At 44.0% G+C, this 72,089-nt stretch overlaps 1 long non-coding RNA gene across 1 annotated transcript; it reads left to right on the top strand.

Moving 5' to 3' along the window:
* Positions 1-36,993: 36,993 nt before the first annotated feature.
* LOC116449676 lies at positions 36,994-42,023 on the top strand. Its single transcript, XR_004242495.1, has 2 exons — positions 36,994-37,105; positions 40,752-42,023. It is a non-coding gene; the product is annotated as an uncharacterized LOC116449676 (long non-coding RNA).
* Positions 42,024-72,089: the final 30,066 nt, after the last annotated feature.

Below are 72,089 nucleotides of genomic sequence, written 5' to 3'. Positions count from 1 at the left end.
AAAATCGGGTTGATTGAAAATACCTGATCCAGCCACTAGGACAAGATTAAACAACCAGTACCTGCAGGAAATTTTCTGTCAAACCCATTCTTTACTGGAAAATTGCTCCCTTTGTAAGTCACTTTCTCTTAAAATCTGCCTGATTTTTGGGTTCACTTCTCAAAAAGCTGAACGTGACAAACCCAAATTATTTCACGGCTTTCAGGCACAAGGAGAAAGAAGAAACAATTCTCTACCAGAACTTATAAGAACCGCCTCAAGGATGGATTTCCTGAGTGAGTTACCTTAGAATAAGGTAAAATGACTTAAAATAGGGCTGGAGGGGGTTTACAGTGAGCAGATGATGCTCTTTCACCTTTTTTATGGCATAACAGAAAGTTCATGGTTCCGTCACGCCACGCTTGCTCTGAGGCCAGGAATTATGACCTGGCTGTCCTTTGCCACTCATTTCAGTGAAATGTTTTCTGTCCTCTGGGACTCTGCCTTCCAGTTCTGGGAGGAGAAGGAAAATAAAAGCAGGCTGAAGTGAACATGCTCATGGTAAAATCCAATTTGATGCGAGTGCAATCCTCCTGATAGCCAGGATAATCCCTCTTTCTTGTATCAGGTCTGGTTTTGGTCTGGTGGAGGTTGAACTTTGGTCCTGATATAAGTCAGGCAGTGAAGACCCAGGAGTTAAAGGGCTCGTCCTGCAAGGTGGGAACACGGACATCTTTGGTGGACATGCAGAAGTGGGATTGCACAGATCATGGAGGCTGCTGGACACCTAGAAAAAAGAAATCTAATAACCTGACAACTGCAAATTTTGACTTCATAACAAGCTGTAAGTATTCACTGCCAGGTCTGGGATGAGTTTAACCTCTGGATCAGTCAAATGGGCTTGAAGCAGTTTTTGATTCCAGAGGGAGCACCTGACCCTTGGTGGATGCTGTCACTAATGTGGTGTTTGAGCATCTGAATGTTGTCACCCACACTGTGGCTTTCTCTTTCTTTTTGGAGGGAAAATCCAGGAATTACTACCCCTCTGCATCCATGCGCAGAAAGAGAGGCAGATTTTAGGGTGTCCTTCCTGCAGAATTGCTCTATTTCCTTTCACTCCAATATTCCTTTCCCCCTGTTCTTCCCTTACCCTTAGCCAGGAGAAGGAGAAAACAGACAGAAAGAAAAGAAAAGAGAGAAATATGCTGCCTGGATTGGAAAAGTCATCTTTTCCCAGGAGCAGCGTAATAACGTTAATGGAAGGGAGAACGGGAAAGAGGAAATGTTTCGCTAACGTGGAGAATTTCTGGCCTGGGTTCTTTCTGAGGCCTGTTTGTCAGGGGGAAAAGGAAATTGGTGGCTGGATGAAATATGAGCTGATGCAGCTGCAATGCCTTTAAATACAAGCTTTTTTAGGCACACTGGTGCTTCAGTTTGGGGATATAAGCAGATGCTGAATGCCTTTCCCTACTTCACATGGGGCCTTTGCGTGCTGTGGTTTTAAGGCCAGTGTTCAGGTGATAAAAAAAAAAAGGAGGGGGGAATGAAATGTCATTTTTGGAGAGGCAAAAAATACTTCAGGCTCTTTGGCATAAGTCATAAAGGGCTTTTTGTGCACTGGCAGTCAGTGCAGTGTCAAGAGAAATCACTTGCACAAGGTGGAGTAACACTATCTGAAATTAAATTCTGGCCTCCATTTACAAGTAACACTTTAAGGTTAAAAAAAATAAAAATAAAAGCTTTTTCTTCTCAAGAAATTGAGGAGAACTAAGAGACACCCCCTCCTCTTCTCAAAAAGCATCCCCCTGGTGTTCTTGCCATCCATAACATGGCAGCCCCAAGCAGGAGGTAATTAGCAGAGTTCATCAGCCAGCCCTAACGAGCACACTTTGTACCATGGGGTGAAACCTGGCTGGAGGTTCAGGGCTGCTCTGATCTGAAAGGATTGGAACTGAAAAGGTTTGAACTCTTGTGCTCCAGCTCTCCAGGCTCTTTGAGCCTGATTCCTATTTACACTAAGTTTCCTCAGCATAAAGGGGCCTTCAAGTGGGCATGCAGTGAAGGAATATTTCAAGGCAAGGAGCATGCAGAGCGGGCTCTGGCTCCCCTCCTTGCACCTTCCTTGGAACAAGCCCCTCACTGTTTTCCTGCAAGGGGGAAATGCCAGATGTAGCTCCAGTCCGAGGTGGAGGAGAAAGGCTCCGGCTCTCAGCCCTATTGAAGCTCTTTTGCAGTGCACTGCCACAGCTCCAGGACCTAAATAATTACTTAAGAGGGTTTTTTTTCTGAATTTGCTTTTTATTCCTGCTCCTGAAGGCCCCATTTCTTACTCTTTCTCCATTCGAAAGTCTTCTCGAGCTGATCGTCCAAGGTGGAAGGTGTGCTGAAATGCTCTGAAGATGTCATTGAGATATAAATAGCAAATAAATGTTTAAAAATAGTTTGTCCCCTTGAATGGTTGCTTTAGAATATAAGGATTATTCCTGACTTTGGAGACCTCCTTGGCTCAGTCCTGGTGGGACATTTAATTTATTTTTAAATGCCAGTCCATGTTCCTCGCTCTTAAGGAAATTAAGGCACATTAACACACTGCAAAATTGCCCAAGGACAGTCACAGGGGTTTCTGCGACAGTATTTATGAAACTAAGACCCTCATCCAGTCCCCCAAAGTCCCTGAAGAAAATGTCTCTTACCATTTATACCTGCTCCTTTGCCAAGGAAAGATCTCTCAGGCCATAGAATAATCTCCCAAAAGATGTATTGGAAACCTGGTTTGGCCAGTTCAGTGTAGCTGAACTGATTAGTGTAGGTGGTTGTCATTTTTAGAACTAATTATTTTTAACAGAAAAGTTCTTCTTTAACCCCCCCAAAACTTTCAATACTTTCTTTCTTTCCACATTTTCATAATTTCTATTGAAGGGTTTTGCTGTAACTTGCTTACCAAAAATACCCCAATATTTCATTTTAATCCAATAACCATTTCAGGACGAACATGAATCTGTTTCAAAGCGTTATGAATTTGAAAGGATCTATTTTGACCTCAGAATATTGAAACTCCAAGTAATTGCAAACACAGGTTTTCAACAATCAAGTTTATTTTCTCTGCAGCAAACCCCACCCATGTGCCTGCAGGGAATAGCTGCATTTGCCAAATCCAACTTTTGGTGCACAGAAGATGTGGGATATATAAATAGAAAGTGTAAGCTTTTTGGATATACAAAACGGGGTTGTAATTTAAGGCCTCCCAGCCAGTGGCAACAATTGTCCATGTCTTGTGGGGTGTCAGTTTTCCCTCTTCTCTTTATTTGGCTCAGCAAGTCGCCTTCTACAATCCCAGTTTAAAGACTTGGCTTTTGCCTCCTCCGTCTCCCATCTCACGTGGAGCCGCGGTCATCGCGGGAAGCTGCGGGACGCTGTCCACTAATCCCATGCTGCAGTCTCCAGGCCTGTGGTGGGATATGAAACAAAACAAAAAAACAGAAAAAAATTTTCTAAAAAAGGAAATTAAAAAAAAAAAAAATCTTTCCTAAATGATATCCCAAATTACACATTATTTCATTTGACAAACAGAAACCCTTTTGTGGTCGGCAGAATGCATCGTGTACGTCGTAATTTTGACAGCGAGTTCTGAGGCTGAACTGGCTCTTGAAACAATTTCCCTGTGTATGCAGAGCTGCTCCAGTTCAGTGTGAGCATATGGCAAGCACAGAAACTGCCTGATGCCAGGGCATGACCAAAATCTATAATAATGTTGTTTACTTTCACCAGCTCTGCGAGGAAGAATGTAGCGTCATGCACTGAAACGACCTCTGAGCAGTCACACTTTTGCTTTGTCAATAATTTACCCAAACCACTCATTTTCCCTTCAAAACATAAGGATTTACAGCAACAGAGAGAAGCTCTTCTATAGGGAGTCTCCTGGAGAAATCTGAAGGAAATTCTCTCCATGACGTTGGTGAGAGTGGAGGGAGGCAGCAGACAAACGAAGTTTTTGGATCACTCTCGGCTTACTCTCCTTTGCTTGCCATTTCTGATAAAAATCAGACTATTCTGAAGCCTTTACAGACAGAGCTCTGCCAGCTTCCTTCTCCCACAAAATTGGCCCTTCCTGAGCGCTGCCAGGAAGGAACAAATATCAGCATCTCAGCGCTGCGTGGTCTGGCATTGGGAGGCTGAGGTGGTTGGTCACTCCTCCGCAGGAGGTTGAAACACCCCGTGCTCAGGAGCCTTTTCCTCCACACTTTTGTCAGGTGCTAAAGCTGCCCTAAAGCTGAGGAGCCACGGGACAGTGCAGGCTTTGAAATGCTGGGGGAATAAACAAACTCATCTGGCTGCCTTCGGAAACTCCAGCGCTCGCAGGGAAAACATCCCTCTTCCCAGCCAAAATCAGAGTGCCAACAGGAGAGTCCTCATTTCACTTGGGTTTGAAACATCGGAAAGAGGAGGGACAGCCTGAAGCTACGGGATCTCCCAAATAAACACCTGTGTTGGGAACAGGAGTCAAGGAATTTGAGCGACTTTTGGTGATTTATTGAACAGCTCAGATAAATTTGCAGATAAGATTGCAAAAACCAATACCACAAATGTTCAGGAGACACCATGGAAATGAGAATGCATAAAGTGGTTTCCCAGTTGCCTAAAAAGCACCTGGACATGGATTCCAAGGATCAAAGAGTCTGTGAGGAACTGAGCTGTGCTAACTCCAGGCACTGAGGAACAGGACTCTGCATCTGAGAGCACATTGCTTAAAATCAACATTACCTCTGCTGCAGACAGTGTTTGCACAGGGCTGAAGCAGGAGAACCTATTGGTGGAGTCATAAATATTTATTTATGAAGGAAGAGAACGTCACTAATTTACTTTTCCTCCCTTTTACGGTTCCTAATTCATGGTGTCCTCTCCCATTTCTGAGTCATCGGAGCTACAAAAAAAACCTGATAAAAATTTGAGAAACCAATAAACTCAGTGCCCAAATAGAAACAAGATATTTTTCCAGCAGTTAAAACTCAATTACAGTTAAGTCACATGTTCACCCCACTCAATAGCTCATAAAATGGGCAATGAACTCACCAGGTGCTCAGGCATTGGATGGATGAGAGAAGGTATCAGGGGGTGGAATACTCCAGGGCCTGAAACCTTTGGGATTTACTACCTGAGGCTCAGCCTGAGCCTTGATTATCTCTGGGAGGAGGCAGAGTTGTTTGAGACTAATAAGCCTAATTGGAGTCTGGAAAATGGAGCATCCACAAATGTTAGGAGTTAATTTTGACCTAGGAAAAAGTAGATGTCACATTAGCACGGAAACATCCCAAACCAAACCAAGGGTTTAGCCTCCAGCAGCTCCACACATAAGAAAGAAAGAAAGAAAGAAAGAAAGAAAGAAAGAAAGAAAGAAAGAAAGAAAGAAAGAAAGAAAGAAAGAAAGAAAGAAAGAAAGAAAGAAAGAAAGAAAGAAAGAAAGAAAGAAAGAAAGAAAGAAAGAAAGAAAGAAAGAAAGAAAGAAAGAAAGAAAGAAAGAAAGAAAGAAAGAAAGAAAGAAAGAAAGAAAGAAAGAAAGAAAAAGAAAGAAAGAAAGAAAGAAAGAAAGAAAGAAAGAAAAAGAATTAGCTGAAAATAGACATTTAGCAATTTGCCTGAAGCAGAGTTTATAAATCCTTGCAGCCATTGCACTGCTGATGACTCCTTGCAGGAATGGGGGGAGATACCCATGTTTATGGGTTGAGATATTCAGGAGAACAAAATCCCAAAATTAAGGAAGCCACTGAAAGCTGCTCATTTCGAAGAGCTTTGGGCCACATTGACAGGTACCATCAGCAAAATCCCAGTGAGCAGGTTTTACTGGAGGCACTGGAGTGTGGGAGGATCCACATCCCACCATTCTGCTCCTCTTGGAGCAAACCCAAATGTGGAGATTTCCACCCCCAGCCCCCCAAAGGATTGCTCAATGTTTAGTTTTGATTTCTGCATGTGATTCGTGCCTGGCTGGGACAGGGCCACTACTAATAACAGAAATGCAGGCATCAGCATGGATCATGGCCCTTCTTTTCCTTTGGGTTTTTTCCTCCCTACTTTTTCTTCTTTTTTTGTTTTTCTGAACACACACTGTTTAAAGCCTTTATTTTCTGGAGGTGCACATTTTTACTGACATCAGGTTCTCTATTCTTTTAGCTCAGACCTCTACAATAGTGTGGTTCCTTTAGTCAGGTCTAGCACTAATTTAATTTTTCTCTTGGAAATCCAAGGGTTTGCAGCAAAGAGATGTTTCCAGAAATTCTAAAAGTTCACATTTGAAAGCTAAACTCCACTTTGCTCACTTGGATTTAAGCTTAGTTTCTATGAGTTGACAATTTACTCATTCAGCTTGTAACCTAAGATCCTTCTTTCACCACTCTGGGTGAGTCCAAGAGGATTTAAATTTTCTCCTCAGCTAAGAAAGCCCCAGTTTTACCAGCAAAAAATATTCTAAGAAACAGGGGATAAAGGGGGATCTGATTCATCTCTTAACAAAATATGTTAAGTGAATAAATAACACCAGTGAAATTAATAGACTTAACAGAAAAATGCGTCAAAGAAATGTTGTTTCTCTATCACTACGTGGTTATGCAGATAAACTTCCAGTCACATTTAACCTTTCCAGAAAGGTCAGGGAAATGATTCCCAGCCTCTACTTTCACATGACTTTGCGGCTTTTAGTCCAGCTCTGAGGAGAAGCTGAGGTGCTGAAATACAGAAAGATAGGATATCCTCTGTGTGTCATTTTTCCTACTGGAAAGAGGAAATCAAGGAAATCTTGCAAGAAGTCCCATTCTCATGAGTCTTTCAGCTTCCTTACTCAGACCAAATGATCCTGGCTGGTTCAGATATGGTTTCTTTGGCTATTTACCCATTGTGAAGTAAATTATCAAAAGTTTTCAGGCTTGTCCATCATTAACAAAGGTTGGAAAATCCACTCTTTCCCATGCCAGGGTTAAGAAAACAATGTTAAAATCTATTTCAGGAGCTAAGGGATGCACAATTCAGCACCACAAGCTTTCTTGTAAAAAGATAATAAGTTTCTCTGCAGCTTTTCTACTTATCCTTGCATTTGCTGTGGAAGTTGTAGAAGTTACAAGGAAAATTCTTTCAGTAAGATATCCTGAAACCTTTAACAAATGAACACCTTTTTCTGGGGTGATTTTTCTCCTTGTTCTATTTAAATGGAACCTGGTGGCTTGCTTAGGGCAGTGCTTTGTCTCAGACGGACAGATTGCTGTCCTCAGGAAGCTGTGAACTCCCAGCCTTGCTGGTGAGAAATCTTAGTGCTAGAAAAGGGAATCACTGCTTGAGGGAACAGAATCCCTCCGAGTCCTCTCATATCCTTCCAGACAGTCTCACCTGTCCTTTCAGCTGCATGTAACACCAGGCTGAGCTCCTACACCAAGCCTCTTCCCATGCCTTGTGTGTCCAAAGAGGAATCAGGGCATGGAACTGAGCTCCCCCAGCACTGCCTGTGGCGGAGGCCCATGGAAATACCAGCACAAGATTTGTAGCATCACTTGGTGATTTTTCACTGCTCTACTGTACCTCTGCACTCAGACACTCTTTGTTTATTGTGTGCCCTTCTAATCCTGGCACTGTCCAAGCCCGCCCCATTAAGTCGGCATTATTGGGATTTATTAGCTGTGCAGGGCTAACACAGTGTTATGACAGTTGGGATGAGATTAGGTTGCAGGTCAACCTGCTCCATAGCCTGGAACATTTTCAGGTCTCTTTGGAGCTAAGCATGAGGTTTAGACTGAGGAAGTCCCAGGGGAGAAAGAAAGGGAGGAATGCGGTGCTTCTCCATCCTAAACTCATGACAGGTCTGATAAATGGCAGGAGGAGCCTCCTTCTTAGAAAGCAGAGGTGGAAAAATAAAAGGTATTTGATGAAGGTGGAGGCACAGGGCTCCTTCTCCCCAAACAAGACGCTCCCAGACCAAGGGAAAACACACTCACACTTTCCAGTTCATGCCTAATTTCAGAGATAATTTATGAGATCAAAACACCTTGGTGATCAAAAGTAGGCACTTCTTGCGTGTTTCTCATTTTTTTCCACTTCACTGAAAACAACTGGGGAGACGTTCAGTCAGGCTCTTTTCACACGCCAGAAATCCCAGCTACACGCAGCAGAAATTTCTCTGAATTAGAGCAAAAACCTTCTCTGCTTCGCCAGCTCCTGAGCGAATTCTTTTATTTTGCTGAGCAATTACGTCTCTGTTTGTCCAGGGGAATATCTCATAACTCCCTGCTCACGGAAAGGTGCTGACCTCTAAACGAACCAAAAATAGCCCAGCAATAATACCAACAAGCTGCTCAATACCTGCTTTGAAGGCCCCTTCGGATCCAAGGCGTTACCACCCATCCCACCGTGACCAAGCGGAGCAGGACAAGGTGTGGAGCATGTCCCAGCAGGAAAATCGAGTGCTTGCTGGGCAGGAGGAAGGAGGGCTGAGGGTGCTCCTCCATCAGGCATCCAGATCTGCTGTCGTTCAGTGCTCACATCCAGTAAATTGTTCCAATCCCGTTGTGGTCGGGCAGAAATGTGCTCCGGATAATTTGCTGCAGCCTCCTGCCTGTGGACTCCACTGTGTGGAGCAGGGCCTTAATTGCTTTTTTTTCTCTTTCTCCTCTTGCTCAAGTGAATTAATTTAGAAACATGATATAAGTTAATGATAAAATCCTTCACTAAACCACTGATGGCTACGTGCTGCCTGGCTGGGATAGACAAATAGCCCATTTAGCCTGGAATCCTTTATGCTTCTACAAGGTCTCTAATGTGTCTAAATTGTGCAATAATACGGCACAGAGACAAATTATTTCATGGCAAAACCTACGTATTAAATCCTTCCAAAGTGCAGCAGAGTGCGGCAGGGGAGATGATGAAAATAACTGGGTTCTCTTCCAAGGTCTAAAGCTGCATGTCTGCACACCCAGCACTGGACATTTGGCCCCAGTGAATCCCAGTTCCTTCCTCCTCTTCTCTCTGTCATCTCCATGCTCCTGCACTGCTTCCTGCCTCTGAAGAATAAGCTACAACCTTATTCTTAGCCTATATTTTTATTATCACCTAAATAACACAGCTTTGATCTCAGTAATGATTTCAGATGATCTTGTAAAAATTAATTAAAAATAGCTTGAGTCATATTTTGACTGCCATCTGCCCTAAACCCTTCTGCCTAATCTTCCCAATCTACCTGCCTTGGGTATACCCCAAGGCACTGAGTGCCAAAGATTAACCATAAACTGTGAGATACTTTTTTCCACAGATTTAAAAGTGTTTCCCTTAAAGGCAACGCTATTTATTTTCCTTTTAATGGGTAAGCAGCGTCATTAGTACCAGGTGATTCATTTAAAGCACAATTACACAGGGAATTCAGCTAATTGATTGGATAACCCTCGATTCCTTTGTAAAAACACAATCCTCAAACCTGAAGTGCTTGGACTTAGTGGTAGTCATGTACCGAGAAGTTTACTTTGAAAGCAAACGTTTAGGTTAATGGGGTCCATATGATATAAATTCCTAATAACTTTTCCATGGGTGGGCTTATCGAACTGCTTATCATAACACCAGTCGGGCCATTTCAAAGGAGCTTTCTTCTGAAACTTTCTGAAGACTTTTCTTTCACCCCAGATCTACAGAAAACTCCGTCAACTCGCCATTGAGAAAATATTTGAGCTCCCTCTCAGGCCATATTCAAAGGGATTCTTTTCCAAAGGGGTATTTGTTAACCCTTTTCTGGCAGGACAAAGTGTTTGACAGAGGTGTGTGATGCTGCGGAGGGGAAGAGCTCTGATAGGAGCGTTTGTGGTGCTGCTGCTTTTGGGTCCAGGAGGTCACATTTATGGATGAAACTGGCTGGGGGCTTGAATTAAACCTGGTTCTCATCTGGACACTAAAAGAAGAACTCAAAGTTAATTTGGGCTCGCTCAAACCCAGGGAAGTCAAAGCTGAAACTCTGTGGGTTTCAAATCACATCCATAGAAGCTCAAACCACTATTTCTAATGACAGGGAAGAATAAAAGAGAACACACATCCTGTAAAGAGGCTTTAGGATGTTCAGGAATCAGAGAACCAAGGCCACCTGCACTGTTTGAAGGCAAAATTTCCTACACAGAACTAAAATATCTTAGAAGCAAGCAGAGAAGCTGTTGCTACACTTACTGTAATTTCCCAATATTTTATAATTTTTTAAAAATTAAATCCATTTACATATTCCAGAAACATGTTACTGGAAACTGAACTCTTCTCTCTCTTCTTCCTGTATTATACTAACGTTGATTTTATATTTTCCCCCACTATAACTTTTTCAAAATATGGAAAGTCATAGGAATACTTTTAAACAGCTAAACATGGCAGTAGGACTTTATATAAATATATGTGTGTGTGCATTTAAAGAGAGATCCAATACCCTGATATTCTCTAGGGAAGAACTTCCAGAATCACGGCAGGTATGAAAATGGCCATGGCCTTCACTGAAGAAGGCACAATAATTGTATCGTAGTATTTCCAGTGTTTAATTAAAACAAAACCACCATCACTCAGCAGACGAGGGGGACAGCATCCTCAAGTGTGATTGTATGGATAATATTCCTGCTGAGATAACTTCATGGACTGAAAAAAGAGAAAAGATGAGAACCACTCACTGTGGACACACTTGGCATTGACCAATGGGGACATTAAAGTGATCTACAAATATGTGGGAAAGGGTGATCAAGAGTAGTTATTTTAAATGACCAGAATAAAGAGGGAGAGAGAGAATTGGAATGGCCCAGCCTGAAGTGGAAAAGACAGATTATGTTTCAAGGAGAAATTCAGAGACAGATCTGAGTTTCCAGTGGTGCACAGAGCTCACACCATCCATGAGAAATAACTCATAGCAAACACAGATCCCGTGGGAGACTTTGGCACAATTTAACCCAAAGATCTGTGATTCTTTGACAATTAAGTTAAAAAAAAAAAAAAGGGAGAAAAGAAATTGAACGATACTTCGAGCCTTGAGTGCAAAATGTGAAATGGAGTTTAAAAATATAATTTTACACTAAAAGGTTCTAGTATTCACTATCACCCTTGTCTGCAATGTCTGGTCCTGTCCTCAAAGCTTGCACAGTGGGGTTTTTAAGCTCTTAATCAGTTGCCCCACACAAACAATGTCTAAAATAGTTCCATTTCACTGCTCCAAATGCTCCCCACCTGCAATATTATTACAAGAAGGTGAATTTGTGAGCGCTGCATCCCATTGCAGCAGGAGGGATAATGGTCTGGCACATCAGGAGCCCTCCAAGACAATGAGAGGCCAGTGCAGGAGTCCGGTGTGTTGACATACAGGGTGTCCAAACACTAATTAATGCTGAAGGCAAGTCAACACCGGAAAATTTGGTTCTTGACGGTGGTGGGACAGCTGAACCCTTCGTAACTCCATCAATTAATGTGCTACAGACACTGGGCTCCTCAGAGGGGAACGCCAGCTTGGAGGTGGGCATGTCACAGGAAAAGATTTGGGTTTGTTGGCAGGGAAGGGTGGGAGATGCCTGCAGGTTTCTTGTCAGCACCTTGCCTGGGCCAGAGCAGGCGCGTTGAGTCATCAGATGCAAAACCACGTGTGAACATACACAGATGGGAAATCAAAATACCAGAGGCTCTACAGCCCTGTCTTTCAGCCCAACACCGGGTTTCTTCTCTCCTTCTGGGCTATGAGGAGAACCCATTGAACCTCACCATCCTGAAGGCCAAAGCCTTTCCAAAAGAAAAATTGTGTTGGGATTGCAAGACTCAGAGAGTGAATTATCCTGGAATCTGGCCTCTAGGAGGCCTCAGAAGTAACCAAAACTGTGTACAAGCTGCGGTCTCTCATCGCTGGGCTGTGAGATTATTGTGTTAGAGGCTCAAAGGGCTTAACAAAGCAGGGCTGGAGCAGCAGTGAAAGAGAACGGTGTTTATTGAGCTATAAAAAAACGTTACATTTCATGGCTCAGCCAAAGTGCCCTACAGAAGCAAATCCCCGTGCCTTATAACATGGGGTGTAATAAATGCTAATACTATAAAGGGGGCTGTTGGAAGCCAGCAGCAGGGCCCTATCAGGGTGTAATCAAGCCCCCTGTTAAATTTGCATCGCTCTGCTCTCGCTGCTTTATTGTGTGACGGGAGAGACCCCGGGGGGCGAGCCCGGCTCCGGAGGGGTTGGTTCACCTCCTGCACGGCTGCACTCTGCTTACCCTCTCCCAGGGACAGCTCTCCGAGGCCAAGGGTTAGGTTTCCTTCCAAGGATTAAGCGGGAGGCTCATGTCAACAAGGTGGTCGTGGAGATAGAGACAGAGCAGGAAGGACTCGTGAGGCCAATGGAGAAAGATCCAACAGTTTCAAGGCAGCAGATTAATCCTGATAATGCAGCGTTGGGCCGTTCCTTTCCCCCGGTTGGCTCAAGTTCCCTTAGCAACCACAAAGCCTGTCATTAATAAAATTAAAAAACTCCATCATAATTTCCAACCCCTGTGCCCTTTTCCGAGGCAAAAAGACAAATTGAACATAAAATGAAAACCTTGCTTTTTGGCCTTTTAAAACCTTTTCTCCCTTTCCCGCTTTCCTGCCCACAATTCTGAATTGCTGACCTTCCTTGAGTCGCAGCCGTCTCAGGAGCACTCAGAACATATGGACCTGATTGTCCTATGGAGTGAGGAGGGCACAGGGATAGCGTTCCCACTGACCTTTCCCCACCAGGGCTGGGGTACATTAGTGACAGCATCTGCACAGCCCTACCTGGGCTGGGCCACAGCAGCTTCTTCTTGAACCTTTGTCTGATATTCCAATTATTGCCGTGAGCAGAGCTGCCTTCCAGGGTTTCTTTGGAACAAAAAAGAGGCTTTTTTATTCCTAACTGAATTTTTTGGCTAAAATTTGTATTTCTGCTAAGATGATTTAGTTGCTGCATTCTGTGAAGAAGGAGTGGTTGGAAGCAAAAGGGGAGGAAAATATGGATATACCTGAAGATGCTTCAACTTTTGGAAACCAGGAGCTGTTAAAAATTGGAAAAGTGTTCTGCTTGGGGTTTTGTCAGTAAACAAGAACACTTCTGTGGGAATTCAGGGGTTGTCAGCTGCTTACAAAAATCACTGGAGAACTCCCACACCCCAACCACCTCTTTTTCATCTTCTTCTGGTCATATGACACCAGGTTTCCATTTGCTGGAAATAAATGAGGAAGCCATGGGGTATCCTTGCTCTTTTTATTCACGCAAATAATGCCATTAAAGTCCACAGGAGTTCTCGTATCCAGTGGGCAGGTGCTGACCCCAATTGTTTTAACAGTTCTTTTTGTTCACACCTCATATTCCAGCTAAAAAGTCTTATGGAGCTTGACAGAAGGCTTAAAATCACAAGCCTGCCCGATGATGGAATCGGTATTATGAATTTATGCTGCTTGGTTGACTTAAAAGAGGAGAAAATAATGCAAGAAATCAAGTGTTGAGGGTAAACAGATGGCTGAAGTTTGGTGAGTCAGGCTTATGCCATCATATACTTCTTGAGAAACCATAATCAACCCATTTTTTCCCTCTGTGCCTCAGTTTCCCCACCTAAATTGTAAATTGGGATTTATCAAACTTCACTTTCTCAGCAAGTAGTCGGTGGTAAACTTCAGGTCAGGTGATCAAAAGTAGAAGAGAACTGCATTTTTCTACAAATCATTTGAAAATCAGCTCTTTTTGGTAAAATATTGTCTTTATATCCTATTACCCAACTGCTGCTCAGAGAAGCGATGTGATGAATGATGCTGCATCCACAAATGCTGAAAATAAAAGAGATGAGTGATGCAGAGTGGGTGAGCTCTGTGCACTCACACAGTCCTATGAACCTCTTCAGAGTGATGTTTAAAACAGAATCATGACCAGAAAATACTTCTGAAATATTTTAAATTTAATGAAATTTCTTCAGAGCTCCTAAAAATTTTTTCTTCATTGGAACATACTCCACTGCCAGGAAGTTTTTTACTTTTCCAGGATGAATTCAAAAAGAAAAATAGATAAAACCTTTTCCAAATGCTGTTTATATATTTCATAGAATGGCTTGGGTTGGAATTTATGTAATTTATTCATATGATTTATTTATGTGATGCCAGCAGCATACACAGAGCAAGGTCCATTCCAATGATCTTCCTCAAACCTTAAATCTCATAGTAGCCAACCTAACTGTACTTCAGCTTTGAAAGAAACAAAAGTCTCTAAGTTCAGACTAATCATGAGAAATTGTAGCCAGAAAGGAAACTTTTTAATTTTTTTTTTTTTTTGAGAAAGTTATGTGGGAAGATATAAACCCAGCGGGTTGGACGGGAGTGACTCCTTCAACTCGAGTTTATTGTGTTTACAATATTACTGAAGTTCTGAGGAAAGTAATAACCATCACAAATCTCCCCAATGTCCCATATCTTAGGGCTTGGGTTTTCTTACATTTTCTGCTGGTTTAAAGCCCAAAAACAAAGAAGGTTCTCGATAGGATGAGCTCTAAAATTAAAACTACTCTGACATATCGAGATCTATAACCTCACTCTGGGGGAACCAACGTTTCTCCTACAACTTTAACAAATTTCTTCCCCTCCCTCCAACCTCTCCTCCATCCCATAATAGCCTCTATGTTTCCAAAGTAGGGCTCCACATCTGTAATATATTATGTGCATAATTTGCACTTAATTACCAACCACATTGATGAAACCGTTGCGCGACAATTAAACGTAATTAGGTTTTTTTACAATTCCCCATTTAACGGAGTGTCTTATCAGCTCTCATCGAACCCTCACTGGAGATGTTTAGCCCCAAGTGTGAGCACCATTCCTCCCCAATTCCAGGTGAAGGCAAAACTGGGGATTAACAAATGTGTGTCAGTCTGTGAGCCAGCGTGAGGCACTTTGCATTCCCAATTGTTTCCATGTGGATGTCAGCAAATGTTCGTCTCCAGGCTATAAATAGATGACCAGGCTGCCCCCTCCATGAAACCAGACAAGTCCTGTAGCGTTTCCCAGGAGTGGGGTTGCAGTGGTTAGTCGGAGTTAAGCTGTAAAATTCAAAGGGTTTGTTGAGTTTTCATCAATAATTTCAAGATATTCTTTTCCTAGAGCACAGAATTGTTGCTGCTATTAAAAAGAAATAGTCAGAATTATACAAATTTTAGCTAATAATGAAAATGCCAAAGCCTAATGAGATGTAAAAATACTGAGAAACTGGTAGTTACATTTAAAGAGTTAATTTTTTACCCCAAAATTTCTGTAGTTGAGATATTTCTATATTTATGGATTTAAGGGGATGGATTCCTTTTCTCCAGAGAAAGCAACACCAAAATATTTGATACGTTGAAAGTGTTGTTTCTGTGTCAGTTACTGTGGGCAGACCTTTGAGATAATCTTTGCATGAAACAACAAAATTAAATATTTTATTAAAGTATAGTTTTACTGGGGCTGAGTTTGGGGGAAAATTGTAAATGAAAGGAAAAGATAAAATAGATTCTCTAACTTGTAGTTCACTCTCTGATCAAAGAAAAAAAGCCAAAAAATGATTCATAGTCACCATTGAATTTCAGTGCTGTTAATGGGATGTTTGTAACTAAAATCTCCTAAATTCCCTGATTTTTGAATTTTTCCTTGCTCCTCTGAGTATTGATTTCCTCACAGTTATAGACTTAGTTCTTATCCAAATTATATATTTACCTAATATTCCCTCTACTTTCCTTATTAGTGAGAACTTTTCTAATATTAAATTCACATACTGAAGAAGAATTATCTGTAAGCCTGAATAGTGCAATAAGATAAAGATGAAATATATATGTCATACATGTATATATAAATGTGGCAGTGGCACAGGCTGCACTCTTAATTTTGAATTAAACCTGTCTAATTGTGTCAGGTTGTCCTCTCTTTTTCAGGTGGGAGTAATCAATTCTTTCCTCTATTAAATTTCTTGAGAAATATTTATATTTTGGGGGAGAATTAAATGAATTCTGCTACAAGTGGAAGGTTTCATATAAGCAGATAGAGAATTTCTGATTTTTTTTCAATAACATTTAGCCAATTGTTTAAAAATTCTGCTTCCTTGGCAGAGAAAATCATTGCAGTATTTTGATTATTGTCTGATCCACCAGTGATTGGGGTCTGTTGAATATATTCACAGGACAATGCTTTTGGCAGATTTTTACAGTCTTTTCGTAAATGATTTGACTCAAATGATATTCATCTCTTTCCCAGCTGATAGTATTGCTTTGGGAATTTGCCCATCCCTTCCAGAGGAGAAAAGATTCCTGTGAAATCTTTCAAATAATCATTTCAAGCAAGAAATATTTTCCTTCAATCCGGTGCCTGTGGAATCTGTGAGGAAATCTACGCTGGGAAAGCTCAGTGTTGGTATACAGTGCCTCAAATAAATGAAGGTTATCTTAATTTTCCCCTTTTATTCTTTCCTCTAATGAACTATAAATAATAAAACAGCAGCATGATTTAACTTCAAACACACCCTGGGTGCTCAGAAAGCCAAACTTTCCCCTCAGACACCCACCCAGAGCATCTCTCAGCAGGGACCACATGAGGAGAGCAGCGTGGGGTGGGGGCAAACACCTCTGTTCAAGCAGCAGGAGAATTCCAGCCTCTGCCATGGGTAACACGGAGCCTCCCTGCAGCATTCCCAGAGACTCCTCTGGGCGAGCGCGAAATGCCGGAGAGCTCCGCACCGAAGCCTTTATGAATGGCCTGTTTGTCTCCCTCTCCCCCGGCAGACCATTTTTTTTTTTAATTCTTTTTTTTCCCCCTTCCTTTTTTTACCCCACACTTATCCAGTGGCCCAAAGCAGTTTAGCAGATATGGCAGCTCCAGGAATTATGAAAATGTGGACGTGACTCTGCTGATTTGTACCCCGATGTTTTGTCAAGGTGGGTTTTTTTTTCACTACAAAATTTCCTCTTTTCGAGAAGGTAGAGGACAAGGAACTGCTTTTCTTTCTTAGAGATGTGACTCTGGGCACCTGACATGCTTAAAATAATTGCTTAAATTTAAACACACATTGTGCCTAATATAACCCAAATCTAACAGTTTTCTCCATCACCAGCAGCTCCAGCACTGCAGTCGAGGTCTGGATCCAGGGATGATTTCTGCAGGTGGAATTCATCTCTGAAATAAATCCATATCTGGGACACAACCAGGATCAGGCTGTTTGAGTTCCCTCCTTCCTGCCACCTTCCAAAAGGACAAAACCCACCTTTTGTGCACTCTGGGAGAGAGGTGCTTAAAAAATTCTAGAAGCTTGTTTAATTAGGTGGCCTCGCACCTTATTTCAGAAGGGCTGCTGGCAAATCACCCAACCTGCTTCCAGGGCTGACGTTAAAATCTGTTTCCACATTTTCTTGTGGGGGGAAAAAAGAAAAAAAGAGGGGAAAAAAAGGTTATCCTTCACCCTTTCGAGCAAGCCAGGAAAGGTTGAAACTGAAATGGTGGCTTAGTGCCCAGACAGACAGGAACTGAAATAAATACGAGCAAGGTTAAGAATTTTCTTTATTGAGAGCACCTGCTCCAATTTTATATGTAGGGTTGCTAAAAATTCCTTTATTACAGTGTAGGAGTTCAGTGAAGCCTTTGGTGCTGAGAAACCCAAAGGAGTCCTTTGGAGCTCTCCATGGAAAAGCCTTCCCTGCTGTTCTCCAAGGGAATTCAGTGTGTCCAAAGGGAAGGCAATGCTGGAGCTGCAGGCGAAGCTCCCAGGGACAGGTGCAGGTGTTGTAACTCAGTCTGGCTGTGGATGAGTGACAGGGCAGGGATGTGAAAAAATGAACTGGCAAATCCTTTCCACTTAGGAATTTTCAGCCAAAAAAATGCGATTTCTGCTGGTTTTCCAAGGGAGCCGCACATCTCCTGGGTGTATCAGCCCCTTGTACCTGCTCAATCACCTCAAGAAGAATGTGCCAGAGGAGTTGAATTATGTCCTTAACTTGTGATGCACCAAACATTTGTGGTCACTTTGATGGGACAAAGACAAAAGCAAGACAGGGTTCCAGAAATAAGAATGTGTTCTTATTGATCAGGCTGGTGTGGCTGGAAAAGGCCCACGCCAGGCTGGGTCTCGGGTATTAAGCAAGAAATGAAGCTGATTTCTTGGCAAAATGAATAATTTCAGTTTAAATTCACTAATGTTAAGCCATTAGCCTGAGACTTTGAGACAGCACCATTCTTTTGGCTTTTGTCTGAGGGTGAAACAATTAAGGACTAATCCTTTAAACTGTATTATTTTTGGAGTTGAGGTTGATTATTCCCAGACCACTCAATCCTTCTAGCGCTGCTGTCAGAGTCCAGACCTCCAGAGGCCTTTTGCTGTGGTTGTGATGATCCAAGGACACACAGCTTGTCTAGGAAAAGGGGCAGCCTCCCTCACAAACCCACTTCCAGCTACAATTTCTTTATTTTTACACGGCCTCATGACAAAAGAGGTGCTCTTTGACGTTGGAAGTTTAATCTCAGTGTTGACAATGAGTCTCTCAGTAGCCCTGGTTAATTTTTTTGCTTTATTGCACCTTGCTTTCCACAAACAGATGATGATTCCTCTGTTAATGGTCTGAAAATAATATTCACAATAAACTTTTCAACCAGGTCAAAGTCTTCAGATGACAGAAGTGCTTTAGGAAGTGCTGTTTGAGTGCTAATAAGAAGGATTACGGGTAAGGAAAGAGCAGCGTGCCGGAGGTGGCCAACAGATCCAGGGGAACTGCCATGTTTTGCTCAAAATTCCTCCCCAGCTGCAGCCAGATTAATTTTGTACTGAGCTGGTGTCTCTTGAGGGGGTTTTCACAGCTTGATCCCCCCAGTGATTTGTCACAAGGCAATTTGATTTGTCACGAGTCCATAACCCTGGCATGGATGGCACAGGATACTGGGGTCAGGATGGCAAAGTTGGCTTTGGATGTGCTGAAAAGTGGGAGAGGAATTTTGGAGGTGTAGAGACCTCCTCCTTGGGGCAGGAAATGGTCCCTCAGTGCTGGTTTGGGGTGTTTTTTATATTTTATTTTTCAAATGTGAAGCTTAACATCAAACTGAAGGTGAGGGGGATGGCTGATACCTGAAGGGAGACAACAAGAAAGATGGAGACACAACTTACAATGTGCTGGAGGGACGGGACAAGAAGGAATGGCTTCAAACTGACAAAGGGCAGGGTTAGATGGGATATTAGAAAAAAATTCCTCCCTGTGAGGGTGGGGAGGCCCTGGAACAGGTTATCCAGAGAAGCTATGGCTTCTCCGTCCCTGGAAGTGACCAAGGCCAGGTTGGACGGGGCTTGGAGCAACCTGGGATAGTGAAAGATGTCCCTGCCCATGGGATGAGATGATCTTTAAGGTCATTTCCAACCCAAACTGTTCCATGATTCCATGATTGTACTGGGAGCAAGGCTTCAGTGATGCCACCACAGGGCAAGGCCGTGGTGAGCCAGAGGGATGGGACCAGCACCAGGAAAAGAGGAGATGAAAATCTTCACCAGTATTTTATCTGATGGGTCTTCATTTAACCCAGGGCATGGCTTTGGCTAACTGTGAACTGAACCCAGGAAAAATGTAACACTGGGAATTGGTCATTTCTCTCATGAATAATGGCATTTTCAGAAAGCTTGCCTTGACAATAAATTTTATCTCCCTGGAATAACCCTGTCCCACTGTTACTAGACGCCCTTTATTAAACGTCATTTTTTTCCAGGCCCTGCAATGACACCTTAGGTTCACCAACACAGCAAACCACGGTTTTCTGTCCTCTTTTTAGTGCCAGATCTAAAACCCACAGTCATACCCTACAACACAGACATCCAGTATAAACTGGGAAATGAGACAGGAATGCTGCAGTGAATCCAGAGCTGACCCAGAGCCAGTATCTGTGGTTTGAAGGGATCTGCAGTGTGAAGAGCCAAGGAGAGCCACCAGTGAGCACACGGGACATGGGAAATCATCCCCATATGGCTGAGGATGGGCACAAACCTGCGTGGAAAGACAAGTGAACGAAGCTCCTGCATCAGCTGCTTCACTGAGATGTTTCCCCAAGGGCTGGCATAGCCTAAGCCCAGGAGCTGGCAGGGATTTTTTCTTCACTGGGAGAGAGGCAACGTTCCTGAACTTACAGAAATTACCCCGTTTTACTAGGGGATAAATCGAATCAGATTGTATCCAAATGGCCTATCTGTAAATTTTACCCACAGATGTATCTCATTTTCTTAATACCTAAGCTGCTTAGAAGCTTTAGTGTATTTATTTTCCTTTCACCCCTGCACTGGGGAGATACACTGTCCCTATTTTACAGCTGGGGAAGTTACTCACGGGGAGATTTAAGTGCAGGTATTCACAGCAGTCACTGAGTAGAACGGAATTCAGCGTGGCTGCAAAACCCACCTGCCACGCTGGGTAAATACTCGGGCAAGGAGCTCTGTGGTGAATGCTGGCAGTACCTGTGCTAATTAATGGAAAACAGGGTTAAGTGCACCTAAGTGCACCTACTTGTACTCCCTGCAGGGTAGAAATGGGTTCAGGGAATCAGGCAGGGGAGGCTGGAGCAAGCGCAGGAGTTGATCTGTGTCCCTGAGGCTGGTGGTGGCTGGAGCCTGCTCCTGCCTGCTCCCTGCTCCGTGGGAAGGGCTCACCCACCAAGAACACTGAATTATTCTATGGGAGCTGCATACAAGGTGGAGGGAACTAAAGAGAAACCAAAATCTCTGTTTTTTCCATTCTTGACCCTTTCTTTTCCCTGGAGCTGTGTAAGAAGCATCCACCAGTCCAGACCAAATTATCAAACCTCCTGTCCCCTCCTGTTTCCCAATCGATCACTCCAGCTCAGTGGATTCCCTGCTTTTATTTTTTTCCAGAGACTTGAACAGAACCTTTGAGAGGAGCAAGGACACAATGATAAATCAGAGCAGCAACACGTGCACGAGCGTGGCACCGCAGAAGGGACCATTCCTTGAGTCCCAAGTCTCAATTAATTCCCTGAAGGACAGAAACCTGACAGGAAATCCAAAATCTCTTTGCAATCCACTAAATATTACAGGAATGAATGGCTGGCACGGGGGAAGGAATGTTGGCTGGAAGCAAAGCCTTTTGGTTTGGGCTTTTCCTGGGCTGTGTTTATTTAGCATACAGCTGGAGGCACTTGCTGGTTCGTATCTGGGAATGGGAGTTCCACACATAGCGTTGTGCTGGGAGATGGAAGGGTGGCAGCTCAGCCTGCTGATACCTGGAGTTAATTCTGCACCTGCACAGGGCCTCGGGTGGTGTTTGAAACATTTGAAGGGTTTAGCTGTGGGTTTATGTAGAACAGTTCAAAACAGGGCTGCCCTGTGGCTCTTTGTACTCAGACCGTGACGTCTGAGGTGTGAGTCCTTCTGGCTTTTTCTTTTTCCCTGAGTGAAGCAGAAGAAAAAACCTACAAAAAAAATCTGAACCCTTCACCTGTCAAACCAAAAAACTCCATTGCATTTCAGATCCACTTTCCCTCACAGATAGGATGAGAGAAAGAAAAGACATCCGATGTCACGTAACCATTACCAGATGATGTTCATGAGGGTCACGGTGAGGGTCCCATATGAAATAAATAGAATATAAATTATGAGTCTCAGTGAAATGATGCTGCCTCACAACAGCTGCTCACTGCCCCCTTCCTCAAGAGCTCTGGCTTTGCCAAGCTTGGAACTGTAGCCTTGAGGTGACAATTCCCATCCTCGGATGTGTTGGAGAGCATCACTCTGGGCCAGCTCACCTCTGCTGCTCCGCAGCCTGGCAGGACCAGGCCTCCTGTGATGCTTCCCATCCCAGAGCAGCAGAGCTGGAAGAGCAGAGGGCTGCATTTTACGAGGCATTCCCGAGCCCTCGGTGCTGAAAGTGCAGGTGATGAGTTTCCAATCAGATAAGGTGGTGGTAATTCCAGATGACCCTGCCATCAGTCCAAGGAATCGCCAGGCGGGGAATGTAGGGATTAGGTTTCACTCAGAGCCTGGACACATTTATAATGTTTCACTAAATGAATAGGGAGTACTGTGACCCAGCTGGGAAATTTATGGCCTTGGTTGTGGCTCTGACAGGACTTTGGAGTGAGATATCATGGGCGTCGGGGGTGGAGGCTCATCTCAGCCTGAAATTGGGGTGGGGGTGGGGGTGAGAAGCAGAGATAAAGCAGCTGTTGAAAAGCTTAAGCTCTGTGTCTCTGGCTAAAAGCAACTTGAGAACATGCTCACCGAGGTGTCAACCCTCTACCAAGTGCCCAGGAAGTGAAAAATATCCCAGCTGAAGGACAAATCAAGTCCCATGTTGGGGGGTCCAGGCGCTCGGTCATAAAATGTGCAGATCGACAGAAGGAGGAAGAGGAGGAATAGTTCCATGGGAGGAGGAGAGGTCATTCCTGACAATGTGCAGCTCCACAAGGTTGGAGCTGTGCTACACAGGGGCCTTTCACTCCACCGTCTGTGGTCACTCAACTCATTTTCTCCCAGGGTTGGACAGGGCGATTTACAGCACATTTTGGATTTTCAACAGCCTCCGTTGCACAGCCTAAACTGAGCTCCTCAAGAAGTGGAAGTTAATCTTTGCCTGAGCTGCATACAACGATGTGCTGTGACCTTCCTGACTGATGCTTTCAAAAGCCTTCCTTAGAAGCTGAGGGTGAAAAGCAGAGTTTAAAGATTTACTGAGACATTTACAAGTGCGATAACATTTTTCAGCCTGTTTGGTTTTATGATAAATCATTCTTTATTGCCTCAGAAAACCTGGAAGATGGTGACCAGAAGTCGAATATTTTTGGCTTTGTCATTGGAAAATCAGACCCAAAGTGTTTCAGCTATGAAAGGAAGGAAATTTAAAGCACAGAACAATCTGAGGTAACCAGGCGAAACACTTGCTGTGGCTGTCCAAAAACAACCGAAAAAATGCCGAGAAATAAACAAAAGTTATATTTTGTAGGCCACTGAGAAGGTCTTTATTTTTTTTCCCTTTTGATAGTGAAGATTTTTTTTTAATTTTTCCAAAGAAAGTAGTGAGGTTGAAAAATGGAGGTGGCGGTGCATTAAAAATATGAATGTTTAGAGCAAAGCCAAGTGGTCATGATTTGTTTTATTTGAAAAATGTCAACCAGCTGTACCTATGAAACTGGAAACCAGGTAAAAATTGCCCCAATCTCGGCTTTTTTTTTTTTTTTTTTTGAAACTGAAAAGTCAACCAAGGTTCATCAGAATGGTTTGTGAGCTTCCAACTAAGTGTCCTAGGCTTGCTGGAAACTGGACCTGGATAACAGAATTGTTGGAAATAATGTGGATTCAGCTGAAGTTTCACTTTCATTTTTGTGCACAAATTCAAGTTATGTGGCATTTGTACCGAAAATGAGATTTACACAAACTCTTTCCATGCTCATGGATACCAACAAATTGAGCTGCACAGCAATGGATGTGGGGTTGCAGTGAAATAATCGGTTTTGGCATTGGCATGATTGGAAATTGGAGCTTACCCTGAATATTCGCCAACAAATCCCCCTGACTCCTGATGTGATATTTCTAAAAAAGCAGTGTTTTAAAGCAATTAGGTCATCTTAATTCTTCTAAACTTTCCAAATGAGGAAAACCTAATCAATTTATCTCTGTGAACAGTAATTCTTTGTTGAAAGCCAGCACAGCTTGAGCTTCTTTCAAGTTTAGAGCAAGAAAAAAAGGGGTTTTCAACCAGAAAACTCCTTGAGTGTCACCTTCTGCTCCATGTTAACACTATCTCTGAAAGTTAAATCCTGATCCATGAGCAGGGCTCATAAACCTACAGCAACATGAATTAGGGACACAAGAACAGCTGAATAATACAATAAAAGCCCTTTTCAGCCTGCATTCAGCTGCAGTTGTGAGCAGGTCTTCTTTCAGTGCTCGTAATCTCTCAATTCTAATTTGAGTTGTGAGCTCCCAAAGCCGTTTGGCTTCGGGACTCCTCTTTGGAGAGTTCACCTGCAGCAGGGGAAAGTGGTTGGTGTTCTGGATATGGAGTGAACTGAAATCAAAGGCTCCAAGTCTGTTTTTCCAGGGCAATCTACACCTATGCAGTAGCTTCCCTGGAATCCGAACTGTCTCCTGCAGCACAGAACACTGAACCCCTGCCAGGAATGATAAACACATCCCATTTTTCTTTCCTTATCTGTTTGCATTTTGCTAATATCTCCTCTCAACCCCTTCCACTCGCTTCCAGTGGCTCTTATCAACAGCCAACAAAGAAATCCTTCCCGGCCAATGTCTGGAACTTTGGTGTGGGAAATTTTCTCACCCGTGCACATAAGATATGATTTACACGAGTGGTGATGTGGGGATTCATTAGGGAAGTTTAATTGAGATCAATCACATAATAGGTAAAATATAGGGATGGAGGATGACACAACCTCTCAAACCTCTGATTACATGAGTCACCAAAATATATTGCCACAGGAATCATGGAAAACTTTCCTTTGACTTGCTGAGAGGAGTTTAACATTGAAAGCCTCATGGCAGTGTTTGTTGGAACACTGATGTTGATTGCTAAACAGTAAAAAAAAAAATCAATAGGGTGAAACTAACTCGCCATAGGTGAGTAATTTAAAGTTCCAAATCAATTTATTTTGGGGGTATTTTTATTGCATTATACATAAAATGCCATAAAGGAAAAAATGAATGTGTTCTATTGTATGTCTAAGCAAATTGGAAAGCTCTTGGGTAATCTATAGAAATAAATTTAAACGAGCAAAGCTTTTTTACTTAATCATCTATATTTCATATTCTGTGTGGAGGGAGGGAATTTGCCATCAGTACTTCTTTATTCAGTGTTTAATTAATGTGATGAATGCAGTGCAGTTTGGAGCATGATAGGTTCCCAAGCTCAAGGCAAGCTATGAAGCAGATACATAGCTAATAGTAACATATAAGAATTAATATAGATTTTCAATGCTAGAGATGCCGCAGTGTTCAGGTGGGAATTGGAACCTTCTAAAATAGTACACTCCAGATAGAACCCCAGCTCAATAATGTTTGCTACAAACGTGGGAGTTGCTGAAGGAGAAGCCAATATTGCATTCCTCAGGTCTAGGGCAGAAAAAGTGGAGGAGTTAAGATGAAGTGCAGATTTGCTCCTAATCAAATCCAGAAGACGTGCTGCAAACCTTATTCAGAGAGATCTGCTAAGTCTGCAGCATGAACATGACAGGCAGGCAAAATTGTGGATTTGATCATTTAAAAACCTGTGGATTCCTGGGGTTTTGGCTACGTTAAAGGCTCTGAGAAAAGACACGCTGAAAATTGCTGAGGAGTGTTACCAAAGCGAGTTGCCAAAGGCTTAGTCTGCTCAGTAATCCAGGGAGCAGCTGGTTGAGCTAACTCCCAGTTAATTACCTCTCCATTTCTGCAATCACTCCGTGGTTTGTTTAGGGCAAGGTGGGCTGGAGGGTTTGGTGCTCAAATCGTTCAATTCATTAGTTTGCTGTAGAAAATAAAAGTTGGGAAATAAAGACCTCATTATTGTACACATTTTTTTCATTTGATTCGTTATGGGCATGTTACAAACTGGCTTTGTAATTTGGGTAATCACGCACAAATGCTGGGGTTTGCTGCAGCATTTTCAGATCAAATACTTGTTTGGCTGGAGCTGGCAGGCAGTGCTGGGGCAAACCCAGCTCACTGAAGGTGTAGAGGTGATTGACTAAACACCCTCATAAATCTTCCAGAGCCAAATCCTGATGTCTTTGCACTCTCTTCAATACCCAGGATAAGAAAAGCACTTTTATGGGTGGGGCATGGGGATCAAAGCTCTACATACAGTCATTTATCCGAGGAGGAAAATGAAAGAATGGTACATCTTCCTGCCATTTAATGGGATCATTGTAGACCACCTATTTCCTACAGTGAAGGACCTCAAGTCCTTTGTGCCATCTGCTTTCTTTAAATACTCCACTGTAGGCCAGCTAAACATCACAGTCCGTCCTAACTTCCATTGCTCAGTTTAATCCCTGTAGATTATCCTAAATAATTAGGCTTTTTCTTTGTCATTTCTTATACAATCCCAGGTTATGATCTCCTACAATGCCAGCCTTTTTAAAACTCTGCAGCACATCTAAAATCAGCATTTAAAGAAATGTTTAAGTTGTAAAGTCAAGCTCTGAGAAGATTAAGAAGTGCTTGGATCCAGAACACCCAAGCAACCTTAAATCATCCCCCGTCTATAAAGCCTTTAGACATCTGATTGCTCCAAGTTCATGCCCCTTCCAACTACTGTGAAAAAAGAGGTGAGACCTGCAAAAATGACTCCATTTTGAGGCACAGCCTGGATTCATTCCCACTGTACTTTCCATCCAAGGCTTTGAATGAAGTAGGGAGCTGTATGGAAAAAACTCAGCGTGATCAACATTTTCTTGTGTGGAACCACAGCAGACCCAGGAACCAGGGAGAGCAGATGGAAGAGATTCTCCCCCCAGCTTTGACAATTTATTGTGTGAAATCAACCCACCCATCTCTCAGAAAAGATCTTGAAATGTTGACATTAATCTATTTTGACTTAGTGATGAGGAGTTGTGATGGAAGACTGCAGGGTCACTTGAAAATCTGATATTCCACTGAGAATCTTTTCCAGTCTACACTGAGAGCTAGAGACTGAATTTAATATCTGTTCTGAGATTCAGACCCGCTTGTCCAAATCTTCAGATGCTCCTCCACCCCCTGATTTTGCATCCCTCAATTTAGCTCTAAGTTTAAAACCAATCAGAAAACGCATGCTCCCAAAAAAACCTCGCTGCTTTTAATGTGAGGTTCTAAGCAACCTTTTCTTCTCACTGTGGTGGTGGGGAGGTCTTCAGGAGCCTTTCCAGTACCGGATTTGACATCTGTTTTCTGAGGGACTGACTGGAATAGTCTGCCCAAGGAATGATCCAGCTGGCTGAGTATTCCTAGGTGCTGGATTATAATGCAATGGGGAGGAAAGCCATACTTGTGGGTATGGCAGAACATGCCATTTAGTGTGAAGTATTCCAGTGTCATTTTGTTTAGGAAACCAAGCAGCTCATTGTAAGCAAGATGACTATTTCACATTTTTTCTGTGTTCTCCATAATTCTCCTCCCCAACTCTCCCAAGAGAACAAAAATACGTAAAACGCAGTAAGATAATTTTCATGTTGCATCAAGCTATAATCCCTGATAATTCCAGGCTAGCATTGTGGAAGAAATGACTGAACTTGATTCACTTTCTGTTGTGAAATTTTTAAAAAACAGGTTTCCAGCTGACTTTCCTACTGCTGTACTCACTTTGCCTGAAATGATTTTGGCTTTCACAGCCTGGGTAGGCTCAACACAGCCACGAGGGATTTGGAAGACCTCACAGGGAAGACCTCCTACAATCTGCAATGGATTGTGTCCCTTCAGTTAGAAAATTTAGCTCCAAGGAGGTATTGCCTCAGCATCCCAGGAGAGGGATCTGCTCTTGGAAGGGTCTTCTTTCCTTGAGCCCTCTCAAGACTTTGACCTCCCTTTCACCAAATGGCTTCATGGCAGATTTCTGTTCACTCCAATATCCTCTCCACATCTGAGGGTGTTTCCATCCAGAGAAGGGGCAGTCATTTCCAAAGCTGGAAGTTCTTTATGGAGAAAGCCCTACTCATTTCTCTTGATTCAGAATTCTCTTTTTTTTTTTTTAAGTGCATTGCTGCAGCCATCTAGAGTTTTAAAAGTCCGAGCTCCAAGTGGAGCACAGCTCTGGTGTTACTACATTGTTCCAGTGAAAAACCTGACCCATGAAGTGGGTTGATCAGCTTCCAGTTGATTAAAGATGTTCTCCAGAAGAACGGTCTAATTCGGAGTTGACAAAGGCAATTATGGAAACTATGTCTGCTTCCAATAAAACTCCCTGCCTCCTTGCCAGGCACAGAGGGAAAAACCTGCCTTCAAACTCCTGGCCATGAACTTGCTTCATGTTTTAGCAGTGCCGCTCCTTGGCACTGCAAAATCACTAAAAATGACCAGAATATCTCCTACATCCAAAGCCAGGATGTTCCTTCATATATTTTCTTGGTTTTCCCCCATCCCAGTGGCAGCACACTGGTCTGAGCTGGGCTGCAGGCTGCTTCTCTTCTTTATGCCAATCCAACAAGGTCCCAAGCACAAACTGGGAAGCCATTTGGCCAGAGGTAAATTCTTCCCTCCATAGCCACACCTGACTGCCCGGGGTGTCGTCCCAGGCTGGGTGAAAAGTTTTGGGTGAAGGTGGCGCATTGGGGTTGATTATTACTCTCGCTGACAGTGCTGAAGGTGCTGATTTTCCTGCAGTGCAGTGCATCATGCTGGATTCATTTACTGCGTGTTCTGTGCCCGTGTCTGGGATTCATTGGCTGCACTGCAACTTTTGGAACCCCGCTCCAGCAGTGACTCCCTGACATGCGGCTCCAACCCCCAGCTCGTCTCCGACCGTACTTTTATTACAGTGAGGAGATCTCTGTGTAGCTTCAGACTGCTGCAAATTTCCAAGGGCCGCCTCCCAACAAGTATCACTTTCCAATTTCATTCCCCTCAAGAAATTCTGTCAACAGCTTCTCCCAATTCCATTAATCTTGTGTTTTACCATCTTAAAGCCTCCCATTCTCTCAGCTCCCTTAAAGATGTGACCAGTGTTTCTCCTTGAGTGCTGACAATTACTTTCTCATTCTTGTGTGGAGCTGCTCTCCCTGCTAAGAACCACATGCAGGTTTCAATAATACCTATTCATCAGTAATGTATGGAGTGAGCCAGGTCTGGATTTCCACACTGAGGTACTGATGTGTTTTACATACCTTTCCTTACTCAAAAGGGATTTTCTGTCTCTGAACACTAAATATGAGAAGCATTTTTCAAATTCTTTGACAGAATGCTTTTAACATATCAGCAGGGTTAATAAATCTTTCCCATTTGTTCTGTTCACTTTTATTCATAGTGAAGTATTGATCAGCAACAAGCAGGGATTGTGAGGACAGTTCTCAAATCAAAGTGATATATGGTGCTACCAGGACAGATACAAATGGTTTGGTTTGGAGCTGTGCTCCTTTAGCCCCAAGGATTTTCCCCCAGCAGCAAGAAAATCCAGAAAGGGATCATTCAACCACCCCAGACCACCAACCTGTCAGAGCTCTCCATGTTAAATGTTGAGATTTGCTTTTCTTCACCCTTTTTCACCACGCTGCACTTGAATAACACACACATTTTATCTCTCCAAAATGCAAGCAACTGATGGGGTCCAAGAGACTGATTGAAATCAGGGATGGGGTGGCATAGAGGACAATAGTACTGAAATTATATTTCACTTTCTGTCCATGCCTCAGATCTGGAATATCCAGGGGGTAATGCCTGCACCGATTTGATTTTCTCTGGGGCTACCTCTGTGTATGTGTATTCTTTACAGATACCTTAGGCTGTGCAACAATTAAATCAGTTAAAACCAAGAGAAAATTGGAAAGCTGAAAGCTAATTTATCCTAATTAGAAACATAGAATCGTTAAATTTGGAAAAGACCCCTCAGATCATTGAGTACTTCAATTTTGATAAAACACAAGGCAGGTATATTATCGAAGAAATATTCATGGAAAAAACCCAGACATTTCTTACAGAGAAAGTCTCAATACCTTTTATGAAGATGGGATGGAAAGATTGGAGGTCCATGATGAAAAGGGACAGGGTTCTGTTCTGAGAGGAAGAATTCAGTTTAATTTTCAGAAATTCTCAGAGACATATTGGGCTGTGAATAATCTTCTTAGATGCTGGTAAGACATCTCTCATTTAGGGCTTTTAAACCAGCCAGTGGCATACGGGATTATCCTGAATTAGCAAACAAATTGCCTGGATGACCTAATCCATTTTTCATTTCGAGTTTCCATGAGTCTGTAGTTCTGTGAATGTTTTTCTCTGTTGGTCTTCGTACAAAAAGGCTTCTCAACAAATCACTGGTTTTTTCATTGGTTGCTTTTTTGGTCTGGTCCTTGGAACTCCTGTCTAAAATTTTGGTGACACATTGTGCTTTTGTCAGCCCTGTCAAGGAGGCAGGAACTGTGCATGCGATCCACTGAGGAGAACGGAATGTCAAAAAGCACTGGTGGCACGACAAGGGCCGGCAAAGTTGGGAATTGGGAGTCTATTTTTAGTGGCTGAAGATTGTTCCGAGGTTAAAGGAACATACAATTCTGGGGGAAGGTGGAGGGAATATTTGCCGTCCCTGGAGGGAATCCGAGAGGATTGCAGAGTAAGGGGTCAGAGGAGCAAGGGGAGGGGAGGGCTATCTGTGACGCAGCTGTTTTGGGAACAAAAAGAAAGAAAAAAAAGGAGTTGGGTGGTAATTCCTGGTGCTGTATCCCGCTGAAGGATTTTTCAGAGTGGTGGAGTGAAAGAAGCATAGTCATATTTAAGGCATCAGACCACCTACATCTTAACAGATCCACAAATTGACGTTAATGACGCCATTTATGTTTAAAAAGAAATTTAAATTCAGCTGGAAAAATAGAATGGACACTGAAACACTGCCTTACTTGTTCCAGCCAGCTTTCTAAAGCAGGATCTGATACATTTGCTGGAGGAAAGAGCAGAAAGGACAAAGCCCTATAGGGAAGATGTATCTCAGGCAGTTCTTCCCTTCAGCAAGTTCTGACCAACATTGGAAGACCTCAGGTTGTAGCAGTGACAAATTCTTGTGCTCAAAAAGGGGAAGACCAGTTTATTTACTGTTTTGGCAGAAAAATGAACATTTAGGCAGTGCAGGACCCTTTTGGAGATGGAAATTGCTAAAGCAGCAAGATCTATTCATTGTAAATTAGCAATGCTTACAGTGGAAAAAAAAAAGGGATTTTTAGTTTTTAAGTCACTTGCAAACTACATAAACCTTGCATGGTTCTTTTCTTGTGCTTATTTAGTAAACTGAAAGTACAGCATTTTTCTTTCTCGTAGGACGATACTACCGACTCGCTTTTTCAAAAGGACAGGGAGCAACTCAAAATTTGCAGCAGGAAAAGGCACGAGAGCTGCCTAATTCAGCCACGTTTTTCTTTGCCCTTAAGAACTACCAGTTTTCTCCAAGGAAATGAGGAGTGAGTGATTAAGCTCCATCTAAAACTAGACTGGTGTGTGTATTCCAGGGTGTGCACAAGTTAAACTGCCTTTTAGACAGGTTAAGGACGTGCTCAGGATTATTTCCTTTCACCTGTCAATCCACAGTTACCCACACAAGCTTTGGATGTGCATGCAAGACTTTCAAAGGTTGTTCTTTGTGTTTGAGGATAGACCAGAAAGCCAATATTGTTATTTTTGGGCTATTTTTAATGTCTACATACAGAGAGGTCTCTAGAGTTGCCATAAATATCCTGTTTGCTTTCTTTGTTTCTCTTTCATTTGGCTCTCTTGCTATCAACCAGACTATTCTTCCTAGAACGCTTTACTATGTCCCTGCTGCTCCCTTTGGAGGAGAAAATCAGGGAAATGCATTTGCAGGGGGAAAGGGATATTTATCCAGCAGTGAGTAACTTTTAAAAATAGTTAAATCAATTTAGAGCAAACTTTCAACAGAGAACGCTCACCTTTGGACAGAGATCAAGAATGGAAACTCTCAGACCAGAAGGAATTTGCGCAGGATGTAATGAGGAATAAAAAAATGTGAGTGGGTCTGGGGGGTGCCAGGACCAAAATTAGGCCAGGTCACCCCGACAGCCAGGCCAAAGGCTGCTTTTTCTCCGTCTCACGCAGCTCACAAATGTCTAACATTTCGCTGAGAGTGTGAAGTGCAAATCCAAGCGCCCACAAGGATTAATTTACATGCCCGAGTGGGGAGCTGGGTTTAAACAACACAGCTCAACCCTATCTCAACCCAGCTCTGTCCCACATGTGCACAAATCCACAGGCAGCCATTCCAGAGCCTACAGAGCATTTTCTTCTTGTGAGAGGCACGTGTGATGTTGGGCTCATTAAGACGAGATGTGAAATCGGATCCTCCTTTCTTCCTGCTCGGCTCTGGCTTTCTGCTGAATGTCACAAAAGCAGACTGCATTTGTTCACCCTCTGCCCGCAGCACTGGAGCTGAAGTTTATCACCGTCTTTCTTCTATTTTTTTTAGCTTTTCAGATTCTTGGCTCCCTCATTCAGAAGCTCGTGGAAGAGGGAAATTCTCGTAGTGCAGCAAAGCACTCATGTACTGGAGCAGAATGCTGGTTTATTTTTGATAAAGCAGATGTTGCATTTCTAACCTTTTCCCGTGCCCATTCTCCAGGCTGGCATGTGCAGACTCCAGGAACTCCTGACTTTGGCCACTCACACCTGGGCTGAGAGCCTGCCCTCACCAGGAGGGCTTTGCCTGAGCCTCCCCAGCGAGCTGGGGAAAAAGCCTTCCAGCAGCTCCTCTCACCTCATAAAAGCCTGAGTGCGAATTGCTGGCGCATGTGGGAGACCCTGCAGGTTCTGGGGACACTGAATCTCTTCTGTTCTCCCACAAAAACTGCCCTGAGTTCTCAGCAAATCCCTCCCTTCGCCGTTTTAGCAGTAGCACTGTTTGGATGCTCCTCTCCCTCTCGTGTGTCACTGGGAATTTGCAGGCGGTGACAGGAGACAGGAGGATCAGTTCCAGTTTCCTGTGGTTATGCAGCATTTTTGCTGGACATTCTGCCCCCCTGATGATCCAGCACATGGATTTTAGGGCCATCCTCAGCACAAGGGGATGACACAGGGATCTGCAGATGGAAGGCAGGTGGTGGTTACACCAATCCAGACATTGTACGTGCTCTGGACTATTGATGCCAAAAATTGGGCTACTGAAAGCTGGAGAGGGACTTTAGACAAGAGTATGTACAGATAAGACAATTGATAACTGTTTCAAAATGTAAGAGGGTAGATCTAGAATAGATATCAGGAAGAAATTCTTCCCTGTGAGGCCCTGGCACAAGCTGTCCAGAGCAGCTGTGGCTGCCCGTGGATGCCTGGAACTTTCCAAGGCCAGGCTGGCTTGGGCTTGGAGCAACCTGGGATAGTGGAAGATGTCCCTGCCCACAGCAGGAACACGCTGATCTTTAAGGCACCTTCCAACCCAAACCATTGCAGGATTCCATGACTCCATGATCTCAGCTGGAAAGCCAGGAATTGTCATAGTACGGGAACACACAGAAGGGAAAGAAAGGAATGACAAAGTCATGGCCATGTCAGATGTTTGTGCTTCTCGAGGATAGACAGCACCTGCCTCCCTGGAGGAAAATCCAAGGGAACTGTAGATGCCTTTGTAGCCTTGTCTGCCTTATTAGGTTAAAGGACTCCTGGTTTGGCCTTTGCCTGAGGGTATCCAGTTGCCTTTGCCCAGCAGGAGCTGAGGTATGCCGAATTAAGATGATGTATTCTGTGGACAGGTGCAGAATGGAATAATTTCTTCAGACAGGAGGGAGAAAAAAAAGGTGGCTGGAAAGTTTATCCTACTCTACAGAAAACCACAGCACAGTGCATCAGGGACTTGCATATTTATTATCATATACATCTTGTATGTTCAGCGTCAGCTCTTGACTGTGGCTGGTGGGAGGTCTTGGTGCTCCTTGAGGGTGAGAGCTTCTGTTGTTTGGAATATTTTGACTTTTCTGAAGAGCCTGTGGCTCTTGGGAAGGGCCTTGCTGCTTCAGGGGGCTCAGATGGCATTTCTGGCAGCTAAACCCACTGGATGGCTTGGTCCTGCTCAGTGAGAGATGTCCCCATGTCACTGACACTACAACCCATGCTGCAACAGAGAAGTTTGCTCACTGCAGTCCCTACAATGAAGCCTGGCAGAGGCTCATTATCATCTCTCCATGGCACTTACGAGGGAAATCTCCTACCCCAGATATTTTACCCCACCAGAGACACCCTCCATGACAAACCACGGACATCCCCGAGCCAAAAAGCAAAGCTTTTGAGCTGTCAGCATGGCTGTGGTGGCTCACAGGGAAATCTGGGCAGAGTGTGGTGTGTTTATACATTGTCCCTGAGTGACAATCACTCTCTGTGTCCCCCCAAAGCCATTAATGCTCTGAGGAGTCAGCAGATGAACTGGAGTGGTTAAACTCATTAACACCAGGTTAACTCCCATTGTGAAGCTCCTGGCTCGACATCAGAGGGCAATAAAACACCAAGAGCAACATGATGACTGTTATGATCAGGAAATTTGGGACATGTGTCATGAGAGGGAACAAACAGGGCAGCAGAGGTGTCTGGCAGCAGCGCTGCTGAGTGTTCATTGCCATTCACTCCCCCTCCATGTTCCTCTAATGCTCTTTATCAGCTTCCTCCGCTGCTGGGTGCAAACAAAGTCTGGCCCTTACCTGAGGGCCAGAGAGATGAGAGACAGTGTTAGACAGGATATTCCCAGCATTTTCAATGCTTCCTTTTTGGTGGGTTATGAATGTCTGACTGACACGGCCAAGCGAAAGTGCTGCGGGTTCCCGTGGGGCCCGTGTGGCTGTAAAGCTCACAAACATAATAATAACAAAGCCATAAATTCTGACCTGTGGTACAGTCCCAGCCGAATAACAGCTCCCCAGCTGTGGAATATGTGCCCTTGTTGTGTGAAGGTGGCAGACCCGGGGGTAAAGTTCACCTCGTATTTGTCAGGTTGTGTAGAGCCAGGCCCGTGTAATGACCGAAACTCAGCCAAAAGCCCCGGCAGCAGGACAGATGCCCAACTGTGTTTTGAGCCTGTTATGATCTACTGAATATTTTGTGAGGGGAGAAAGCTTAAAAAAATACATGATGAGGGACAGATAACAGGCAGGGCAAAAAGTGGTGGCGATCCCATTGCAAGGGGTGGTTTTATCCCCTACAAAACACCCAGGATTTTTGTATCTCAATGCCCTCAGGCCATGAGGACTGGATGCAGCCCAGGAGGTGGGATGAAATAACACATGGCTGTTTCTTCTTTCTGCAGCAATTTCTTCCCAGACAAAACCCTGCAGCCCCAAACCACTGAAAGACATTAGCGAAGTCCCAAAGCTTACAGAAAGGCAGGGAAGTGCATGGGTGAATATTAGGGAAGACCGACAGAGCCGTGAGCTAATTCAGATCCTTCCCAACAGAGTAGGAAAAGTTGGACACGTGGAAAACTCCCAAGTACCCCACGCCTGCCTTTGGGAGGTGCTGGGATGGGCTGGCAGCAGGGAGATGCTCATAGGAGGAGTTGGGGAGAAAGTTTGGTTGGTCTGCCATCATCAGGAGGGGATTTTCCAGGGAAAAGGGACTTGGGAGGCAACTTCTTCATGCCCCCATCGCCTCTGTCATACTGGGATTGTGTGCACCTCGAGCCTCAGTGACAAGCGGGAGTGGGCTGTGCGCCATCCAGAGAAGGAAGGACGAGATGATTTGTTTTTGTGTGTGTTTTTCTTTCCATGTCTGCTCCTTGGAAGGAAACATGTCTGCTTTTAGAGAACAATGCTGCCCAGGGCCGTGGGAGTGAGTGACTGGGCTGTGCGAATCCCAACCCGCAGCCCGTTCCCAGGCCAGCCCTTGGCCGTGCTCAGCCCTGCACCGGCCCCTTCCAGAGGGTTAAATCCTAAATGAGGAGGGCTGGGGGCAGCTGGGAAGTGCAGCCCCTTCCTCCCTTTATGGGGGTGCAGCACTTGCTGTCCCTGAGCTGTTGGCAGCAGGGATGCTCTGGAGCTTCTTGAACATCCCCCAAATCCCCAGTCTGCATCCCATAACCTGCACTGTTACCTCAAATTCTTCCTCTGCTTCTTATCCCAAATGCTTTCCCTGGACTTTTCTTGGAGCTATTTCTTCTCCTCCATCCATATCCCAATGGACTGATGAGGACAATAAAATGGGGACAGGAGAGCTGCCAGCCCAGTAGGACAATCCACCAATTCCATCTCCCTCCTCTGGAACCAAGTGCAGTTATGTCAGATCTCCTCATCCTGAGATAACAAAACTCCCTTCAAAGTTCAAGCCAGGTCATGTTTTGTTCTGGTGTTCTCCACACAGCAAACTGTGAGGTGAAATTTGGGTTGCAACCCGCTAACTCCACTTGGAATGGCTTTTTGGGGTATCTCAGGGGTACAAAGCAGCATTTTAGGGATTCCCTGCCAGCTCTCTCCAACCTAACTAAAAGCACTTGGCATCAATTAGGGAACGTCCAGAAAGGCTGTGATTTCCATCTGTGCCTGAGCAGTGCAGGACTGGCAGCAGGAGGTGTTACAGAGGAGTCAAATACTGTGGATTTGGAGTTGTTGGGGTGAAGGGGATTGACAAGAGGCGCAAAGATACACTTGGGAGGGTTTAGGACTCCCAAATCTCCAGACAAGTACTGAGTTGAGAACATGCATTCCAGCAGCAGGGATTAGCCAGGCATCTTCCTTATTTTACAGCATTTTTTGTCACCTTGTAGCTCCCCTGTCATTGCAGCCCTTTGAGCCCTGCCATGTCCAGGGACCGGGAAGGCTTTGGAGGGAGGTTTTCCTCTTTCCCAGCAAAATAAAACCCTTTTGGTGTCCTTCCTGGTGATCCTTGAGGTCTGCAGATTACCTTTAACAGAAACCCTTGCCGTGGCACTGGAGGGAATGCTTGAACAAGGCTCCTTAACACACCCCCGTGTCCTCCCAGGCACTTCTCCCGCCCAATCCCGGCTGTCCCGGCACTGAATGGGACCTTAGTTTTAAGGATAAACACATCCATCACAAAGCTGTTTGGCCCACATCCCCTCCATGAAACCCCTTTTGAGGACTCTCTGCCCAGAGACCGCATCCCTGCTCTGCTTTCCACTCCCCAACCTGCTTTTTTCCAACGCTCCCCAAGCAAAATCCCGTGTTTTCCAGGAGCGGGAAGAGGTGCAGAAAAACAAGGGCCACTTTAACCCCTGTTTTAAAGCTGTAGTTCCCTCCTGACTTGGTATATTTAGTTTGGGCACAGTTCTGAAACAAAAGGTAGAAAGGAGCCAAGTTGTTGGGGCAGGGGGAGGGAAGAAAGTTGGTTTGATTTCAAGAGCCTTGGAAGATCATTAAAATTTCATAACAGGCAGAAAAAAAAGGTTGTTTGCTTCTAAGGTCTCTGGTGTTTAAAGGGCTAGAGACAAAACTGCCGAGCAGAATATTCCAGTTTATCCCGTGGAATAGGAAGGAATGGCCCCAGACATAATTACAAGTAAGTAGAGCAGCAAGAGAGGGGGAAAGTCTCAGGAAATCTGATGACTAAGAAGGCTTTTTTCGGCGGGGTTTAATCAGTTTGCCCGCTTGTTTGTTTGTGGTGATTCTTCTGATCCGCCTCAGTAAAGTGTTGGATGCTTTGACGACAAAACGGGTGGGATGGGGGGAATTTTGGCTCCTTAAATTTGGGGGCAGCTGAAGGCAAAGCCAGGGAGCACGGGTGAAACGTGAAGTGCGGTTTGTGAGTTTACAGAGCTGGGTTCAGGGGATGGGGTTTCAGCAGTGGTCTCACTACTCACCGACTTTGGAGGTTTTATCCACTGAACAAGCAACAGGAGAGAGATTTTTACAGAAGCAGGGAAATGATATCTCATTAATATTCCTACCTAGCAGAAAAAGAAGGGAATAATAACATTAATGGTCCTAAAGCAGCAGGGAGATGATGATGAATGTTGGGCTGTACATGAAAACTATACAAGGCTGTATAGATTTCAAAAAAAAAAATCTGTGCTATTTCTGCTCTTGGGCTTCACTCTTTAAAAATACATTACCACTGAAATGGAGTTTTAGCAGGGAATAACAACATTGGCAAAAAATTTCTTTGAAGCGCAGAACTCCCGATCTGAAAAACAAAATGGGTCGTAAATCACAGAACGCATTAAGAGCCACAAGATAAATGGAAATCTAACATTGTAAAATATTCTTCTCAGTACAAAATAGCATATAAAACCAGTGTTTTATAGTGATAAAAATGCTAGTAAAGAGATTATATTCCCGTCAAGGTTGTAGGCATCAGTTCCATTCTAAAATCACGGCACAGTACTTTAAAAAGTCATTAATAGTGATTTGATATTTGTATATATGACATCAGACTTATTCCTGAAAAGGAGAAACTTTTAGCTCTGTATTTATATTTTATTATGAACTTGCTTTCAGTTGTCTGCAATTTGTACAACATTGTTGTACTCAATGGCTTAGTTCTTGCAGCAAAAGATATATATCTTAATTTTTTATTTTGTTTTACCAAAAAAAACCCTCAAATCCTAAAAAAAATAGCCTTATAATTTCAAATGATTGTTAAATAACCTTCAAGCTGAACACAAAGAAAATATATTGAATTATTCGTTGAAATGCATAATATTTTCTGCTTTTTTAATGAGTAGAGCTCATTACCCTTTCTCTTTTTATACCTACTACACAAACATTGCACCCATAAGAGCGGCTTTATAATCAGAGGAAGCATTTTTAAAGGAATATTGTTAAATTCAAAGTGAAATCCTATTATCTCTTGTGGGATCTGTGCTCCTAAATCATTACCTACGGTAAATTATTCCTCTGATTTGTAATGTTCATCCCACAAGGAAGATTGATTATTCTACTAGGATACAATATTCTCCTTATTTTTCTGTCTCCTGGGAAAAGATCAGCTTCCGTGCTTTTCAGTTTTTACACGAGTGTACAAATAAAACACTGAGATGATTTCTGAGGATTGTCCATATGCAAACTCCCATCATTTTTTAAGGAGTTTCCCAGAGAGGAGCCTGATCCAAGCCGGGTTGGAGTTAATGACTCATTTCTAGCTGCTGTAAAGGGATTTGGAGCTGAGCACTGGAGGATGAACTTTCACAAGAACATGAATTTTATCATCTTGCAAAATCAGGAATCATGGAATAATTTAGCCTGTAGTTGGAGAGTGTAATTTGGTCTGATAATGATATTTTCCTCCGTGTACTTTGGATTTATCAGTGGTTTGTGGCTAACACAGCCCGTGTCAGCTGATTTCTCACCCCTGAGTTAATAAAACACTGTGTGTTTGCGTAGAAAAACAACAGATTTTGAACCTGACTCTGATTGTATTGGTTTTTTTTTAAATAGACAGTGATATTATCTATAAAAGAGCCCATTCCACAATTTGATGATTAATGGGATACCCTGAAATCTCACTACCATATTAGAAAACAGAGAAGTCTGAGGGATTACAGGAGTTCTGGAGGCAGTGACGGTTCAGATGCTTTTTGCCTTATTTTCTCTCTTGCTCTTCTACCTTTATTCCTTGCAGTGGGGTTCCGTGTTCCTTCCCACAAAGTTTCCATTGGGAGCAGGGAGGAGGGTCTGGAAAGGGTCAGCTCAGTGTAAGCAGGGTCTGGAAACAAGGCCCATGTTGTCACACCAGGTTTGCTCAACACTTCCAACCCAACCTGGGTCTCCATGTCCTGCCATAATGCAAATGAGGCTGTTCCTGCTGGGAACGTGGCATTCCCGGGAACATTCCCTCCTGGGAGCGAGGGCAGCAAGTCCTCCTGATTGAAGAGCTCTTACTGATGCTGCTATTCTTACTTCACAGGGATTCACAGCCTCCCTGCTCAGCCTTTCCCTTATTTCTACATGTAAAGAAGCAAAAAGGGATGGCTCCCAGCTAGATGAGTTTACAGGAATAATTGGAGCGTAGACCTGTGAAAGGAACCTCCTTCAACTCATTTTTCAGAGAGGGAGCTTTAAAGATGCAACTCTAAATGCCCCCCTCCCCCCAAAATAAAAGGAATTCTTTTCTGTGTGGGTGCAGTTATTTGCAGATAATGCCATTTATGAGCCCAGAAATCTTCTGGGATTTCCCACCACAGCTGGGAGCACACAGGGGTCTCATCCCTTTGTACCAAAGAAGCTGGCACTGCAGGATTTCTCTCCCTGATCCATGCCCCAGGACTTTCCAAGTCATGTGAGCCACCCCAAAAAATCATTTAAAGAGATTTTTAAGAATCAAACATGCCTGGGATAAGTGAAAAGCTGGATTCTACTTAATTTCTGTTCTTTCCGTGCAGGAGAAATTCACAGAGCCCAGTGGAAAGAGTGCAAACGAGCCCAGAAGTGCCAGGGGCAAAATGTGGTGTATTATTTCCAACACCACTGACTTCCCACCCCTCTCCCACCCCTGGACAGAAATCTTGGCTGGCTCAGGGATGCAGTTTGCAACCTCTCTGCTCCACCACTTGTAAATAAAGGCCTTTTTATCTCTGGGGTTTCGTGTTCAGAAGAAAGTTATCTGTGGCCATAAAAAACACATCTGTTGGTAGCTCAGCTGAGGGCAGAGCAGCCAAGTGTTCAGCATGGCATGGAAATGCTTCCAGCAGGATCAGGGCCACAGTTATGTTCTTTCCTTCCCTTAGTCCAGTGCACTTGATCCTGACCCAGGCAGCGGCTGTTCCTTCTGGAGGGTGGCAACTCAGAAAATGTCAAATATCTGATTTTTTTTTTGTGCTTAAAAAAGCTGTCCTCACATGAGCAGAAAGATTTTGTTACAACATCTCCAAAAACCCTTAAACTCTCAGAAACTGCCCTCAGCACTGGTGGAGTTATCACAGCTCCAGCACCCCTGGAGAGGATGAAGCTCCTTATCCTGAGCTCAGCACAGCTCTGTCTGCAGCAGGGGCAGGACAGGGATGGGCACGGAGCAGATAAATGGGGTTGTAATGGGGTGGGGAGCAGCTGTAAAACCCAGTCTGCCAAATCCAGCAGAGGCAGCTGCCCTTCCCTACTCCCAGTGAAGTCTCTTCCTCCTGACAGTTTGCTGAAAGGATTTCCATTGTGTGGTACTTAGCACATCTGGGAGTTTATTGCAGGCTGGTGCTTTCTGTTTTCTATCTCAGTGACACTGACAGAAGATGCGGAAGAACAATTCGTGCCAGATCCCTGATCCACGCTGCATCCAAATGTGGTAAAACCCTGAAAAGCTCTGACGTAGGAGAGCCCTGCTTGTCCTGGTCTGATCCTGAATGACACTGACACCCACTGACTTCTCCCTGCAACAGATGCTGCTTAGGAAAAATACGAGGATTTGGACAAACGATAGGAAAAAAAGGTTTATTTCCAAAATACAGCCTTTAAACACAGGGCACTGGCGTGTGTGGCAGGGATGGAACACAACATTGACCAGATTCCTCATGTCCTGACTTTATTACCACACTGAATATGGAGAAAGGGAAAAAATAAAGCCTTCCCAGGCAGGAATAAAGCTCAAATCTCAGATTCTCAGACTCCATAAAGGAGCAAGGAGGATGGTTCATGGCAGAGAGAGCTTCCCTGGTAATATCCAGATGTCCCTGTCCTCCCCACCCAGCAGTTGCCCTGGAAAATGTCTGATGGCTGGGTTGTGTTATAGCAGAAATTAGGGATTTTCCAGCTGGACAACAGGCTGTGGCCATAGGCCATCTGCATCCCAACGCCTTTCCCTGCCCTTTACCTCAGCTGGCCCTTTGCAATGGGCTGCGGTGAAATCATGTTCCCAATGGCAGGAATACAAAATAACTCATGATGTGCCTCAAACTGTGAGCAAAGAGTATCTGATCCTGCCCAAACACAGACCTGCTCGCTTCAAAGGGGGCAATATTTACTCAGTAATCAGCATCTAACTCCCTTTCCCGGCCCAAATATTCCCTTCTGTGCTCAGCCACATTTTCTGCCCATCCAGAAAATCTGCGTGAGGTGGGCTGGGTGAACATGGGGATGAGAGTAGTGCTCCCAGGGAATGCCTGGATCCCAGGGATCATCCCAAGGGCTACAAGCCCTGACACCTCAGGACCAAGGATTTTCTCCTGGCTCATTTTATTTATAACCACCAAGCTTGGGCTGGGCTACTGACAATCCAGATTTCTGTGCTTTCCACACTTTCAAAAAAAAGCTTTCCCCCATGTAAGTGAGCAAAGAAACACCTTCCTTTCCTCAGGGATGGCGAAATAGGAGCAAAGAACCAAATTCCAGCCTCGAAGTGCGATTTAGAGCTCCCAGGAGGCACAAGATCTCCCTCTTGCCATCCCTTTGCTGGCTTCAACATCTCAGAATGACCAGCTGGGCAGAATGAAATTCCTGCCATTCCCAGATACTGTGATAAATATTTAATAAATAATCGAATTAAACCCTAATGTTGCTTGTATTTATTTGGGTTTTTTTTTTTTAGGTCAGCATCTGCAGCTTCTCATGCTGTTATTTGTGAAACAGCTTTATTAGCCTATTACAAAAGCAGGCATTTGTTATGCAGCAAATTGAAGTTTCACAGTCAATGGAAGTTTTGCGGCCTGGGAAAGAGTAAACACCAACTGGAAAAGTCACTTGTGCCTATTCTTGTTTTTGCCCAGTAAGAATTAATATCAGATGTGTAAATGGTGGAATTCCTTGAAGGAAATGCATCTCCTTTGTTAAGGAACTGCTAGCTGGAAACTGCAGAGCCTCGGATGATGTAATAGCCAGACGTCTGCAGACTTTTAGAACAATTGTCATTTATTTCCAGGAATAAGAGGAAATTTCTTTCTACTTCTCTTCCCACATCACTCATCCTGGGAGGGAAAGATGCTTTCCGAGGCATTTCAGCAGTCACTAATGGCACAGTTCTGTATGGGTCACTCTACTTGACAGATGGATTAGGATCCAGTGTCAAACCAAGGAAAAATGGAGAAGAAATCTCCATCTGAGGATGGAGACAGACTGATGAGTCCACCCTGCTGGTAATACTGAATTATTCAAGGACTAAAGATGAAAGGTGACTGTGATGAAATGCCAAAAATCCATCTGGAAGTCCATGGCTGAGTGAGAAAACGTCAGGTGAAATTCAGGATAGATAAATGTCAAGTGATGGACACAGGGGAGGAGGAGGGTGCTGGGAATCCTCTAAAGTAACCCTGACTCTTACACTCTAAACTAACTCTAATCATTGAGGAGAGATAGAGCTCTGAGGGTGATTATCCTGGGAAATAGTTTGGACTTGTAACTCTCAGGAAGTAAAGTAAATGTTAGGAATTATTAAGAAATGAAGAAGGGATAGATAGATAGATAGATAGATAGATAGATAGAGTGTTATTTTATAAACCTTTGGTGCATCTCCACCTGGAACACCCGAAATCTCCCAGCTCCCAAAGGAACCAGTCCAACTGGAACACACTTAGAGGACGGCGCCAAGGATAATTAAAGACTCGGTCTTCAGTGTGAGAACGATTAAATGAACTCTGTTTCTTCAGCCAGAAGAGAGACGAGTGAGAGGATCTGATGGCCTTCTCAGGAATTAGGAATGACAAGGAGAGAATACCGAGCAGCTGTTTGCTGGTTTTGCCTCTAACACAGAACTCAGAAGCATGAAATGAAGCTGGTGGCTGGCAGTTCCCACCAAGCAGGAGCAATCTCCACTCCATGCTTTGTCATCCTGTGGAACTCCTTGCCACGGGATCCTGGGAGTGTTAAAAGTTTACTGGATGCATTCATGAAAGAAAAACTCATCAGAGGTTTTTAAAATCCATCTGGGTTTTGTATTAAACAGAAAGGCTCCATGTCTGGTTCAGAAAGTGCCTGAGCCAGAAACCACTGTAGGTTGGGCAAGTATTTGGGGGGGAAGTATCGCTGTAGGACTGACCTACATTTGTACTCTTTGCTGGGCTCTCACTACTGTTGCAGATAGGAGGTTATTTGGCATGGGCTTCCAGCCTGACCTGCTAAAGCTGTTCATATCTCCTTGTGAGCCCAGACTTCCAAGTGATAAGTAATTCCAGACAAATGCATTCCTTATGTTCTCTCTTAAATGTAATAATAATGTTAACTATTAAGTCAGGTGATGACAAGCCAACACAGAGCGGCCTCAGGTCTTGAGCTTCTCCTTTCCCAGTCCTTATTTCCTTTGCTCTGGGTTGAGGTGACCCAGGGCAGCCCACAGGTGCTATAGGGTCAGGTCCACATGGGTGGACGTCAAGTCTCATCTGCCAGTCTTGGCTCCAACAACCTGTGCAGGGCCACCAAGAGACAAACAGAGGTAGTTAATGCACTGCAGGGCACTGACAAAGTTGATTTGGTGACCAGGCTAACTTTACTTTGCATCTGAAAATCACAGTTTGAGGAGCTGTGCCCAGATTTCCTCCTGCTACCAAACAGCTCTGGGGTACTGATATAGCTCTTGGAGCTCAGGGCATTTTAGCAGGGAGGAAAGCTCAGTCGAAAACATTCCTTCTGGCTCTAAACTAGGAGAAACCTCCATAAGAGATATTCACAATCGTGTGAGCAGCTCCTCCATCTCTAATTGCCTGGCCAGGAAGATTAAAACAGCTACGATGGTTTCTGGGCAAATATCTCTGTGTTTTAGTGAAGCGTTTGATAGTCCCATAAAATCTTATTTGAAAGCTTGACTCAGTCTGGCCTGGATATGAGTACTTGTCTGTGGTCTCTGCATTGGCTGGGATACCACAAACCAGGATAAAGTCTGATGAAGTTTGAGGAGATGAAGGAGGTGCTGTTTGCAGAGGAAAGTGCATTAAGCCTGACTTTATCAAATTTTTTCATGGATACATTGCAAGACGCAGCAAACAAAACGTGCATTGGACTTGTAGATGGGGGGAAACATTTGGGAAGAACACAGGAGCTGAATTACTGGTAAAGCTTCAAAAACTCAGGGTAAGTCACCTCCAGCAGAAAAAGTCTCCATGCATGAAGGGATATGTGACCACCACTGAGGAGAACATTTGATCTCTGCTGGTTGTAGGATATGGCAGTGGAAAACTTGTCCTTTATGAGGATCCAGAAGGAGAGACGGATCTGAATCCACCACGGAGATAACATAGTTTGGAAAGCCCAAACTATCCTCATGGTGATCATCTTATTTCATGAATGCTGCTCCACTCTGGGAGCCTCAGCAAGGAATCAACACCCCAGAGACAGCTCTGGGAGAGATGAGAGAAGGAAAAATAAAAAGAATTCTTTAAAAGTAATAAAAATAATGAAGAGGAATAGCTTACGAGAAAATATTAAAATACCTAAATATGGTTAAATTGGCCAAATTATGACTAAGGGAGGATATGATAACTGTCTGCATGTATATGAGGGCTGTAAACCACCAGGAAAGGAAAGGCATTTTTTTGATTGGCATCAGAAGAAATTTCAGAGAAATCCCATTAAATTAAACAAAGGAAAACGTTGAATGAATAACAGGAATTGTTCCTAATGGTAAACTTGACCAGAATTTGCAAAATGTTTTATATAAATTGATCAGAAAAAAACATCAAGGAGATGTGAGAAAGCTGCTCGGATCCCAGCTATTAAAGATATTGGCTTCTCGTGCTTCCTGCAGCAAAGCAAGGAACAAGAACAATCGAACTCAATGGAAAGGGTTTGGCTCTCTTTGTTTTCTGGTGCAGGAAACCAACGATTTTAGAAAACTCTGCCAATGGTCTCGTTGTTAAAAATGCGGTGAGTGCATCCAGAAAGCTCAGTCACAAAAGAACACGGGTTTCTGAGGGCTTAGGGCTGAGTCTTCCATCTTTCCAGGTTTTCAAAATATTTCTCAGCAAATCCTGCCAGAACAACCCCTGATGTGCTGCATCCTGGAGAGCACAAGGTGTGATAAAAGAGGGAAGGAGCATCATTTACATTCCCAGCACAAACATCAGCCCATGTAGGACACGCTGGTCCAGGTCCAGCTTTCTTGAAGTGGTTTTTGACCAGAGTTCCCATCGAGGTGCCCAAATGTGGGCGAGAATTCCCGTGTTGTCTTTGTGGTACACCCAAACCACAGGTGGAGTCCATATGAACTGGGGAATGTCCACACCACCGTAAGGCCCAGCTCTCGTACTGGGAGATGTTTAGAGCTGGCAGAGGCAGCATAACATGGAATTCTTCCCTGGCACTGGGATCCATGTTCCTTTCACAAAACCACTTCCATCAGCAGAGGCTGAGAGCAAGTCCTTCTACACTCCAGTGTGTCCACCTAATTGAGGTGTCCTTGGTGGTTTCTTTTCCAACAAGAATCATGCAGCAGATTGAATCTCAGAATCCTAGAATCCTAGAATTATGGAATAGTTTGATTTGGAAGGGACTTTAAAGGTCATCTAGTCCAAACCCCCTGCAATAAGCAGGGACAAAGCATCATAAAATCATAGAATGGTTTGGGTTGGAAGGGACCATAAAAATTCTCTTGGTCCAAGCCCACTGCAGTTGGGCAAGGACACCTTCCACTAGAGCAGGTTGCTCCAAGCCTCATCCAACCTGACATCTTCAGCTGGATCTGCCCCTGGATGTTTCCACGGGTGAAGCAAGGAGAGGTCTTTGACAAACCTGTTGTGCCAAGATTTGGTTTTGGCCATGAACAAGTGAAAGAAGCTTTTAACACTGACATGTTGGACTGAAAAAGAGCAGGTGTGCAGAGGAGACCTCAGGTCTCCTCTAGGCACCAGAACATTTTCTTGCTAATCTTGCAGAATGAAGGTTTTATTTTGAGTTTCTCAGGCCCTTCTTGAATCTGGAAACATCTCTTCGGTCTTAAATGAGCAGATTCTCCAAAGAACTTGAAGACTGAGCACTTCCATTGAAGCTAGAGCAGGGAAGGAGGAAGCAAACCTCACCTTTTGGAATCCTTGCCCAGTTTGTGTCGCTTCATCACCACCCTACGAAGGCTGTGCTCTTAAATCAGGTCTCTATCAAATCCCTGGGTTGCTGCAAGCTAATCAAATCCATGGAGGTGGCTGGCATCAGTTCAATAATATGGATTGTATCAAGACTCAGGATTTTCATATTTCAAAGAATGTTATGATTTTTAAAATCACAAACAGGGCCGTATTTATGCACAGCCCCTTGCTGTGTGCTACGTTATCCACTTAGACTCACATTACAAAAATAAGCTGTAAACACTTTTGATGAAAGGGTTTACACCCCGAGAATGGACTTTTGTTTTAATGCCCAATTTCACATTGGTATTTAACCTTTCCCCTCTGTTTTACATATATTCTGTCATTTCGTTCCAGCTTGCTATTTATTTATATTTGTGCAGGGAAGGAAAAAAAAAAAGGGAAATCATATTTCTTTTTTAAAAATGGGTAAGTAAATACAGTTACCAAAAAAGTGTTCACTCAGCTCTTAGTTAAATGTATGCAGCAAATCAGAGTCTGTTTACCCTGAAAGTGTTTTGTTTGGGGTCATAGATGATTTCCATTGGCCATGAATGAGCATCAGCTAAAAGCAAAATGAGAAATCTTTTACCTGTTGAGACATTAATTAAAGTTTAATTAGCTCCTGTTTGCACAGTGCTTTGAAGACGTGAAAGCGTTTTGGAAATCCTGTGTGTGTTAAAGCCTGCATTGGCTGCTTCTGGAATAGCTTTTGGCATTGGAAATATCCAGGATGAAATTGGGGCTCGCGGCATCGTGGCGAGGGCTCGCTGGCCAATGCCTGCCTGGGGTTGCCATGGAAACACAGAAGCAACACATCTTGGCAGCTCCATAAAAGCAGATTTTCATATATTTTTTAAAGGCTGGAATCCACCCTACTTGGCTTGGGCTTCCCCACAAATGAAGCCTTGCCTCAAGGACACACTGTGCCAGGAGAGCTGGGAGCAAGCTCCGTGTCTCTCACTGAAAGGCCCAAAAGATCCCAGCAAGGATGAGGGATCACAAGGTCCAGCTTCTTGTGCAGCAGAGCGCATCCTAAAAGCACCTAAAATAAGGCAAAAGATCAATTTTTGGCATTGTTGGTGCCCTTTGCTCTCTGAGCAACCACACCGAAGTCAATACTGTTCATAAATATTGGCAAAATTATTTCCTCATGCCAGGAAATGCAACTTTTTATGGATTTTATTGTTCCTTGCAGGCATTGCGGCAGAAGAAAATGTTAAAGGAGGGCTTTGAAGCAAGGAAATGAGCAAGTTGGATGGATCTTTACGGTGGGATCTCCTCCCAGCTCTGTGTGAGGAAGAAAATGTACAGAGTGGGGTGGTGGATGGTGCTGTTAAGAGGGGGTTGCTGGAGGTCTGGAGAGGGAGAGCTGCACGGAAAGGGAGAAGCAGCACCTTGGGATGAAGAGAATACAGAAGAAGAAACCAATAAAATGTGATCTCTAGAGAGATTTTCCATAGATTCCTGATTATCATCTGAAATTTTTCTGAACCACCAAATTCTTCCCCCTCCTTTTTTTTTTTTCCTTCTTTTATTTTTGATGTTTAGCCATCACTAATTGTAAATGAGCCCTTTGGCTTCCTTTGCTCCCAGACCCTTTAAACTGCCCAGGCACGATTAAACACTAAAAAATGTCACAGAATTCGCAGAGAGGGAGAATAATAGTGAAATCTGTTCCTCATTTTTTTTATATTTCATATGGGATGCGAACCGTTTACTCCCTAGTAATTGCAGATGTTAGACTGAGACTGTAATAATGTAGCTGGCAATAGCTGTTGCTTTACCACAAAAAGCTTCCCAGTAGCATTAAAAAGACAACAGAAACAATAGTTTCAACACATTCATCTGTACCAGGATTCTGGAAGCACTCAAGCTACTGATTTATCATGTAAACTTTTGCTGGTGTACGTAGGAACTCCAAATATTTTCTCATGCTGTTGCTGGAGAGATGACAATCTCACATTGTCTTCCATCATGTAATCTCTCAAATTTGCAGACAAATTTTGCCTTCCCATGGATTAAAAACTCTTTAATTTCTGTCTAATAGAGACCAGAAAACAGATGCTTTAATATTTCCTGGTTTGTTTTTTTTTTTTCTAATATTTGTGCTTTTTTGTTTGCCCATGCCAGTCATGTGTGCTGGGTGGCAATTTTGAATTCATTATCTAAAATTTACTGCAAAAAAGCTTTTAGAGCCTCCTGGCCTGTGAGCTGCCTTGCACAACATGAATATAGGTGATATATAAAGCAAATAACACCCTAAAATCGACCCTTCCAAGCTGGCTGGGTGCTCTTATCACACATTTAACATGCCAGGCAGGATCAGGCACATATCACTGTACCTTCAAAGTGCCCCATTCTTGTCACAGATGTTTTGCATAAATAAATGGTGTCATCCGGGCTGATTAAATCAATACATCTGTATCAACTCGCAGTTCCTGGCGGCATGTTCCAGAGGATGCCTTCTGCTCCCGCTGCAGCCTTTGAAATTTCAGAGAGAAGCAAATAATAACAATAAAACCGCCTTGTTTTTTCCCAGGTTAACTTTTCATCTTTATCTAAGCATAACAGTGGCTGCGCTGATTGTGCTGGAGGAAAACAACCCGCGGATAGCGGGGCCGGAGCGGTTCCAGCACGAGGTTATCCATCTGGTGGTACTGCAAACCACAGGAGCAGAGCTCAGCTCCAGTGTCATCAGATCCCGAAGCTGGAATGTTCTCCTACTACAATTTAGGTTTTTCAGCCATTCCTTTTCTAATCCAACACTCATACAGCGAAGCCTTCTTCTCTTTCCATCCATTGTTGCATTTTTGCGTGTTTGGGTTCAGCAGTGTGAGATTAGGAAATTACAGCTCGAAAGAGGGCCTGGGGCTGTGGTTTCTGGTCGTGTTCACATTGCAAGGAGGTCACTTCTCCATTGATAATTGCTGAAAGTAATGAGATTTGGAGCATGCCAGTAATAATATCACATTGTGTATCTGCTTGGTGCGTCTGGATATCTTCAGAGCTTCTAAATATCGTGTGAGTGCTTAGTAATAATATTAACAGTGTGACACTGGGACTGGAACTGGGATTTTAGGGACTTTACAGCTACCAGGGGGAAAAAAGTCCCAGAGATAATGTTCACAGTTTTGCATTTAAATTAATAGCAAGTAAACAGATGAGTAATGTATGGCAGGAATGTTCTGCACAGAGGACAGGCTCCCATCTGCTTTTAAAGATCACATTCTCCTCTGGCTGCTCATTTCTGCCTCACTTCCTGGGCTTACATCATTTTATGGAGCACTTCCTAAGCTGGTGGCAGTGTGTCACCATGGATCTGTGGCATCCTTGGGTGCAGAACAGAAATTGGTCCATGCAAACTCAGGATGAGCCACCAGACAGATGAAATTTGGACCCTGATGCCAATGATGCTGATTAGACTTATTTTATATGTGATTGTACCTGGTCTGGTTTTGAGAATAACCCTACATTCTGGGATTTTATCTGCAGTTATGTTGATGAAGATTAGAGATAAGCAAGAACAGATCCAGGATGTAGCATGGAAAGGCATAAGCACTCTGGAAAAAAAGCAATATTAGCGTTTGCTCTGTCTCTTACACATCTTTAGTGTCAGGTATTGCCAGGGCCCCATTCTACAAAATGAAAAAAAAAATCTTGGAATCAGAATAGACAGGATTAAAATACTAACAGGATTTCTTAGCATTATCCTCCCACAGCTCTTTTTAGGTGGTTTTACAGGGTCATCATCACAGACAGCATCTGAGCACCTTTCATATAAAACTAAAAGCAACATAATGTTATAAATGAGCAAAAAATTGGGAAAGAGAGAGGGAGAAAGTGTATGTTCTCTCTTTTCAAAGATCCAACGCTTTATGGGTAGCTGGAATATTTCTGCCTCCATTATCTGTGTCTTGACTTGGCTTATATTCAACCCCTGAGTTTTATAGAAATGTATCTCTGTATCACTCTGACCTTCCAAAGACATCAGTCTGGCTAGGAAATCCAGAGAATTTCTGGCATTGGGGTACTGACTCACTCATTGTTCCTGTTCATTGTCAGTTCAGGAATTTCCTCTGGTTTGGTTGGAAGGAAAAAATCCATCCAGCATCAGTTGTTGGTATTTTGCTGTTGTTTGCCAGGAGTCTAAACCCCAAAATATTTTCTCTTCTCAACAGCATCATGTTTCTGATTAATCAGGGTCAACTCTTCCTTTTCTCTCCTGACCTCCAGTAGTGACCCCAATGTTCCTTTTAATTTCCTTGATCTATTTGCAACATTCCCAGCCAGGTCTCTGGAGTGTTGAAGATTGAAAGTAATTTCCCAACACCTTCAGCTGTACTCTGGTTCCAGTTAAACTGGTCCGGATCGAGGCTCACTCTGCAGTGATCATTGGGCAAAATGGACGTGGGAGCCAAGGCACAGATGATAACATCAGGGATTATGTCTTTCCAGGGGAAAAAGAAAGCTCCCACAAAATCTCTATAATATTTGCCTTGCCTTCATAATCCAGAACTCTCCTTGTCATCCTCATCAGCAGAACATTCTCTGCATGGGGATGTTTTCCCAAATCCCTTGGTCAGGGGAGAGAAAAAGAGGGGAAAGGCTGTGTTGTGTGGACAGTCAGGGGATGCTTCTGGGCCTCAGTGACTCCATCCAGCCTCTTCCCCATCAATCCCAGACTGACAACAGGGATGTTGTCAATCTTATAGACATGCTCTGGGGAAAGAGATGGATCTGGACTTCTTATTCTCACCAAAACAGGACAGAAAGGGAAAAACTGACATCTTCACTTATTAAAGAATATGCCAGTCTGGATATCACCTGGTCTCCAGTTAACCATGTGTTTTCCTAAGGAGCCCTTCTGAGGGATGTCTGCTGTCCAAGACTTGTTTTTGGGAGATGTAAACTCTGCCAGAGAGGAGCTCAAGCTGTGAAGTTTGAAGAGCTTGCCTGTGTCTGAACCTTGGGGCTGTGCTCAGGACTTCAGGAGTCAGATTCTGCTCAGGAATAGGCTTTGACAATTTGATTCTGCTCAGGGAAGCCTCGATGATGGATTTGGGCTGGAGAAGGAACCATAATACAGTTACACCATAATGTATAGAATGGGGTGTGTTTGAGAGGGAATGCGGGTTAGGGGTACATGCATTAAGGCACGATTTATGTTGGCTCCACAGAGGATCTATGCTCCTTTTATACCATCTGAAGAGAAGTCTGGGAATTTCATCATGGTGGGAAAACAGCAAGGTGGAAAGACATCCTTGCTTTAGGTGATCCAAGCCCAGTCCAGCTCAGCAGCATCTGGGAGCAGGTTACCACAAGCACAGTCCTGGTGCCAGCACTTAAACAGTTTCCATCTCCCCATAAAGACCAGTTCACATTATCCAGCGGAGATGAACAGAATTTCCATTTGCCATGGTGGGCTCATTAGTTCCAGGTAAAATTTGTTCTCCTCACCAGCTAAACCCCTTAAGGGTACTTTGGGCCCATTCCTAGACTCATTAAAGCCAATGGCAGCGGGGTTGAGTATTATTCTGGTAATACCTCCTGGTATTATTCTTCATTTAAACATTAATAGTTTAACTCTCTGTTGTTAATAATAATAACCCCTTGGAAAATTCAGCCCGAAATCCGCTTCCTTGCGGAATTTCTCCTCTCCCATCAGGCATTCAGGCTGGTTTGTTATTGTTGGGTTGCTCCAGAGTGCTTTGGGTTGCACACACTGGTTTGTTATTGTTGGGTTGTCCTTCAGCACTGAGCTGTGCACACCAACTAATTTGTTTTTGGAGTGTTGCTCTGAGCTCCACACTCCACTTTATTACCGATGGGCTGCTCGCTGCGTGTTGGGCTGCTGTCCTTGTTTTATGATTATTATTGCTGAGCTCTTTTGTGAAGCTCCTACCCACACAAATAGAAGGGCAGGAACTGTGGCGAATTTAATGCAATGTTTGGGGATTAATCTATTTTGCTTCACTTTTAAAAAAGGGCTAATTAAGGCTTTCAGGATTAGAAACCCGCTTCTTACTTTAATATGGTTTGAAATACCATTTCCTTCCCTACTTTCTTTTCTTCCCACATCCTTCTTTTGAAACATAACTTTTTATAGGTATCCTATCTTCCATCTTAATGCTCCTGTTAACTTCCCACTGGCCTTTCAGGAAAAACTTCTTTATGGAAGATTTCCTTTCAGGTTCAGTGCAAGAGTAAATACTCGTGACACTTGATCTTACTACTTATTTTCTTCTATAATGTCTTCATTTCATTTTGGTGCATATGTTCATAATCATCAGGAAAATGGAAAGAAAAATGATTGGAAAATATTATTTGGACAAGAATATGGCATATTTATATGACATAAACCAGAATTCTTCATTACCATCATTACTGAGCAGCGAAATATTGAATAAAATTTTTTATTTCCCCTGTTCCACGAGCAGAGCCTCTGGTGATCTAGTACTGCTAATTTGGGGAAACTGAGGCCAGAAGTAGCTGTAAAAGGGACATTATGACATAAAGCAGCCAAGACCTCTGAAATTATCACTGTTCACCTCTTATTCACCTTGCCAAACATAATTCTTAACATTTAAAAATGAGTTTGAGTGGAGTAGGTATATCATTCTTCAGCAAAGGTGAAATAAAAGAGCTGTACAGTGAATAGGACTGCTCTTCACAGCAGTAATTATTTCACTCATATTAATATATTTAAAAGAGGAAGGAGAGGAATTCTGGAGTAATTAATGAAATATTCCTTGCATGACCCATCACAAAATCCCTCTCCCATGTGCATAACTGTGTCTGTTTTCAATTCAATTAAATGACTGTGAAACCCCAAATGTGAGCAGAGGACACAAGGCTGAAGGAACCTTATTGCTAAATCCAGCTGCCTGCTCCCAAAGCTCCCCACAGCAGTCTGGTGGAGCTCCATCCTGAGCCCAGTTAGGGCTTGATTCTACATTCCCAGCTCCTCTGGGCACAGATGGACAGCAGCCATGGACTGGATGATGACCACAGACATGAACATGGAAATGTCCTTGCATTTTTTTCTGTGTTGTCCACCAAACCCCAGGGAATGGCAGTTGGCAGTTTCGAAAGGGAAGCAATTATTGGTTTGTTTGAAGAGAAGCCAGTGAAGGCTGAGCAGTTCAGCCCTCAAAGTCATGGGCAGTCAGGGAGAAGAGTGACCAGAACCAAGCAGTGCCTCTCTGGCTCAAAGCAGCTTTTCTGCTCCCACCAAAAATCACCCAGAGCCTGAAAAAGCACTTTCACCATCCTGTCAAAGCAAGGTTGTGCTACTGCTGTGAAAGCACTCGCTGGTTAGAACAGTTGCATCACATGCCGGCGTCGTTCTGGGAAGGGAAATGCATTTCTAACACCAATTTCCCAAAAGCACCACCCCATGCTCCCTGTGCACTGCTCCTCAAAGATGGCAGTATCTTTTGATTTGCCTAACTCAAACCCATCTTGCCTAAAGTCTCTATTTTCCTTTTGAAGGAATTCATTGTTTGAGGGACATTTGGGCCTGGCTGGGGACGGTTTCCTCCGGCAGAATGTCCCAGGGACAAACGGATTGAGGGGGCTTCGGGTCAAACCCTGCCCTCAGCTGAACGCTCCCCACGCTCATTGACTTCCCAAGCTGCCCGTGCATATCTGAGGGCAGAGCTTGGCCTACGGATGTGTTGTTTTGGTTATTTTGCCACTCCAGCACAGAAAAGGATTTTTTCCCCTCTGAAGGAAAGGAGTTCAGTGCCCCATGCCAGCCTGGTGGTAAACAGAGCCCGGAGAGTTTATCGGCAATGACTCAACTACTGGGCTGTGTTGGGATTCTCATGTTTTACAGCCGGGGTAAAGGATCTCTGATATGAACACCCCAGGATTTATTGGTCCCACAAGGACTCAGGGGTTTGCTGGCAGTGCAGTTCAGAGAGTCAGGAGAAGTCAAAGGTTATCTTTTGTATGGTAGTATGGGATTTACCAGCTGACCCTCCCCCCGTCCTCTGGTTCATCTGCTAAAATCATTAACGAGCTTTCCTTTACCCTCCAGAACTGTTAGTGTCTTTTTAGCACCAAGATCGAGTTACTGACCTCGGCAGTGCCAATATACCTCGAGGATTTCAAGAGCCTGGGGGTATTTTCAGTGCTAGAAGGAACAGCACTAAGAAAGATGAATAGGTGGGTGCTCTGCCCAAAATGAAGCTTAATGTTTTTCTTGCTTGTTAAAAGGAGGCCTCTCTTGTTTATACGTCACCGTCTCAAGAGGTCGGGATTTTTTTTGTTGGAGAAAAGGTTTCACTCTTGCAACGCAATGGGAAAATAATGGGGGTGAAAGTGGGATGTAAAAATGAATGAATGGCACTACAAATGCTGAACTGTGGTGCTCCCCACACCAGAAGTGGGAAGATGCTGTTATTCCTACTGAGGAATGATGGGGAAATGATTTTGGTGCTCAACCACACTGCTGGAGGACCCTTCATGCGTTTCCTGAGCTTTCTGGGGATGATCCTCTGATCCCCAGACTCTGTCTGAGTCTTTTGCTCACCCTGCTATGCTTGGAGCCGAACTGCATGATTCTGGGGAAAATCAACAGATGAGAGCTGTTGCTCCACCCTCCTGATGGGCTTCTCACCCCTCCAGCTCCTCCATCAGGTCTCCTGGCACAGGCTGCAGCAAATTTGTTTCCAGTTAAACTCATCTTGGAATGAGGCCACCCCAAAATGAACAATGAAATAATGACAATCTCGCACCATGGGCTTTCCTCCTGTATCCAAGAGCAGCAAGCAGAGGTCATTTAAGGCCTCCCAGTGGTGTCCCTTCCTCCGTTCTGCCATCCCCTACCCCATACTTCAGTGATCTAATCACTTGTGAAACCCAAGGCAGGGGGCTCTGAAGTTATCCCGTTACAAAATCAAGATTTATCGGAACGTGAGAAGCCTGGCAGGGTTTTATGATATGCACGGCGCCATTCCTTGTCCTAAACATATTTGTTACATTTATACTCTGGGACTTTTTATCATTCCTGACACCCCTCCATCTGTTCCTCACCATGCAGTAGCTGGGGGTCTTGTTTCACGGGACAGCAAGGATGAAATCACTTCATCTCAATAATGGGTTACAGTAATTAAGTTGCTGTTTGAACACTTGGATTTTGATCTGCTTTTGGGATAAAGTCCCTGGGCTTCTTTTTCTTCCCATCCTTCATAGAATTTCACACCCATATAGCTGCTAGCCCACCAAGTATTGACTTTAAAATTTTATATATTTTCTTTCTAACAGAAACTATCTGAATATCACACTTCCTTCTTGTAAAAGTAAGGCAGGCAACAAATGTTCTCAGGCATTAATTGCACCCAGATTATCTGATATCAGGATACAGAAAGCAGATTTTTTAATATGTAGCATAAAGTGCGAAAAGGAGACGAGGCGGGAAAAAAAAGTCTCTTTGTTTTCCCTTCAGTGTGAAGCCATTTGGAACCTGTTAACTGAGCACAACAGCTCCAAGACGCTCTTGATTAAGAGCAATTACAGTGATGCAGCAACTAACGCAGCGACATGACCGACACCGCCTCGCCAACGCTTTTAATGATCTCCTTAGAAAGTTAAACTCTGCTCGCGTTCCACGGAATCCATCAGGAAATTGGAAAATATTGAAGATGCTTTGAGCCGCGCCGATGCCAGAGCCAGATCCTCGGCCCACGCTGTGTCACTGTGAGCCTGTGCTGGCAAAACCAGCCAGGAAGAGGTTCCTTCGTGTCATTCCTGAGATGACAATATCCAGATACACGGAGGGAGGCTGGCGGATAGAGCTCTGGACATGAGGCATCTGCTTTATTAAATCTGGCTTGTTAAGCTCAGCTCCAGCTCAGTGGACCCTAAATTTTTTGTGGATGCATCACAGAGCACATCTGTGCACAGCAGTTGTCCTGCAAATGTCTTCCACCACTTATTTGCATCTGGCTGGAGCTGCTGCTCTTTGCAGACCAAGTTTTCTTCTCATTGAAGCTCTCAGAGGAATGGGAGAGACTGAGAGTATTACCCAGCTCCATCCAAAGAGGCTGGGGCAGGTCTTTGACCAGCAAAATTGGTTTTATTAATTAGAGTCAGGTATGTGAATGTCAGAAATGAGGATTATAAACAATGTCTATGTGAAATGTGAGTGTAAATACAGTGACGTGTCTGCCAGGTCCTCAGCTGAGCGGGCTTTGCCCATGATGGGTAAGTCAGCTCCCAAAAAATGTTCTCCTGCCTTCAGAGGGAATATTTGTACCACAAAGGCTGGCTCCACCTGCCCGTGGATTCCAAATGTGCTGCAAACACCCGTGCTGAGAGAAAACATGGGAAATTAAAAAAAGAAAGTTATATCTTAGTACAATGGAATTGAAAACTTTAACTCTTTACTCCATTTAATAACACGCTGGCTTTAAAGCACTGCACTGGCTTTAAAGTTTGGTTTAAAAATGACCATTTTCTGCCTTATTTAGACTTGGTGCCCCAGCAAGAGAGCTGGGAGGCACAACCATTTAGAGAAGTTCAAATAACTCAACTGGCCATGACCTGAACTAAAACTAATAGTTTGTGTTTGTGATGGCTACGAGAGCGGCATCTGGCTTACATTTAAATAGAAGGCTATTCAATAAAGCCTCTGCTTCTCCAAACTGCACAGAAGCAAAGATTAATTATTCCAACTAATGACGTTTCAGCCATTCATGCACCCAAGGGAGAAAGGCAACCCCTGCCCCAAGAACCAATAACAACAAAAATCCTGCAGAAAGCCCCACAAGGGAGAAACCCCAAGAATATATTGTTGTTCCTGATTTTCTGCCCAGGCGGCCTAAACATGGAATTAAATATAATTTTTACCAGCAAATTCACTTTTTTTCTTGTTATCCTCCCAGAGGAAAACCCAGAGTTTCAAATGGGCTTTTAATAGCAATGCTCTGAGAATCCAGCCTCTGTGTCTTGCAGCGTCTTAGGGAGATCATGTTTCACATTTCACTCATTCCTCAGTGTGTTGGCACAGCCTAACACTGGCTTCAGACATTTGGTATTTGAAACAGAAAATCTTGGTGTTTCATTCCTTGCCTCACTTCTCTCTGTGTTTCTCCAGCATCATATAATATTGACAGCCCCTGCCTGGAAAGAAAGGCCAGGTTCTCTCGTTTATTCAGCTGCAGGCTTTAAAAATGGAGAATAGGGGTTTTGTTCAGAGGAGAGAGCAACTGCCAGTGAACTTTTTCCTTCTTTACATAAAAGTGGGATAGCACAATAAACAGTGGTAAGAGAAGTGGGAACCGAGGTATGTACGCATATATGTAATGTTTTTTAGCTGACTGGATTTTCAGTGCCCAAGTTTCAGGGTACAAATCTGCTCGTGTTTGTGTGAGTGATTTATGTTCTCTAATAATCCCAGAACTTGGGCAGTGAAAGATCTGGCCATAGGTATGGCTCATGTTGTGGTGAGTCACATACTGGAGCACGCCAATGACCACACTGGTGTCTCCAGGGCTTTCAGGAGCAAGAACATGCCCAGATTTGGGGGAAAAAAAGGAGACAAGAAAGAGAAGATACAGAAACCAGTCATCTTAATCATAAATGGAAAAAAATTCAATGATAATGCCCTATATGGAGATTTTGTCCATGGCTACTTGTGGGCTATTATTCCTAAAATGAGGAACCACTGAGATTTTCTGGCTTTTCTCCCATGCAGGTCAATTTTGTAAGGAGAGTAGGTGTAGGTTTGTCTCCTCTTCCACTCCAACCGAGGCACTTTTCCTGGGCAGCCACAGTGGACTTTTATGATTGGAAGTATTTTTAGGTAGATGTCTGCATGGCTCTACCCTTGATAACATCACTTCTTGGACCAGTGCTTTGGCATCAAGAGAATCACTCCTGCACCAACATGGTGACGGGCAAGAGAGGGAATCACAATCTTTCCCTATGGGCATAAAACTGAAATCATTTCTTTCCTTCACACAGGGGCTGGTCCCATCTTCTCCAATTTCTCTGTTTAATCTCCCCCATCCCAGCTGTTCCCCTCACCTCCAAACCCTTGATGAGCCAGAATTGGGTGAGCAGTCACCCACAGAGGCCACCTGTTGGGGACAGACCTTGGTGACCTCTGCTGTCCCACAGACACGGCTTTGATGGGGGTATGAGCGTGTTGAGCGGGGGCATTCCTGCCCCTGTGTGACATCCCTCATCCAAAGGAGGGTCCAGAGGATGGAAAAAAGGAGTGATGATGGAGCGTTGTTCTGAGAATCACCAGCACTGAAACAGCAAGAATAGGAATTGAATGGCTCTGCCATGAACAACACCGGAGAGCTGGATTTGTGTCCCATCCTCTCTGGGAGGAGGGAGCCTGCTGACATCATCTCCCAGACGTCCTCACACATGATTAATGTTGTTTCCCTCTGCTTCTGCTCTTCCTTTGGGGAATTTTCCTCGTCCTTTTGGCCCCAGAAGGGACGTGAAAGGGAAAGGAAAGCTGTGTTTGGATGGTTGCTGTGCCTGTTGTGAGGAACGGAGAGCGAAGCCGGGCTCTGATGGGAGCTGTTTGCTCGTCGGGGGGTAATAGCCCTGGAGCTGTCATCGGGTGTGGGATTGTGTAAATATATATCCAGGCACTTCTTATGGAAGTGGATCTGTGACCCAACAGGCTTTATTTAGCTCCTCCTGGCGACTGTGGGAATGCATCATTTTTGGCATAGCCAAAAGAGTCCGAGTCAGTCTTAAGGAGTAAGGACCTGCGAGGGATGTAGAGGGAATAAATCCCTCATCCAGAGGCTGGAGCTGTACCCCAGAGAGGGGGAAATTCCTGAACTGCAGAAATTAGGGGCTCAAAGTGGGTGAAGTTTTCCCTTCAATGCTCAATGTACCAAAACGAGGGGATGGTGCATCCTACAAAACTCCCTCTCCACTGTGGGTTATTACTGACAGCCCTGAATTTGCTTCACATGGAGGTTTCAAAAAGGGAAATATCCTGGGGAGGTCTAAAATGCTCCTTTGTAAACACAGCAGGGTCCAGATGAGACCCTGAGATGTTCCTCTGGGGAGCTCTGGGTGCCCAAAAGCATCCAGGAGGGATCCAGCTCATCCATGGTGCCTGTGGGGAGAAATGGTTTGGAAACCACACCTCAGCCTGCAGGTGAATAATTGCATTTTCAAATGCCCAACTGAGTGTTTCATTTATAACATATTATGGAAGGCAGAGGGAATTTTTTTGAGATTTCTTCCAATTTAAAAATGCCTTTTAACCGAAAATTTCCAATGATCACTTTCCACTGCATTTGTGGGTGTGACTTTCTTTTTTTTCATTAAGTCTTATACCCAAAATATGACACTTTGGGGCTGCAAAAAAAAGGTCCAGGTTTGAAGATTTAGGTTAAAAGTGAATTCCTAAAAACCAGAATGTTTTGACAAAAACAGATTTATTTTCAATGAACTAAAAGTTCTTTGAGCAGGATCCTTCAGAAGGACAGTTGAAAGAATAATTTGGTATTAGAATGCCATAATATAATATATTGATTTTATGGGTTTGTACTTAAATTTTGTGTTTGTATTTATTCAAAGCTCGTTTAATATTATTTAAAAATCCCATCACAACGAGATTTAAATATCAGATTGGTTTTTTTCCCTTCTTTTACTGAAAACATGTGTTAACTTATAATATGCCTACTATAATGTCAAAAAATAAAGTATTAAGAGGTCCAAATTAATTAACTAGAGAAAAAAAAATGAAATCCAAAGGCTTTTATTGAGCTTTGTCCAAAAATCTGACTCTGGTGCACTTCCTTTCTTCAATCTGATATTTGGAAGCTGGAATGCAATGGAAGCTGCGATAAGCACATCCAAAGACAAGGACAAGCAGTCGGGTTCCAAGGGCTGCTTTCTGGAGGTCTCTGTCTCAGATATGGATCACATTTCCCCCTGTTTACATGTAAGAAGGTTGTGAAGATCTGCAATTTCGAGATACATCTGGTTCTCGCATCAAATTAAACAGCAACCCAAGCCTGAGCACTGGGGCAGATTTTAAAATGTAGGAATGAATGTGTGTTTATACAGTATTTGCATTAATGCTTCCTAGGGTTTATTTTGAAAGTGAAGAAAGAACATTGCATGGTAGGCAACTTAACCCAAACAATATCGGTTTAAAGTTAGGGCCATGCTCCTTGGAATATTTTCCTAGTGTTTTGAAGTGTCCACTTGAAGAGGGAGCAGGGAGGAGTGGGGGGAAGAAAAGGATTGTTCTGTCTTCTGCTCTGTGTTTGGCCTGGCTCAGTAGGGCTATTGCTGTAGCTCATCTGGTATGGATTAGTCCTTCTCTCTCACACTCTGTCAACTTGGGTGTTCTGCACGCAGGCTGTTCCTGCAGGGGGCTTGGGTTTGCTTTTTTTAACGGCAGGAAGTGCCCCGCTCAGACCACATGTGAAATTGTGTGGGAACAGTGGGGGGGATGAAAGAGCCCCATCAAACATACCAAAAGTGTGGGTGGAGAGACAGGCAGTGTAAGAGGAGAGATGCCAGCTGAGTAATTTCTCCTCCTGGGCTGCCCAGGCTGGGGACACGGTGGAAGTTTGCTGCCTTAAGAGTGGCTGCTGCTCGTGACATCGATTTCTAATATTTTATCATCTCGGGGGCTGTTGGGAGTGTGAGGGATTACAGCTGCCGCTTAATTTGTTCTAAATTTCCTGCGAGCCTCACCAGACATGTACAGGAAATAGGCAGTAAATGTTTAATAGGTAATACCTAACTGGACAATTAACAGGTGCTGTCACACTGAAAATTCAAGCTTGGCTCTGTGGGTGCACCTTGGGGATGTGGACATCCACCACCAGCACAGTGGTACCCAGCCTGAAGTCTCTCACTTCCCAAAATTCATCCGTGTTCCCACATCCAGACATGGACTCATGAAGATTTTTTTTCTTTTTAAACCACTCACTGATGATTTTGCTGTTTCCATGACTAAATGTCACCACAGAAACCAGTCCAGCCTGCAGCCCTCGTATTTATTTCACACACAAACTCCACCCTTGTTTTTCACAGCCTGGGAGAGGCAGATCCAATGCTCATCAAGGGATAGAAAATTGTAACCTGGTTTTCCACGTCAGAATAAATTCCTGTCTGTGCTGTCACCTCAGCTCTACCAGGGACCAGCAGATACCTTCCCAAAAAATTGCAATGGGCAGGATATATTAAATGATCTTTTCCTTCTGGACTTTCTCAACTCCTGGCAATCAGCAGGTATGAGGTTTCCTGCTCTGGAGTCTGTATCTGGACTTTAATAGTCATTGATGGATGTTGTTTCTTCATTTTCAATTAATTTTTACTTCTGGTCTCCATAAAATCCCGTGGCAATGAGTTCTACAAGTTAATAGTGTGTTCTGTGAAAAGTACTCAGACTTGGTTTAAATCTCAATATTAAATGTGACTTTAATTCTATGCTGTCTTTTTTTTCTCCTCAGTAGAAGATTATTCTAAAATAAATTTTCCATGGGATTGCCAACACTGTGGAAATCAGGTAGTGTCAATCAGACCCAGTTCCTGGGACTGGCTTCTCTGCCTTAAAGTGCCAATTAAATTTTAAAAATGTTTTTATTGTTATACAATTTCTACTTTTACATTATTACTTCTATTAAATTATAACTTCTATTACACCTCAATTATTTTGCTGCAATCACAGCAATCTTTTGCAATTTTCCATTTATCAGCAGATAAATGATTAGGGAATAACCCTTTTCCAACCTTCAGCCTTCTTTACTAGTTATAAGCCTGCAATTAAGCTCTGATTGTTCAGAATAAATGTATTTCCAATTAAGGCAGAATTAGGCTAATTGAAATGTTATTATTACCTACAGAGCAATATTGGTTTAATATGTTTGGCCAACACAAAGCAAACCTCTCCTTTGGAATTTGCTTTTTATTAAGTTCAAGTCCAATCGAGTTCAAAAGTTCCTCCTGTAAAGCCTCGCTGTCCCCTAATAGTGCATGACTAATGTCTTACACTTGGCTTTCCTATAAATTGCTCTCTTTACTGAGCAATTTCGGTGTCAATACTCAGACATCCTTATCAGCACTTGATGTTCATGTAAACCAACTCTTGTTAATGACTACAAGGATGGGGAGGGGGGGAAAAAAGTAACATTGCCCAGACCTCGAGGCTCCTGCTCCATCTGAACTTTGAAGTCCAGCTGTTAATAGCAGCGCTGAGTACTTACATAAAAATGTGCAGTAAACTGCACTGACATTGTCTGATTTCCAGGGGTTGCTTTAAACCATCACAAAGGGCTCGAGCTCCCAGCCTTTTCTCATCTCCCTGTCCCAGCGCCGTCGCTCAGGGTGATTAACGCTGCTCCGCGATGCCCAGGCCGCTGTCCCAGCCTGAAAAAAGTAAACATTTTTACAGTTGGGAGCAAGAAAATTTTCAAACAAGTTCCCTTTTGCCTGAAAAAGGGATCCCCAGCTGCTGTTTATTATCTCTCTGTTTACATCACACATGTGCATGTGGAGGACAAAGTATTTCAATAAATTACTCCTCGACCATCGGCTTGGCCAGCCCGGGCTGCCAGGAACAAAAGCATTTAATGGTTTGTTGAATGTCTCTGAATGCTCCTACGGTCATTTTTAACTCTCACCAAGTAGTTGATCTGATTTCATCTGCTTTAAACTTTGTTTAGGGTTCAGAATGTTTTTTCTTATTGCGTGCAGTAAAATAAATTATAGCTGTGCTCTACTGCTGAAGTAGTTGTTGGGGTGGATATCACACTGGGCCATCTGACATGGGGATGTGGATTCTCACCCTGGAATTCCCTACAGCTTCCATGAGATTTGATAAAGTTCCTAACTCCTCACTTTTGCACTCAGTGATTTACCCAATATCTCCATTCCTGGCTTTGTTTATTGGAGAATACCTTCCTTCCAATGGAAAAAATATTTTTTAAAGTAACAATAACAACAATCACTAACACTGCCTGAGTGGCTGTGCACACACACACTCACACCCACTTGGCCACCTCTCCTGCCTTGAAGATGGCTGGAAATTCCCCACATTTTTTAATGCTTTAAGTCCCTTTTCAGATGTGATTTTGGCTGTTCTTCTGCACACAAGCTGCAGCTGGGCACTGGGATTTCTCCTGTGGCCAGAGGAGTGTGATCACTCCTCCCAAACCTTCCCACACCATCCCTCCTGTCCCTGCTCCCTATTCCCTTGCAACTCATCACTGAAGATCCATTTCTAGCACAAATCTGTACAACAATTGATCTCTATCAAGAAATAAAACCTCAAAAGCTGCTATTCCCAACCTCTTTCTTCCCAGCTCCTGCACTTTCCAGTGGAGTTATTCCCAATTAAACCTGGTACCTGCCTGCAGGTGAGATACCACACACATTTTCCTCAGTGCACAGAAACATCAGAGAGAAGATCTGAGTTTAACAGAGACATTTCTGAGCCTTTTTTTTTTGCCTGGATGACTCCAGAGTTCCCTTTGCAGTGCAGCTTCCTTAGAGCTGTGTAAATAAAGATTTACACTGGGACTTCTCAAATCAAATCAGTTTCACCACCACAGGAGCTGCTCCACAGCCTGGGCTGTGCAAAGTCAAGGTGCTCTGGGATCAGTTAGCATAAATCTACATCCAAGCTCTACATCTTATCATACACCAAAATCCATCCTGAGAGTTCACATGGTATTAACATCAACAGTCCGCTTCCCTTCCATTTGCTGTCGTCCCAGTAAAAAGCTGGGAAGTTCTCTTGATGGTGTCTCAGAAACAGAGACTGCCAAGTCAGGGATATATTTGTAAATACACTTCAAAACACCACCAGAAAATTCCCTTTAGGAACTTAAAAACTTGGAGCATCCTTGCAGAAAGTGGATCAGATGAGCTTAAATCTGTGTCATTTGCAAACATTCTGGTTTACTGCTGCTGGGAGTGTTTCAGGAACACTGCATCTCGAGAAGACTTCGTGGAATAAAGATAAAAAAGCCACAATTTGGAGCCTGCTGCCTCAACAGCATCATGTCAAAGCAATGCTGACACAAAAAGATGTCCAGCTTGTCTTGTTCTGATACAGGCAGAGAATGAGCAAAGAGGGCAGAAAAACCCAACAACCTGCAGGTTTATTTAGGTTTTCGAAAGAGAGCAGCAGTTCATCTTTGTGCTACTCTAAAATCCTTGGTAACCTTTTTTGGATGTGTTTGGACTCACGTAAATGTCACACCACAAGGAAGCACCAGCCATGGAAGCACTAAGGAGCAGGAATTTCCCACAGACAGCTCGTTCTGGTGCAGTTTTCCAGCCCAGGTTTCCTAACTCAAGAAATGTGGGTATTTATAAGCCTCAGGAACTAGATGAACCCTGGGAGGATCCTTTGACAGAAACCCAAGATTTTTCAGGCTCTCCGGTGCCCACGTTGCACTGAAGCTGCACCAAGCCTGAAGTTACACAGTAGTTGTAGTCAGTCAAATAAAGACACTGACTTGCTTGATTCATTTTTGGCTAAGAGCAATCCCTTGTACATTCCTACCTTTCACCCCTTCTTCATTAAGTGGAAAATCCAAAGTTTCCTTTAATCAGGTTTGAGCTTGGACTGATGTGATGTTTACTGACTGAGACAGTGGTTTTCAAAGACGTCAGGAACATCTGGCCTCGTGGCTTGGCAGGGAGCCCAGCAAATTGCCAATCCCAAGGCCCGAGTTCACAGGCAGCTTTGGGGCTTTCATCCCGTAACAAGCAAGCCTTGAGGGCAGGGGAGATGGTGCTGCTCCTCCCTGCTTGATCCTGCTGCTTTTCTACCTGTGTGCTCCACAGCTCTGTGCTCTCCCAGAGGAGAGGAGGATCCTCATCCTGTCCATCCTGGCCCAGCCACACTGACCTTGCCTCTCTCATGTTCTTGCTGCATCCCACCCGTTTGTGCCACTCCCAGGGAGCTGATGGGACAAAGGAGGGCAGGGACAGCACCCAGCACGTCCCTGTGTTCTGCCCAGCACGTCCCACCCTGCCAGGCTGTCCGTGTCTCCAGCTGCCACTCCTGTCCTCACAGACGGCCGTGCCCTGCGGCTCCCGGGGAGGATGTGCCTTGCACAGGGTTGAAGCCAGGTCTCCAAACTCCCAGTGGAGCAGCCTGACCAGGAGACCAAGCTGACATTTTGTCAGCAAAGCCCGCCTGGAGAGCGCAGCTGCTGCAGATGTTCTGCAGACGGAACACATTTGCAGCCAGTGCAGTTTATAGCCCCATGAATGGTTTAAAAGTTGAGTCTGTGATGCTTTACTGGTGTGAATCACTTCTACTCCAACAAGTAGATCCGTCCGCTCCAGAAAATGGGGAGATAAGACTTCAGATGCAAACTAAGGCTGGGTCTCATTGTGAGGAACCTTGACTATCATGACCTGGGTCCATCTGGTTCAGATTCCATCCTCTTTACTGGGTTGTTAGCTGAAGCACAAAATTTTAACCAGTTAAACAATGAGCAGATCTCTTTATTCTCTGTATTTGTGGCTACAACACACCTCGCCTGGGGAAAAAACAGTGCCTGTTTGCACACAAGTGAAAATCTCTGGAGGTAGAGGCTTGTATGGCTTTCACTACGTGGAAAATGGATGTGGAGAGGGCCATGGTCAAATGAAATGTTTGTTTGTTAGAAAACAAAACATCTCCCAGCCCTTTAGGGATTAGCACCCGGTGTCTTGAAATGGTTTGTGAGGTGAGGGAGACAAGCAGCCAAGGGGAAAAAAATGTTTCCAAAAACCAGTGACCAATCACCAAGAGAACAGCGCGTCTCCGTCCTGACCTCCCGTGAGCTCTGAACTCTGCTGGCACTGTCCAGCCTCTTTCCCTGAGAAACACGAGGCTGAGGGAGAAAGTCATCTTTGTTTCATGAAATATTTACATTGGAGAAGGGAAGGGCTTTTGTATATTGTCACTGACCTTTGGAGGGAGGGGGGCGATTGTAATCAGGTTTCAGGATCACAATTTTCACAGCTGCACAGAATAATTTGATTCAGGTATTTGATTCACGCGCTGAGGCTGAAAACTCCTCTAGAACCAACAACTGCTCTGCTTCCCCACAGGCTCTGCACAGAGATACCCTCGACCTGGGCACGGGCCATGCATGGAAACATTTTGTGCTAAACGCTGGAAGAAAAGGAAAAGGAATAAAGAAGTTCCATAAAAATGCCTGGGCCTGGTGATCCTTTGTGCCTGATGATTTTTTTTTTCTTCCAAACAGTCACAAATGAAAAGGAAGAGCTAATAGGAGTTTGGCTCCATCTCCTCTTCCTGAGACAGAGTGGGGTCTACAGAATTTCCTGCTCCTGGGCAGCTATCTTAGAAAGGCTTAAAAAACACAGCCGGGTCCAAGAAAAATCAAAGGGCCATCTCTGAAAAGGGATACAGAGTTTCCAGATCCTAGGGTGGGAGCTGCATTGATGTGGCAAATTCCGTGGCAGTGGAAAAAGGAAGCAGGTTCAGTGTAAGATTTCACGTGGATGGCCTTTGGTGCCTCCGCAGCGTAACGGGGATAGGGGGTGGCGGGGCCTGCATGGGGGACAGGAAGGATTCAGGCTCCTCATTTCCTCTGGAGCAAAACACGGGCACTTACTACTTTTAACAGTGCCTTGCATGACAAAAAAGTGTAATTGCAAAAAGCCAAGCTTAAAACTTTTGTCCCTCCAGTGCTGAAGCTTCAGAGATACTAATGTGCAGCCTGCTCTGGCTGTAGGATCTCCCACAGATGCCACCCTGTCATAGTTCAAAGGGTCAAAATAAGGCAAGGGGGTTCAGAGGAAATCCTTTATTCTCCAAAAGATCACAGCTGCCTGTCCTAGCTAGAAAAGCCTTTATTCATCCTTTATGTATTTGTGTATTTACCTTGTTTTCCCACCTGCAATAGTGTTCAACTGTACGGCTGCAACTGCTCAGGATGGATCTTTAAAAACAAAACCTGGAAGCAGAAATTCACCCTTTTCTGCATGCAACTCTCGTGCCGGGGATCTGATTCACATCAATCAGGAGGTGTCGGGGGATCTGATTAATATTGTGTCGGGGATCTGATTCACATCAATCAGGAGGTAAAAAACATAGTGGAAGAGAATGAAGCAGACACAAGATCTGCAGCCACAGAAACTTCTCAAGGATTTCAATGTACTTGGATGTAAATTGTCACAACAGGAGCAAATCCCCAGGAACACTGAATCCTGCCACATCACCCACCTCCAGCCCTTCTCCTATAACATCAAAATGCAGGGTTTTTTTCATTAAATATATGTCTGAAGTAGCATTCCTTCATTTTGAAACAAACCCTATGGAAATGCTCCAAACCCAGGAATCGGTGGGAGGCAGAGAGGTCAGCTGGTCAGCAGAGATGTGCAGCAAAGCCCGTGACCTCTGAGCACACACTTTGCCATTTATATCATTGCCTTGCCACATTTTAAGCATCAGGGATAATCTGGAATGTGCTCCTCCTGCCTCAGAGACAGATGGCAGCGAGGGAGCAGGTTGGAAGAAAGGAATAATAAATATCCGAAGGTGAGTAAATGTCTTGGCTTTAGGCAGCTGCGCCTGTGGTTTTTCTCAGGGAGCACAAATGTCCCTGCGTTTACTGTGCTTGTTCCTAGACCCACTAAACTTTTTTATGACGTGTTTCCTGCACTGTCTGGCCAAGGGTCAGCGATGTTAAGTCCTAGGGGAAATCTGGAGTTGAGGGTACGGCATGATCGGGGGGTGATAAGGCAGATTGGCTGGGCTACATTGGGGCTGGGAAGGCAGAGTTGGGTTTACAGGGCAGAAAGAGCGGTGGAAAGTTCCTTTGTTAGCAAAAAAAGGAGTATTTATCCCGATTTTTGGGCTGCTCAGAGGACAATTTACCTCCACTGCCACATCGCACCTCTGTGGATGGTGGCTAAGCAGCAGCTGGAGATGAAACAACCCATTTGAGGTGTCCTGTTGCACCCTTGCTGCCAAGAGCTCTGTGAGCATCACAAACTGTGATTCACCGCTGGGGAGGAGAGAGGTTTTACCCCGTGTGAGGTGGCTGGTGGCTGATGGCAGCTCCCTGGTTTGGAGGCAGCTCTGTGCTGTGACACACCCTGAGTGATGCCTGTTGCCAACTGTGCTGCAGAGCCATCCACTAACTGAAAATACTCAGAACAGGGCAGGCAGCTTCCTGCTCCCATCCCTCGCCTGTCAGAAGGCACAGACTTCGTGCAGAATTCGTGTTTCCACTGCCTGAAGAGCATTATGTACAGGAAGAATTTGTGGAAACGTATCTGTCCTTCGTTTCTTTCTGGGGCAAACTTTGCATCCCCGACTGGACAACCAGCACAGGTGGATGAAGGGTAATTCCACAAAGCAGTGCTGTGCAAGAGTTTAGGAAAAATGGAGAAAAAATCACCAGAGCCAAAGTACACCACATGGAGTTGACATAGGAGGCTGAAATAAGATAGGCAGTTTGTAATTACTTACATTGGAATGTGGCCAGGACATGGAGGTTAACATCACAGCTTCACAAGGACTGCAGAAGCAGCTGAGGATCTCTCCAGGCTGAGGAGACACACAGGGAACTCCCCTGAAACCTCCTGGCTTGGGCCATCACGTCCAAATCTTGCGAGCCAAGGCCGGGAGGAGCACAATGGGTAGGAGCAGGATCAGATCCGTGTTCAGAGACGTGCCAGAACCAAATAAACAAACAGAGAGGCTCTTGCTCCTCAGCCCAGGGCTCTTGGGCTCCTGCCACAGAGTTGTCACTCTTCCTGACACTGAGCATCTGCCTGGGATAGTTCACCTTCGGAGATGAGAGCATGAGAGGGACATGGGAGGGCAAAGGCAAAAGCAGCTGCAGCCCACGAGCACCCCACGGCACAGCAAAGGGAAGGGAGAGCTTAAAGAGCTCCACTCAGACTGGAGATAACCAAGATTTTTATTTTTTAATACATTATTTCAAGAAGTGTCTCTGAGCTTGTCTCACCTGCAAGGCAGACTGGGAGCACAAGGCACTGGGTATCTCCCTGCCAACACAGGATTTTATGACGGCTCTTAATTTGACCCTAACCAGACTCAGAGGCAATAATTCTGGAATGTTTCCCTCCAGAAAGACCATACCTCAGGTTTTTCTTGGAACTGGGTTCTTTAGAGGCAAAACCTGGATTTTTACATCCTGCTAAGAACTCAGGTGTTTGAGCCATGGACTGAGATGCCAGTGGTTCACCTTCTTGCTTTGATTTAAGTGGCTGCAGCCTCACAGGAGGAGCAGATAAAATGCTGAGAGAGGCAAAGGTGGCATATGGAGCAAGAACATTCCTTCTGTCCATAAAGCCTTGGGAAGGGAAAGGAAAAGAAAAGGAGGCTTTGGCAAAAGACCTTTTGCACATGTTCAGAGATGTACAGATGAGCTCTCAACCAGTCAAAATAGGAAATACCACCCCTTAAAGCTGGATGTTGGAAGGTCTGAGGAGCTGTGTGAAACCGTGCCACGGAGTGCTAAACAGAATGGAAAAATCATTCCTAAAGCAATTCTCTGGAGATTTCTGGGAAAATTGGCTCACCCACTGATTCTTGCTTGATTCTTGATGTGACTGGTCTTAACCCTGGCAAGGACTTTAATCTGCTCACTTAATCTGGCTGCAGAAAGTGCCGTATTGCAAAGGGCTGAGATGCTGTTTAGGTCATTTAGCTTCACTTTTTCTTTGCCCTGTTCCAAACTGAGCCAGCCCTTTTTGTTCACTTGAAAAGCTTCCTCTTCAAAGGGCTGAGGAAAAGTCTTATTTCTTCCCCCCAAGTGACAGATTTTGAAGCAATCTCAAAGATATCTTGTCCAACACAATTACCCTCCACAAATCTGACCCTGACAGAGCTGAGGTAAAGTGTGATTTTTAACCTCAAGCACTTAAAACATGTCAAGAAAGTTGTAGTTGTGGCGGAAAGACCTCGAGGTGGCTAAAATTTATGGAGAAGAGACTTTAAAAGTTTTAAATTCCAGATGTGTGACGCTGCAGCCATTTGGTGAGCGATCTTGGAATTTGGGGCCATTTCTCAAGCAGGGATTGCAGCCTCTGAAATCTATACAGAATGTGACCCAGCTATTTAATTGTTTGTAATTTATGCAAACAGTTTATTCTCATCCTAGGATATGGGAAATTTGCTGCTCCTCAAAATCACGGAAGGAGGTAAATCCATGTATTTCTACCAAAGAATCCCCTATAAAATATTGTTCAGATTTTGAATTTATTGAGGACACATGGAGGTGATGTGTTGCAGGAAAAGCTTTTCACACTTGAGTCTCTTTAACCTCTGGGATTATTTTAGGCTAAATATGAGGGATAAGGAATTCACTGGGACAATATTGATTTCTGCCTCAATTCCTGCTTCAAATATTTAGCTTGATTTTAGTTCCCAGGAATGTTTGTAGGATGAGAGTCAGTAACAGCAGAAATATGTGTTGTAAAGTAAAATTGTTCATGTCTCATCCCATACTGTGGGAAAAGGAAATCAGGGAATCTAATAAGGCAGGAATGGTTTGTGTCTAGGTGGGGTATATTAATGGACTAAAAAGGGTAGAGGAGATTTAGGTAGACAAAAGAAAAAAGTAATTTAAGGAATGATTTTTTTACCCTTTAATCTTGGGAGCAGAAACATCTTTCCTCTGGGAGTTGGACCCTGTCCCAGACCTGTGACCCAATGTTGTATGTGATGGGAGTAATTTTGGGACAGCAAAGGCAGCCAGACTTTGTCTTCTTGACTGTCTCTGGCTGTCTCTGTTGTAGAAAATATTGTGATTTTAGGTGATGCTTTTCCACAGCTGGTTGATCAGGGCAGCATGAGCCAGCACAGCCAGATGCAGCTTCGTTTGCCACCTGGAAATGAGGGAGGTGGGATTTTTTCAGAGGAAGCAGGGATGGCAGAAATGTTTTGGGGTGAAAATAGATGGGCTGAATCCAAAAGCGAGTCCCTGCTCTCTGCCATTCCCAGCCTGTTTGGGAATGACAAATTAGAGGCATGAAAAGAAGCGGGAATGTGAGGGCAAGGGAGGGGAATGGGGTGCAATGGATGGCTTAATAGCAGCTTGTACTGATGGACAAATTGCACCTCTGGACTGTTTGGCTCCTTGTGTCGGCAGAAGGATGCTTGGATCCTTGTCAAGGAAAACTGAAGGATGGCTCCCAGTTGGACCATGCAAATAATCAGTTGGCCCCAGCCTCCCAGCACTGGGCCATGGGCCTGGCAGAGCCCTAAACCCCCCGGCTCTCTGGGGCCCTATCAGTGGGAAACCAAAAGGATGCGAGGGAAGGGGTCAGGCAGACTTCAAAGGAGACATGGACTTGGTTTGAAATTTAACCCCTTTGGAGTTTAAATTTCATCCAGGTCTCCATGTGGCCAAGCGGCCCTTTTTGCTTCCAAGCAGCCTGTGGGACTGTCCAGCAGGAGCTGCAAACACCCCAACATCAAATATGGGGGCTCCTGGATTTCTCTCCTGGTGGTCTTCATCCCAAAATTTGTTTCCTTGCCCCAAAAGCTGCTCCCAAGGAATACTGCTCTGGGGCTGTGGGAATCTGACCATCACACTGTGGGGTTTCTGTGCAGGCAGCTCT

Source organism: Corvus moneduloides, chromosome 12, assembly GCF_009650955.1.
Source record: "Corvus moneduloides isolate bCorMon1 chromosome 12, bCorMon1.pri, whole genome shotgun sequence".
NCBI classification, from domain to species: Eukaryota; Metazoa; Chordata; class Aves; order Passeriformes; family Corvidae; genus Corvus; species Corvus moneduloides.
Note: the sequence above shows the minus strand (reverse complement) of the source record. Positions and strands in the feature narration are given on the sequence as shown.